General features: G+C 41.5%; 2 protein-coding genes across 2 annotated transcripts; one reads left to right on the top strand and one right to left on the bottom strand.

Annotated features, from left to right (window-relative positions):
• Positions 1-40,426: 40,426 nt before the first annotated feature.
• LOC121923578 (putative nuclease HARBI1) lies at positions 40,427-43,031 on the top strand. Its single transcript, XM_042454122.1, has 2 exons — positions 40,427-41,225; positions 41,837-43,031. The coding sequence occupies exons 1-2, from the start codon at positions 40,635-40,637 to the stop codon at positions 42,533-42,535; spliced, it is 1,290 nt and encodes a 429-aa protein (XP_042310056.1). The 5' UTR covers positions 40,427-40,634; the 3' UTR covers positions 42,536-43,031.
• A 93-nt stretch (positions 43,032-43,124) lies between these two features.
• On the bottom strand, positions 43,125-45,258 carry LOC121923577. Its single transcript, XM_042454121.1, has 4 exons — positions 44,772-45,258; positions 44,580-44,660; positions 44,399-44,464; positions 43,125-44,277 (listed from the first exon to the last, which is right to left on the bottom strand). Exons 1-4 carry the CDS (start codon positions 45,256-45,258, stop codon positions 43,466-43,468), a joined length of 1,446 nt encoding a protein of 481 aa, XP_042310055.1. The 3' UTR covers positions 43,125-43,465.
• Positions 45,259-72,089: the final 26,831 nt, after the last annotated feature.

Genomic DNA, 72,089 nt, shown 5'->3' with positions numbered 1-72,089 from the left:
GCCATTTCTGGGGACGCTTTGAAACAGTTCCCAGAAATGGCGCCCTCTGGAACCGAATTGGGACGCGATGGGAATGCGCGGCGGTGGCGGCGGCATCCCTCCGTGCGATAAAGTCGCGTTCTGGGCTCCATCCGGTGCCCATCGCGTTCCATGCACGCCCCTGCGCGCCCCCATTAGAACGCGCTGGGGGACGGTTTAAGCCCCATGCGATAAACTTACCTGTCAGATAATAGACATGTTCAGATAGAGGATTGTCCTCTGACAGCCAGTTAGACAGAGTGCTGTCTGTGGCACACACAGCCATTAAGAACTGCACATGTGAATCACTATTTTCATTATTTTTAAATAAATAATTTAAAAAAAATCATTATTATTTTTTAAATGAAAGGGTTTTTTTAATATTAAAAGATTCAAGTGTGTTAACCACTGGAGTTTTAATACTGATTGGAAAAACCTTTGACTTCAAAGGCAATAAATCACACAATTTATCTACATGAAGATTTTATTATAAAGGTGTCAATATAAAGCAACTGACAAATATTCCATAAACTTTAACAATCACTGCTTGCTCCACCACTGTTTTTTTAAAGAAACAGTTATATGAAAAAATGTTATGGTATAAAAAATCCCTCCTATATTATGTTCCTTTATTCATTAAGTCCTTGGGTGACTTTTAGTGGAATTCATGAATTTATGTCAATTTGAAATGTTGGAATGTCTTTATTGAATGATTACTTAGTGCTGATTTGCTTTTTCAAAGAGTCTTTGCCCTTGGAATGAACTGTGGGTAGATGTAGTCTGCATCTTGTGCCATAGAAATGAGGGGGGGAACATTTTACATACATTATGATCTATGAAAAGCAGCATGGTTCAGCCACATTTCCCCCTAGAGTTTTATACAAGTGGAAGAGTTCATGAAGGTAAAGTTCTGTTCTGTGGGCACAGTTGTCCCTCATCATCTCAAGACTGAAACAATACCCTGTACATTCTCCAACTTACCTCTCAACCAGAAACACTAAATATAGTGAAACATGAAAAGAAAAACAGAGCGAAAAAAGCAACTGCACATTGAGCTTGCAATCTTACACTATTAATATCACCTCTGGTCCTAATGTCAATCTGTGGTGCTGTTCTCTACACATTTGGGTTCTCTACAACACGTTAGGGCTTATTGAGAGTGCTATTTCAGTCCATTCTTGTTATGAATTTACCAAAATCTACACATTTTTTTTCATATTCCAGAGGAAAAGAAGGTGCGATTAAAGGAATATGGGGAGGAAGTGAAAAAAATTATCCACCTAGGCCCAGGCCTGTGAGTACTTAACAATTAAAAGTCTAGGTTTGGGACTCAACTGTTTTTATATAACCATGGCTGGCACTGGTGCTCAGTTAGGGTTGCTTGCCACCACTTTTTTCAAAGAGGTTCTTCTTCTTTAAAATCTATATCGTAAACAGGTACAACAAGGTCTTTTTATGCTACTGAGAGTAGTTGTACCTATTAAATTAGGCTGGTACAAATGGAAAACTTCATTTGTTTGTCTTTGAAGAATTTACCAAAATTTGTAAATTTCTTCATATTCAGGACAGAGAGAACTTGAGATTTAAACATTTCAGAAGCAGGTGGAAATGAAACATGCACATCTAGCATTATTACTGGTATTGCAATAATATACATAAGCATGGGATGAATTGTACTATGTGCTACAAAGGAGAGAGAGGAAACTCCTATACCCTGATTACCTCTTTCTCCACATTCCTATCAGTATCACCACTTTAATGTGGGATCAGGCATATATTAAGCTTGTAGGATCTCGTTAAAAGGAAATCAGAGCCTGGGACAAAACTATGTCTCAGCAGAATGGGTGTATACGCTAAGGAACAGTATGCTTTGCATACACCTTCTGTCCAAGAAACTATTTGAATACAAACCCCCCAGATGCCCACTGTGAAAGGTCATCTGGAATCTTGGGGTTCAGTATGCTGATGACACCTAACTCTATTTCTCCTGTCCATCCGATTCCAAAGAAGTTGTTTCTCTACTAAACCAGTGTCTGCTGTCAGCAATGGAAGATGAAGGGGAAGACATTGAAACTTAGTGCAGACAAGATAGAGGTGCTCCTGCTAAGGCAGGTCAGGGAACAGGGACCCAAACTGTGCTGGATGGGGTTACACTCCCCCTGAAATCTCAGGTTCGCAGCCTGGGTGTACCCCTGGATTCAACTCTGAGCTTGGATGCCAGGTTTCAGCTGTGACCAGGAGTGCATTTGCACAGTTAAAACTAGTGCGACAACTGTGTCTGTTTCTTGGGAAGCCACATCTGGCTATAGTGATACGTGCTTTGATTATGTCCTGTTAGAACTACTGCAATGTGCTCTATGTGGGGCTGCCTTTGGAAACTGTTCAAAAACTTCAGCAGGTCCAAAACACTGTGACCAGGTTGTTGACTGGGACTTGTCAATGGGTTTATGTGACTCCTCTATTGTAATAGCTTCACTGGCTACTGGCCTGTTTCTTGGCAGAATTCAAATTGCTGGTTTTGCCATTTAGAGACATCAGAGGTGGGCTCAGTCTCACCAGTTTTGCATGCGTATTTGACTAGGACATGGGTGAGAGCCTTCACTGTGGCTGTTTGAAGACTGTGGAACTCCCTTCCCTGAGAGGTCTGCTTGGCGTTTTCCTTGCTCTCTTTTTTCCCAGCAGGTGAAAACCTATTTATGTAGGCAGGCCTTTGACATTTAATTATGCAGCAGTAGTGTGTATGTGAAGTGGCATGCTATATTTTTATGGTTTTTTAACGTTAGGTTTTAAATGTGTTTTAACTGCTTTTAATCGTGTTTTTTTAAAAAAATATTATTATTTAATTCCTTTTTTAATTTGTGTGAAGTAAGATTTTAGATTAATCTTGTTGTAAATTACAGTAAACTGCCTTAAATCCCATCTAAGGAGAAAGGTGGGGTATAAATTCAATCAATAAAATAATAAATAAATACCATGGAAAATCTAATCCTGATTCCTCCCTCCATCTTTCTTTGTTTCAGCAGCCTAAATGTGGAGTGTGTGTGTGTGAGTTTGTTGTTGTTGTTGTTGCAACTCATTAAAAATAGTAATCAGGAACTCTTGCATATCAACTGAAAATCACTTAGATACCTACGAGCAGAATTTGGATCTACTTTCTGGCTGCTCTCACTGTAATCTATAGTGTGCTATCTAAATAAAGAAAGTAACTTGAAATAAAAACAGACTAAATAAATTATGTTACAGAACTGTGCAAGAAAGTACATCAATTTTTTTCTGCCAAGAAAATGTAGAATTTTGTGTGTTGTAAAAATTATACTCACATGGACACAGATCCCCAAAGAGGCATTCTAATTTGTATAATGTTTCTTGTTTTAGAAATCTTGGGGAGGGCCCAGGGACTAATGCAACTAGTCACAATAGCATGTTGTGTTACCCTTATATCTTTGTATCTGGCCACAATAAACTTTTAAACACATGGTTCATTTTGGGTCTTATTTGTCCAGCTGTCTTGAAAGTTAATATAACATTTTTTTCTAGGTGCATCCTAGCCGAGAATTAAAATAGAGTTATGATGTTTTGTTAGCTTTCACAGGTTGGATTATTCATCAAGTGAATTCACTAAAACTGTCCAATAAAAAGTTTAAAGGCATCAACCCCAGAAACGATAGCAAGGAGGAAAACAGGCAGCCCTTTCCTTCCAACCGTTTCCTTAATTAATTTCTGGTCCCACCCCAGAATTTTCCACGTTTTAGTTCTTTGGCCTTTTCCCTTCATTGCCATGGTAACTTGACATATCAGGTCTGTTAAAACTCTACTGTTAAGGGTTTCCTTTGAGTCTGGCACCTTCTTTCATTTAATTAGGTTATGACTCTGCAGAGGAGGTTATAAAACATTCCACTGTTATTTTCTCCCCAAATTGCATCTGTGGGTGTCAGAAAATAAAACACAGCTCTCAGCACCCTTTATCTTCCCTAGACATGGGCCAGAATGGAGGAAATAGGAACTCAGGATTCACCACTTACTGAAATTCAGATTCAAATCCAGCTTTATCAACCAGGCTTGCTCAACTCGTGAACATATGATGGGGAAAAAAAGTCCAGCAACCAATGTGAAGTTGAAAGATTTCATGGCCAGAATCCATAGGTTTTTGTGGGGGTTTTGGGCTACATGGCCGTGTTCTGGAAGAGTTTATTTCTGACGTTTCGCCAGCATCTGTGGCTGGCATCTTCAGAGAATTTTCTGATGATGCCAGCCACAGATGCTGGTGAAATGTCAGGAATAAACTCTTTCAGAGCACAGCTGCATAGCCCCAAAACTCTAGCAATCATGTTTGCTAGTCCTTTGAGTGTAATGTATAATTTAGTGTTATTCCTTTAATGTTAAGTAGTGTGTCATTACAGAGCCAAAGCTTGGGCCCCAGAGCATCATCCTACCAATACTGAGATCTGGATCACTTCAGCATGCCATTGTATCTTTTATTGTTAAAAACAACTTTCCAAGCTCCGGTTCTGATTAAAAGTGGGCCAGGGGGGAGAGAAAAAAGTAAACGTCATTTAATATTTAATAACATTCAAAGATCTAATATGGTTCAGGTTATGTTTATAATGTTTGCTTTATAGAAGTACCCCCTAAATGGTGAAAGGTCTGCTTGTCAAATCATTTGGTTTTCCTCAGCAGTGTCTCTTGCACTGGCCATGTTTTCTTTTGTGATTGGTCATGAACAGGTAAACTTGGACTTAAATTGCAAATACGATTGCTGAGGCAGATACATCTCAGGACATCTTGCTGTGGGAAGTAAGGTCCAAAACACACTGCAGAAATAATCCAGTTTGAGACTGCTTTAATTGCCATGGCTCAATGCTAGGGAATTCTGGGAATTGTGGTTTGGTGAGACATTTAGCCTTCTCTGTCAGAGGGCTCTGGTGCTGCAATAAACTAGAATTGCCATGGTACTTTAGCATTGAGCCAGTTAAAGCGGTTTCAAACTGAATTATTTCTGCAGTGTGTTTTGGATCTAAGTTTTCAATAGCAGTTAACCATAGGGAATATACAGATTTTATTTTTGTTGTTAACTGTCCTTTAGTCAACCCCAACTCATGGCAACCCTATGTATGAGACATATTTCCCTATCCTCCACTGCTCTGCTTAGAATCTATAGATTTAGGCCTGTGACCTCCTTGATTGAGTCCATCTATCTGGTGTGTGGTCTGCCTCACATTCTACTACCATCTACCTTTCATAGCATTATCGTTTTTTATAACGAGTCATGTCTTCTTATGATGTGGCTAAAGTATGACAGCCTCAGTTTTGTCATCTTTGTTTCCAGAGAGAGTTCAAGCTTGATCTATTCTAGGACACATTTGTTTGTCTTTTTGCCATCCACTGTATCTTCAGCACTCTTCTCCAGCACCACATCTCAAATGAGTTTTCTTCTTGGCTGCTTTCTTACATGGTGATGGAGGCTTGAACAATTCTAACTTTAGTGCTCAGTTGTATATCTTTAGACTTTAGGATCTTATCCAGTTCTTTCATAGCTGCCATTCCCATTCTGTCTTCTCATTTCTTGCCTGCATTCTCTGTTCTGGTTTGATTCAAGGTAATGGGAAATCTATTTAAATTTCCTCATTATCTAGGTTGAATTTATGTAGATGTTCCATGGTAATTATTTTTGTGTTCAGCAGTAAACCTGCCTTTGCACTTTCTCCTTTAACTTTTCTTAGTAATTGCTCCAAGTCTCTGGCATTTTCTGCTAGTTGTACGGTGTCATCTGCATATCTTGGATTGTTGATGTTCCTTTCTCCTGTTTTCACTCCTCCTCCTTCTGAGTCTAAATCTGCTCTTCGTATTTTATTTTCTGCAATCAAGTTGAACAAAAAGGGTGACAGAATGTAGCCTTGACTTACCTCTTTGCCAATTGGGAACCATTTCCCCCATATTCTGTTCTAACAGTAGCATCTTGTCCTAAGCACAGATTTCTCATCAGGACTATCAAATGTAGTGGCACTCCCATGTCTTTAAGAGTGTTCCATAGCTTTCCATGATCTATGCAGTCAAAATCTTTCCTTTTGTGTGTCTATAAAGCAGATGGGTCTACATGCTGATTTTCTTCTGATTTTTTTTGGTGCATTCCATTAACCATCACATGTTAATAGTGTGGTCCCTACAGCTGCTTGCTTTCCTGAACCCTGCTTGCTCCTCTGGGATTTTGCTCTCCATATATGATTTGAGTCAAAAATGCAGAATTTTGAGCACAGTTTTGCTTGTGAGGAAAATTAATGCTATGGTTCTATCCTTCTGCAGTCTTCTCTCTCTCTCTCTCTCTCTCTCTTTTGGGGGATGGGGATGTATACTGATAGTTTCCAATCTGATAGGTATTGTTTTGTTTTCCATATTTGTTGGCACATTTTACTTAACATTAGAGTTGATTCTATCTGTATGGAATGTATCAGTTCAGTTGGGTTGTTGGAATATGCAGATCCATTCTCCTTAATATCTAGTTTGACCAGAACGCCCAAGTTGGGTGTAGGTAAGCTCTGTAGATACAGAGTCTGAACAGACCGGCATAAAGAGCTGGCCTTGGGGTAGTGCAGGGGGCATGGCATCTGCACACCGGCCAGCCAGATGCTTCCCCAACACCACCCACCTGACCAAATGGCAGGCGGCATCATGCCACGTCTTTGGCGCAGCACATTTAAGCGCTACGCCGAAGAAGCAGTGAAAAGCTACCACTGCCACAGTTAGGATGCCCTTTCCACAGCGCAAAAAGGAGCCACTTGGTATGTAGTTGCAGCAGCCCCAATCCAGCAAAGAAAGAGGCAGTCTGTTCAGCCCCCTACACACCTTTTTGGATTCCATGACCCACTGCAGGCTGTACAAGCCCGTCACTCCTGGAACCTTCTTCCCCCACAAGTGTGGCTCATCACTTCTCTAACCAGTTTTAAAACTGAGTTAAAGACTATATTGTTCAGGGAATAGTTTCCAAGTAGTGTGTGACTATTTTTGTTTGACATCTGATATTTGACCTGATTCTGTTATTTAATGTTTGTAACCTGTTGTTTGCTTATTTTATTTCAGCTTGTATTACTATCTACTGTTATATGCATTTGTTATTTTTTACATTGTACGCCACTGGCAGGTTTTATTCGTATCAATTTTATCCATTCTATGTACAGCGCTGTGCAAATTTACAGTGCTTTATAAATAAAATATAATAATGATATTACAAAAAGTGAATCAGGCAAACAAAACAAAAGTAAAAGTCACAGAGTGTCTTGCAAAAATTGTTTTGGGTGTGTTTCTTTTAGGGGTGGTAATGGTTGGAGGGGTTCCCCTTGTTTTTTATTATTTTATACAAATCTGAAAATTTCCATTATCTTTTTTTTTTGGGGGGGGGGTGATTCTTTTCCTAAGTGATCACATGAAAAATTTGATAGAGTGCAAATAACATTTATGTTTGTAAGGATTTTCATATGCTTTTCTTGGAGCTGTATGAGAAAGAAACTTCCCTTTTTGGAAACACGGGAAGCCTATATCTCCCCATAGCTAAATACTAGCTGTGAGGTGGTCTGATTTCTCAGCTCATCATCACAAAATTGTCCTGTATTACATTTGTACTGTGTGAAACTCACCCCTTCACTTACACATCAGGCTAAGAGGAAGCCTTCCTGTTATGTGCTTGTGAACTGACACACCACATTGCCTCTTACAACAACAGTCGCATTATGCTTCCTTGCACAAAACCAGCTGTCAGTTTAGATTTCCTTAATCCTGTCAGGTTCCAACTTGGTCAACTAACAATCATTATCTATGGGGAAACCATCTGTGAAACAAAGCAATGTCCCTGGTGAAATGACATGCCATTAAAAGAAAACACACCTCAGTTGGGGCATGATAATCAAGGGATGTTTAGCTTAAAATCTGTACATTACAAATTCCGAGTATTTCCCTAAGCAAAATTAAATGCAGATATCTCATTTCTGATCACTAGGTCCATGCCTGACAGTGGACTCCCTTTTAGACCTAGCATGTGTATTTATTATTTAGTGGCATATATTATTTAAGTGCCTATCCCACTGTACAATGCATCGGTGCCAAAGCCTGCTAACAGCAAAAGAGATAAAACACAAAACAATCTTATAAAAATATACAATAGTATATAAAACAAGCAGGCAAAAAACAAAACAACAACAACAACAGATCAATAAATTATCCATTTAAATCACCTTCAGCAAAGAGGTCAGCTTGTATGTGCATTGTGCATGCATAGATAAAACCACTCATCCACAATTTGTATTTTGCATGTCCTTATTAGTTATAACGTAAGTGTACTTTTAAAGGGAATTAGTTGATAGGACAGTCTACAACAGAATAATGAAGATGCTCAACACAAAGTGCAACTCAGCAGGCGAGGGAGGAAAGGTGTGAGAAGAATCTTGCCCCTCCTAATAGGCTCAGGCAAAACTGCCGCAACCTCTCCTGGTTTTGTCTTTTCTTCATCATTAATAAAGTTTGCCATCTTAACTACATCCAGATGTTGTTTGGCCTCAAGTGTCCTGGTTTCATCTGTGAAATGTTGGTGGTTATGACTGAAGTAAAGCTGAGGGCAATAGGAAGAGAGGAAGACCATATGCCAGATGGATAGATTCAATCAGAGACGCCACAGCCATGAACAGGGCAATTGAGGATAAGGTGATTTAGAGGTTTCTCATTCATAGGGTTGCCACAGGTCAAAGTTGACTTGAAGACCATTCTGGCAGTTCTGCTTCTGGCTGTCACAACAGAGATTGCTGGCAGGAGCAGAGCAGAAATGTCAGTCTGCTGCATCCTGATTTTTATCTGTGAACTGCCTTTGGTCCCGCTCTTAAAGAAGGGCAGCATATTAAATAAATAAATAAATAAATGACAGAGAGGAGAATAGACCCCCATTGCTCACAGTTGTTGTTGCCTGATAAGTCAGGATGCAAGTGGTGGTGGTTTGGGGCTGGAAGACATTACTTAGCTACGTAACTAAGGTAGTTACGTAGCTAAGCAGCTAAGCAGCTGATCTAGAATACCAGCCATTATTTTTTTGCAAAATAATATGCAAGGTGTTTCATGCTTATTTTGTAAATGTTATGTCATTACGTCATTTTGTTAATACCTCAATAACATTTTTTAAAGAAAGAAAAAATGCTTAGTACAACAGTCCCTGCCCTTAACTTTGCATAAAAAGGAGAACGGATGGAGAAGGAGGAAGGGGGAAAATAGTTCAGTGCTTATAATGAACCAGTTAGAAGGAAAGGGTTCAAGCAATTTATTGGAATAGCTGGTGATAGTCAACAGTTGGTGGAGAAAAGCACCATCACCTTCTCCTTGTGGCTCGTTTATCACAGCTGCACAGTCAAATGGTAAATGCACACAAACAACTGGACTTTGTATGTCCTCCCTTGTTATTGAGTGCTTCTGATCTCAGATCTTTATTCTGTTCAACTCAGCTGTGAACTGCAGGAAGAGCTCTTATACAGTTGCAGTTGATGGCTCTTAGCAGCATCTGAGCCTAGGATACATGAAGGCTTCCCTAGCTGCTTTTCTTCTTTTATTATGGTAACAGCTCCAATTGGCATTATGAAGAAACATGAATTGATACAATCAGAGATAGGAAGTAATTAGTTACAAGTCATGATCTACTGTATATACTCATGTATAAGTCTAGAAATTTTAGTCAAAAATTGACACCCCCCCCAAAACTTGAGTCTACTTATCCACAGGTCAATATAAGTACGATACTTTAACTCTTATTTAAAAATGAGCCATCCCCTGGTAAAGGGCAACAGCATAATCTGTCCTGGGAGCACTGACCTCTCTCTATTATCTCATCCATCCAGCCTTTAGGGTGAGCACAAACAGTTATACCTACTGGAATTTATTAAGTTCTTTGGCATTGTTTACCTATGCTTGATCCTTTAGATCCTTTCTTAAATGCCCTTAAGTTTTACCCGTGACTTATCCACGGGTCATATCAAAATCCATAATTTTTGCTCCAAAACCTGATCTCGATTTATACATGAGGTCGACTTATAGTTGAGTATATATGGTATTTGTAGTTAGTTCCTTTTCCCAGCAATGAAGGAATAACTATATTAAATTATGATCTCTTTCAAACCAATCATTTGGACTTTGATATCACTATAACTGCCACAGTTCCACCCTGTTTGAATCTAGGGATTTGCAGTTTAGGGAGAGATGTTTAGAATTCTCATCTAGAGAGTTCTTATGCCTCAACTACAAATCCAGGATACCATAGGATGTAGCCATGGCAGTTAAAGTGGTATCAAAGTGCTATTATTGTCTAGTGTGAAAGAGGCCAAAATTACTGTAACTGTAATTTTAAAAACTTGCTTTTATGGTTGAAGCACCCTCCCAAATTAGCAGACTTTTGGGATCTGTAGTGAAAGGTATGTTGGATAGGCACAAACCAACTAATTTAAAATCTGGAAAGGAGCACATAAAATTTACCTGCTATGGTTCATGTTGTGTCTCATTTCTTACTATATATTTGCCACAAACACACACTTTAGGAAATGACATCATGGGTTCCTCTGAGCATACAAGTTTCAGGGCAGTCCTCAAATAGGGATGCCATAACCCTGCTGTGCCCGTGCTTGTAACGGTTTTTGCAGTTTGGCACGGTCACGGTCCGGTTCACTCTAAATCCTGGGTTTGGGCCCGGCTGGCCTAAAGGGAACACTCATCCCCTTGAGGCTGGCTGGCCAATGGCACATTAGCTGGAGCGGAGCTGTTTCCAGCCCCACTCTGCCATTGGCCAGCCTCAAGGAGGAGGTAGACCCTTGGAGGAGGAGGAGGAGTGAGACTCTGGGCCAGCCAGGGGGAGGGAAAAGTGCCCTTTCTTAGTGCATGGCGAGGAGAAGGAGGAGGGGGAAACAGGAGGAGGAGGAGGTGGGTGCCCATTTTCAAAGGTTTTTCCCCCAGAGAGCACTTTCTGTGTACAGTAGAGTCTTGGTGAAGAAGCATGGGATGTCGGATTGGGGACAAAAGTCCCTCGCCTTGCCTCCCCTTCCCTCCTTCCCTCCCTAGTTCCCTACTTACCTTCCCAGCTTCGGTCAGGCTTCTCCCTTTGTCCTGAGGAAAATGAAGCCTCTGAGGAGAGGCCTGGGGCTGTCCTCCGCAGCCACCAAGTCCTCGCTCCTTTCCCTTCTCTTCAAAGGGCTCCAAAAAGAGCCCTTTGCAGGAAAGGGGAGGTTCGGGAAGAGCAGGACCGGGCTAGTGCCCAGGTCTCTCCTCTCCTTTCCTGCCTTCCTTCTCTTCCCTCCAAAGAGCCCTTTGGGGGAAAGGGGAGGTCTGGGAAGAGGAGTGTGGCCTCGGAGGACAGGCCTGGGCCGAGCACACAAGTCCCTCAGGAGCCTGCGTCCTCGGTCTAGGCTTGTCCTCCGCTGCCCAGGCTTCTCCTTTCTGGGGATTTCCTCTCCCCCGAAGGGGTCGGGGGGGGGGAGGAAAGTGAAACTGGGAGGGAGAGGCTTGGATCTGCTTTTAAAAAAGTGTCCTACGTTTGAAAATGTTGACCTACATTTGTCCCGGTTCGGAGGTCCTGATTTATGGCAACCCTATCCTCAAAGGGCTCTGCATAAACCAGCTGCTGCAGGAGTTTAGAAATTTGCAATCAGAGAAGTTGAATAATATTTCAGGCAATGGTTTCCTGTGCAGGTTTCTGATCTCTTCCCTCAGTGGGAACCAGATGACAAACACGCGGTATGTATTTCTTTGAAAGTCTTATATTCTATGATGATTGTTTTGCAATCCTAAAGCATTTGGGGAAGTGGTAAGAGTAAGTCACACACTGGAGAAAACCTCTTGGGCATTGTTGCTTAACAAACACCAAGTCAGACAGTTCTGTTGTGAAATCTGGAAAAATAAAATTCATGCCAGAGTTGTCCTTTTCTTTATGCTGCAGTCTTAAGCACAGTGACAAGAGAGTTAGGGTGTATCTACACTGCAGAAATAAAGCAGTTTGACACCAGCTTAACTGCTATGACTCTGGCCCGGAACAGATGGGCCATTCATGACGCCCTCATCGTATGCTAGGGTTGCCTTGGGCGTTCCGCCCACACGCCTCACAACCCTAGCACGTGACAAGAGCGTAATCATGGCAGCCACCCATCTACATGGGAGCTGCCATGATTATGTCACGCACACACCACATCCAAACGGCATGGTGCAAGCATGACGTCTATGTGCCGCCCCAGGCCGCTTATGGTGTCCTGGGCATGGCATGGGAAGGAGCTCCGAAACGAAGCTCCTTTTGGGAGACACCTTGTTCCTGCAGCAACCAAACGGCTGCAGGAACAATGCCAGGGAGAAAAGGGGCCAGGCGGCCCCTTTCTCCCATGGCTGCGGTTCCCAGGGTGTCCAGGGGCATGAAGCCTCAAGGACACCCCTTTTCCATGCCATGGAAAAAGTGAGGCTGCCCTGCCCCCAACCCGGAGATAAAAGGGGCGCCACAGATCTGCCCCTTTGGGGCAGTCTGTACCCCGCCTCTGTCCTATAGAATCCTGGGACTTATAGTTTGATGAAGTACCAGCCCTCTCTGACAGACCAGGCTAAATACCTAACCAAATGACAAATCCCTAGATGTCATAAAATGGAGCCATGGCAGTTAAACTGGTGTCAAACTGCTTTATTTTTCGCAGTGTAGAAGAGCTGTTAGCCTCTACTTGAACACAGCCAGACTTATTTCTGAATAAACATGCATAGGACTGCCTTATATATTAACTTTCTTGACACACATTTATCTCTCCCAGCACTCCCAGAATCAGTTGTGTTGTGTGAATGGAATTTAGCCTTTTCAAGATGGCCAATGGGGGAAAAAGAACCAAATACAGACATAAACTGCAATGGTGAGTCAATATGTAGTCAAATCCAATTATTTCAGTAAGTCTACGCTAGTTGGGACTAATAATAGGATTTAGGTCTCTCTTGTATAAAGAATAGAGGAAGGAAGAGGCAGGTTGTCCAGTACACTGTTCACCTGGCAAAACTGTAGCCAGCAATACCCAACAAATGAGTAAAGTTTCTGAATGAGTCCAATTATGGCTGAAACAATGAACATACAATCCAGTAGATGAGACCCATTGGCAAACAAATTTGCTGTTTTTTGCATTGATGTTTTTCATGTGCTTTTTTTCTTTAAGTTTTGTGTTATCTATTGTTCAAATAGTATTTTAAAACTTATTTTGTGAGCCACCATGGATCCCATATTGGGTAAAAGGTAGGCTATAAAATACATATATGAATGCTAAACAGTGGCTGCATTTCACATGGCCTTTGGGCCTCTGGTAGAAACATAGGAGACATTTTGCCAAGGCTGGCCAAAAGATCATAATCACCTTTGTCTCAAAAATCTGTATGGACTGATTCACAAGACTTGACCAAAAATAGTTTTAGCCTCCACTTTGGCAGATGGGTGTAGCTGTTGCTGGGGTGGAGCCCAATCATTTTGCTAGCACTAGTGCAATGATAATGCAAAGCAGGGTTTTTTGGGTGTGGAACTGGACATAGGATGTGGAGAAAGAGGAGCTGTCAGTAGCAATTCTTATTTATCATAAGGGTAGTCATCCAATGTGGTGAAGTGATATGAGCATTGGACTACAGCTCTGGAAACCAGGGTTTGAATCCTCTCTTGACCATAGAAACCCACTGGGAGGCCTTGAGAAAGTTACAGTCTCTCAGCCTCAGAGGAAGGCAAAGGCAAACCTCCTCTGAACAAATCTTGCCAAGGAAATGCCATGATGGATTGCCATAAGTTGAAAATGACTCAAAGACACACAACAACAATGACAAAGAGTTCCATCTTCCAGGAAACACTTGTACTAGAATCAGCTCTTTTATGCAATCTGATGCCGACAAAGAGTACCCACTCTTTGGCCTGTTACACACAGCCAAAATAAAGCTGCTTCGAGTCACAGTGGACTTATGGTGTTTCAATGATGCATGTGTCCTAAGAGTCCAGAAGCCATACCAAAACCACGTTCCAGTCCTTAGGGCTGGAGCGTGGCTTTGGTGCGACTTCTGGACTCTTAGGACGCATGCATCATTGAAACACCATACCTCCACTGTGACTCGAAGCAGCTTTATTTTGGCTGTCTGTAACAGGCCTTAGTTGGCATCAGATTGCATAAGAGAGCTGATTCTAGTACAAGTGTTTCCTGGAAGATGACATTTAGGGAGGGGTACTCAGAATTTGAAGGGTCTAAATGCGCTAAAGGTACCATCTAATTTTGGAAGCTACCAGATCCCATCTGATTTTGGAAACTAAGTAGAGCCACCCTGGTTAGTACTTGGATGGGAGACTGCCAATGAATACCAGGTGCTGTAGTCTATATTTCAGAGGAAGAAATTGGCAAAATTACCTCTGAGTATTCCTTGCCTAAGAAGACCCTATGAAATTCATAGAGGATGCGATAAGTCGACAGGCAATTTGAACACACACACACACACAGATTCACAATGCTCCACAGAACTCTTGTGCCTCAACAAACTATAAACCCAGGGATTTTTCATAACCTGCTGACCAATTCATCTAAATTGGAATTTAGAATCAACTGCCTATAAAACAGGTTCCCCCCCCCCCCCCCCCCCCCCCCCCCCCCGCTCAAGTTCATTTCTCTGTGTCCTCAACAAAGTCTTTGTTAGTCAGGTGAACCACTAGTCTTTCATAGAACAGCAACCAGGCATGGTTTCATTGGAAAGAACACAGAGTTTAGGGGGAAAAAAGCTAAAAAAACTGTGATTTTATTGGAACCATGTATTAAAAACTGAACAAGGGCTAAAGCCAGCTGTGAGGCTTATTCTAGCCTATAAGCCACACTCTGAAAGTTGATAAACAGAACTGGGCTTGGAAACTGCAATTCCCAGAATAATGCAGAACTATAACAATTCCTCTGCGTCTCACACCATGTATGGAAACAAATAAACACAATATTGATATAGTTTACAGAGTGCACAAACAGAGGCTTGTACAGTACAGTGGTACCTCGGGATACGAAATACCCAGGTTACGAAATTTTCGGGATACGAAAAAATCCCATAGGGAATTATTGTTCCGGGTTACGAATGTTTTTTCGGGTTACGAAAAAACTTTTGGTGCTTTTCGGCGCTATTTTACACGGAATCGCGGCTTTTCCCCATTAGCGCCTATGGCAATTCGGCTTACGAAGGCTTTTCGGGTTACGAAAGCGGCCGCGGAACGAATTACTTTCGTAACCCGAGGCACCACTGTACAAAGGGATGTGCAGTATGCCCAAAACAGATAAAAGTGTTAAAAGTTTCAAAAAAAGACCAAACGCGTTTCGACAATTGTCTTCATCAGTGGTCCAAAGAATTAAGCCACCTTGTCAGGTAGAGCATGTGGAAACCAGCTGTCCTTTTGGTAAGTGGAAGGTCAACTAAGACCTTGAGTCGTGCCTAAGGCTGGGGTGTGCCACAAATACTTGTCAGCTGGTTTCATTGGGCCTGACTGATTCTGCTGAGGGCCCCCCTCTCTCCAACTTCCAATTCCTTGGCAGTAGAGTTAGAAGATAAACAGCCAGGGGAACCTCCATGGATCCTAGGTTCAACTGCATTAAGAACCATCCTTCCTCTAGCCACTTGCTTGTATTCTGCTGCTACAGGGAGTAGGACATGGAGCAATAGATTCAAAACACTGGAAAAGAGATTCCACCTAAATATTAGGAAGAGCTTCCTGGTGGTAAATGTTGTTTGATAGTGGAATACGCTGCCTTGGAGTGTGGTGTTTTAAACAAGTTGGATGACCAACTGTTGGGAGTGCTTTGTGTATTCCTGCATGGCAGGACTGGATGGCCTTTATGGTCTCTTTGTGGTCCATGAGCCTGTGATTCCATAGAATGCAGTCATGGCAGTTAAAGTGTAATCACAATGGTATGAGTTTATAAATTAGCTAAAGAAACAATAAACATTAGGCCAGTATGCCTTCTTACACATGTACGATCACTTAAAAGATGTGTGTACAGATGTTAGCGCACTTGATATATTTGTTTCAGCAAATGCTAGTAGTGTACATGCTGGATTTGCTATACATGGTGTGGAATTATTCTAGAGGGAGAAAAAAAGATTGACAGGAAATCCTGCATTTGTCAGAAATCCTTGCTGCTTGTGCAAGAAAACATTCAGGAAGAAAGCGTCTCTCCTTCCCCATTGCCTCTGAGAAATGTTATTCTATTTATAAATTCTCTTTTATTGCTGACAGGGATGAAACATGGCCCCTCCCAGGAAAGAGTCACAATGGAATTGTGTTAATTGAATGACAGTAATACCGACATTTTTTGAATTCTGCTCAACTCTGCAGAAAAGGATGAGATGATCACCTGTGATAATTGAAGTACCTAGATCTGAACATGACATCTTCCCCCAGGCCTGAGGCAGGCCTTACAACGACAGCGGGAGCAGAAAAAACGGTATAGATAGATCAACAGAGAAGCCAGAAGAAACTTGTAATTCAGTCTGTCCCATTTCTTCAAGAGCTAGCCCCATCCCAAAGAGGAAGAGATGCACAATGCTAAAGCTATTAGCTGTAAGGGATGGAAAGAATATTTGTAATTATTCATTCCCAATTAAAAAAAAAAAAAGGGGGGGAGGGATTCCCAGCAGTCAGGAGATCCTACTGGGATGAGTAATAGACCAGCAAAAATTTTGCACAATTTTCTCCTGGCATTTCAATGCCCTGAAGGAATTATTCTGCAGAAAAAGCACATATTTTGTGCAAATAGAGAGGTTTTTCTGTGCAGAAAACAGGAGGGGGGTAGGCACAAACGCAGGATTTTTTTCAAAACCAAAAGTGGACCTCTGGCCACTTCTATGTTGTTGTTGTTTTTAAGAAAATTCATTTTGAGGCAGTGTATCAGCAAGAAGAAACTGTTCCCTGGACCTACTGAGGTTGTCCACCCCAATGTGAATATAGCCACTGACTTCTACCCACTTCCTATCCTGGACTTTACCACACAATGATAAAATTTTAACAGGATAAAAGCATTTTTTTGTTTGAGTGTTGGAGGGTGACTCTGGAGACCAGGGTTCAAAAACCTACTGAGGCATGAAGCCCACTGGGTGATCTTGAGCAAGTCACATGCTCTTAGCCTCAGCAGAAGACAAGTGCAAACCCCTCTGAAGAAATTTGCAGAGAAAATCCCAAGATAGGTTGGCCTTAGGGTCCCCATAAGTCAGAAACTGCTTGAAGGCACACAACAACAGAAGCATCTTTAGCCAACACTTGTCACATCACGTCATGTCTCTCCTGCTGCCATCCTGCATTCTATTTGTTATTGTAGTGCATCTTGTCATTGGCGTGAAAAATCCATCAATAGCTCTAAATGCCACTATTATAGTACTGCTGCATAGATGGTATATAGTCATGTTTTTTAGTGAAAACCTTTGGCATTAAATCACAAAACCTATTTTTTCCCTTTAATGCAATAATTCTCAGGAGCTCAATAAAAATTGATCTGACTTGGTTCTTTTGCTCAGTTCCTTCCTTAGACAGCTGTCCTTGCTTATTTCTTTATCAGAGTAAGTTTCTGAACTTGGCACAGAGGTTGCCCCAAGTAAAGCGCATTACAGAAGTCCAAGCGAGAGGTTACCAGTGCATGTACTACTGTTTCAAGGTTCCCTGGCTCCAGGAAGGGGCACAGCTGGCATATCAGCTGAAGCTGGTAGCAAGTGCTCCTGACTGTCGCATCCATTACCGCCCAGGATAGGCATTCAGAGGAGAGATGCCATCCTTAGTCACTGGATCAGTCAGAGACATAGAGAAATATATTTTGGTGTCATCGGCGTACTGATAACACCCCGCCCCATGACACCGGATGATCTCGCCCAGCGGCTTCATGTAAATGTTAAACAGCATGGGAGACAGGAAGCGGGGTGTTATCAGTACACCATCTGTTTTGTCCCAAAGACTCCAAATTAAGGTAGGGCCCGAACAGACAGGCCAAAATAAAGCTGCTTCGTATCACTTTGGATATATGCTGTTAAAATGCTGCACGAGTCCTAAGAGGCCGGAAGCCATGCAAAAGCCTCGCTCCATTCCTAAGGACTAGAGCGCAGCTTTGATGCAGCTTCTGGCCTCTTAAGATGCATGTGCCATTTAAACAACATACCTCCAAAGTGACCCGAAGCAGCTTTATTTTGGCCTGTCTGTTTGGGCCTGTAGTCTGTGGAACTACTTGATGAGAAGAGTTGCTTCAATTGAGGAGATGATTCTGATAGGACCATTTTGATGTGGCTTGGTGTGTCCCATTTGGTCTGGCTGTTGAAACTGAGGGCCGGTACATACCGGTGGGAAGCGGCGTGGCAGCAGCAATACTAGGGCTCGGCAGCATGCAGCAACCACACTCTCCCGAGTGCTAGTACGGGCAGACGGCAGCATCATGACACCCTCCTGTCCATATGGGTGTGCCATGTGGGGGAGGCCTATATGGCTTGGGCCCAAGCTACTTAAGGGAATGCCTCTCCCTACACAATCCGCCCCGCACTCTCAGAACATCAGGGAAGAGTTTACTAGAATACTCAAAAACAAGGTTAATAACAACTTCCCATAAGGCATTCACAGCCACGGCCTCCAATTTATGGAACAATCTGCTGGAAGACATCCGTCTTATTACCACCTTAGATGCTTTCAAGAAACCCACCCGATCTCCTATGAATAATTTTAGAACGTTCCCTACTCTTGATGAAAACAGGATGGTAAACAGGTGGCAAATTAGTTTTTTGTTAATAATGTAATAATTGTTGTAATTTTATTGAATAATTGTAATTGTACTATTGTTTTAACTGCTGTAATCCCACCTCGATCTGAGGCGGGAAATATAAATAATTTTTTAATAATTATTATTTATGATGATGCTGACCCTGTGCAGCGTTCGGATGTCACTTTACGGCTCTGCAAAAAAGAAGCCACTTAAAGCAGCTTCTTTTTGGCAGCATGTTGGTGGTGTGCAGTGTGGCTCCTGCGGCACCGACAAGCAGGAAAGCCCGTCTGTACTGCGCCTGAGTTAGAGGCGGCTTAAGTTCTCAATTACTAAAGAGCTTTTACCTACCAATCCCTCTACGGTGATTGTTGCACCTGCAAATTCCGCTGGGATAGACGTGGGATTGAAAAGTCAAAACCAGGTGTTATCGCACAAAGCCAAGGCCGGGCGAGGGCAACCCGTCTGAAGCCCGGATCCCAGCTGCACTTATCTAGAGGTTTTTCGAAAACAGGAGTTTGCCATTTTTGAAAACCTGATGGATAAGCATGGCTGGGGTCCAGGCTGCAGATAGGTTTTACTCGCCCGGCTTCGGCTGCATGTGATAATTCCTGGTTTTGACTTTTCAATCACGCATCTATTCTGGCAGGATTTGCAGGTGCAATAAACTCCTACATTACACAAATTGCAATAATACCATCTCTATTTACATTGCTGGTGCCTGCCGTAGGGTAGGCAGCCAGCCAGCAACCACCATTCCCTGCATCATGCCTTCTCATGATGTGGCCAAGTACGAAAACCTCAATTTGATCATCTTGGCTTCCAGGGAGAGTTCAGGGCTGATCTGTTCAAGGACACATTTGTTTGTCTTTTTGACTGTCCATGGTATCCCCAGCACTCTTCTCCAGCACCACATCTCAAATGAGTTGATTTTCTTTTTATCGTCTTTCGTTAATGTCCAGCTCTCACATCTGTACATGGTGATGGGAAATACAATGGCTTGGATGAGTCTCACTTTAGTGTTCTGTTGTATAGCTTTATACTTTAGGATCTTAGCTAAAAGGTAGGTGCACTCAATTTCAGAGCTCACCTTTATTTCTTCCCCACTCCACTGAACTGAAATCAGCTGCTGACCCATGGTCTGAATTGCCTCTCCTTTCCTTCCTTCTCCATAGGTTGACAGCTGTTGGTTCATGAGAAGACTCTGAAATGTGGAGTTATATACAAATGTGGGCTCCTGGGCATTGCCAGTTGTCAAAAAAGAACTTAGTTGGCTAAATGAAGAATGGTGAGTGATACAGAGAGGTGTTGCATGCACATTTCAGCACTCTAGAAGCCTGCTGTATTGTGATTCTTATTAGAGACTTACTACACTACAAATGTATAAAAGGGCAGCTTGACCCAATCCACCAGACATAACTTTCATATCAGCAAATTGCCTGTCTGTAACAGGGAACACCTGGCTGTAGCCATTAACTGAACAATCTTTCTTTTGACGGGGGCCTCAAAGGCTACTTTGTAAGAACTTGGGTTCTTTCTGATTATCATTATTACATGAAAAGGTCATTTTGAGTTTCTTAATAAAATAAATGACAATTATAAATGCTTTCCTTTAAACAGCGTCTCCAGCAAACATGGAAGACCTTGTTGGCACTGGGCTGGTTGCCCTTCCCAGTTAGCCAAATCCCACATTAGATACACTGTTGCTACAACTCTAATTTCCACATGTATCTTCATTTATCTTTCTTTAAAGCTTTGCCAAGTATTTCTATTGAAAGGGCACCTGCCATCTTGGGATTGCTCCTGAGAGATACACCAAGACAGGGCAATCATTTTCATTAATCTTTGTCTCCTTTAGTTTCCAAAGTAAATTACCAAAAGAGGTACAGTGTTCTCCAACTGAATCAAAGCAATTCTTCATTCCATATTACTTCTATAAATTGCTTGCTTGCTCTGCTTTCTTTTATTAGCACATATACAATATAAGGATTTGGACAATATATATACATGTAGGATATGAATGCAGTTACATGTTTGCAATCTAGAATCTAATTATGGAAAGTGTCAGTTGTAAATAAGCTCTTAAGCCAAATGTTTATGAGATTCAAAACACCAAAAAAACACCTCTTTATTGTTATTTATTATTATTATTAACCTTTATTTATGAAGCGCTGTAAATTTACACAGTGCTGTACATGCAATCTTTTTAGTTAGACGGTTCCCTGCCCTCAGGCTTACAATCTAAAAAGACAAGACACAGAAGGAGAAGGGAATGGTGACGGGAAAGGGTAAGAGGTCCAGCAGTTCCTCTCAACCTCCGAGGCCTGGACCAAGGCAGATGGACTGGAGGGAGGGCTTGGCTTCAAAATGGAAGGTTAATCATTATCCAGGGAAAATACATACTCACAAGTAGGATAATACATATACAGAACATAGCAATACAGGAAATGGATCGATAAACAGCCAACAACAGAACATCAGATAGTAAGCGACAATTATGCGATGCCTGGGAAGGCTTCTCTGAATAGGATGGTTTTCAACTCCGTTTTGAAGCTGGTTAAAGAAGTGATGGCTCTTTCTTGTGGAGGAAGAAGGTTCCAGGAGTGAGGGGCAGCAAGTGAAAAGGGGCGAATCCGGGATGGGGCAGAGGAAATCCTGGGCTGAGACAGGAACCCTTGACTACCAGAACGGAGGGCCCTGGTGGGAAGGTGAGGAGAAAGAAGGTCTGATAAGTAAGGAGGGGCCAGTCCATGGAGGGCTTTGAATGTCGACAGCAGGAGCTTATACTGAATGCGGAAAGGGAGAGGGAGCCAGTGAAGGGATGCCAACACAGGAGAGATGTGGTCAGAGCGGTGGGTGGAAGTGATAATGCGTGCAGCTGAATGCTGGACAGAGATTAAAGGACGGAGGTGAGAAAAAGGAAGCCCAGCCAGGAGGACATTACAGTAATCAAGTCGTGAGATCACTAGGGCATGGACCAGGATCTTGGCAGTAGAGGCGGAGAGATATGGTCGGATTTTGGCAATATTGTACAAAAATAATAATAATAATAATATTTATTTATATACCGCCCTATGGCAAACCAATCCGGGCGGTTGACAACAGTAAAATATAAAATATAACAATTAAAAACACTTTATCCCTCCCCCCCTTAAGACAATATTAAACAGTATAACATATTAAAAACACAACATCAAGCATAAAAACAGCAATTAAAACCCTGATATCCCTCTGTTGAGAAGAATCTACAAGCCTTGGCTGTGGTCTGGATCTGAGGGATACACGACAGAGAAGAGTCAAAGATAAAGCCAAGACTGCGGGCTTGCTGGACTGGTTGACAGAAAAGGAGTGTTGAAGGTTGGGCTTAGGAGGAAAGACAAGAAGCTCCGTCTTGGACATGTTGAGCTTCAAACGCCGATGGCGCATCCACTGTGAGACAGCTGTAAGGCAAGACGAGACTTGCTGTTCAAGCCTTGGAGAAAAGTCAGGGGCAGAAAGATACAGCTGGGTGTCATCGGCATACAGATGGTAGGAAAAACAAAAGAGCTGATGAGTTTTCCTAAGGACAGTGTGTAGAGAGAAAACAGAAGGGGACCCAGAACAGAGCCCTGGGGAACTCCAACAGATAAGGGAACAGGAGAAGAAGTCAGACCCCCTGCAACTACTGCAAAAGATCTGCCAGACAAGTAAGATCTAAACCAGTCGAGAACAGAGTCTGAGAACCCAAGGTCAGAGAGTATGTCAATTAGGAGACAGTGATCAACAGTGTCAAAGGCTGCAGACAAATCGAGAAGAATGAGAACAGAGTAAAGGCCATTAGCCTTGGCCTGTAAAAGGTCATTCGAGATCTTAGTGAGAGCTGTCTCTGTAGAATGCCTTGGGTGGAAACCAGACTGAAAGGGATCAAGAATGGAGTTGGCTTCAAGAAACTCAAGACAGCGCGAATAAACAACCCGTTCCAAAACCTTAGAAAGAAAGGGGAGAAGAGAAATCGGACGATAGCTAGACAAAGAGGAGGGGTCAAGAGAAGGTTTTTTCAGAATTGGGGAAATGAGAGCATGTTTGAAGTCCAACGGGAAGGAGCCTGTAGAGAGAGAGAGATTGAAGATATGGAGAAGCGAGGGCAGAAAGGAGGGAGCTATAGAGATTAGAAGACGAGTAGGAATAGGATCAAGAGGACAGGTAGCAGGTTTGGAAGAGTTCAGAAGTGTAGAGAGTTCATCCAAAGAGGCAGGAGGAAAGACAGAAAATTTGTTAGGCGAAGGCGATAGAAGATTAAGAGCAGAAGAAGAATCAGGAGGGACTATCTCAGAGCGAATAGTGGTAATCTTAGAGATGAAATAGTTAGCAAAGTCATTAATAATAATTTGTTTTATTTATATACCGCTATTCCAAAGATCATAGCGGTGAACAGCAAGTAAGCTAATTAGGAAGTAAGCTAATTTGCCCCCAACAGTCTGGGTACTCATTTTAGCGACCTCGGAAGGATGCAAGCCTGAGTCAAGCTTGGGCCCTTTTGCTGGTCTTGAACGCGCAACCTTGTGGTTTCGAGTGAATGGCTGCAGTACAGGCATTTAACCACTGCGCCACCAGGGCTCCATTAGGAGAGAAAGATGAAGAGACAGGAGGAGAGGGAGGTTTAAGCAAAGTGTTGAAGGTGGAGAACAAACGCTGCGGGCACCTCTCATTGGCAGAGATCAATGATTTGTAATAATTCTGTTTTGCCATAGAGAGGGCGCGTGAGAAGGAAGAAAGAACAAATTTGAAATGGATAAAATCAGCCCACTCTTTGGACTTTCTCCAAAGATGTCCGGCCACTCTAGAGCAGGACCGGAGAAACTTAATGTTGGGGGTAAGCCAGGGCTGAGGTCTAGTCTTGGAGGAAGAAGTGCGTACAGAGACAGGGGCAAAATGGTCAAGAGTTGAGGAAAGAGTGGAGTTAAATAAAGACATTGCTGAATCAGCAGAATCCCCGAGATTTAGGGAAGAGAGAGATGAATCCAGGGTCAGACCAAGATGGTTAGAGTCGACAGATTGAAGATCACGAAAAAGACGTTGAATAGTATGGCGAGGAGGAGGAGTATAAGTGAGAGCAAAGGAGATTAAATGATGGTCAGATAGTGGAAAGTCAAGTGCCAGGTAGTCAGAAATGGCGCAGTTTGCAGCAAGAACTAGGTCAAGACAGTGACCAAGAGAATGAGTTGAAGAGTTGGAGTGTGGTTGGAGGCCAAAAGAAGCTAGCAGAGAGTTAAAGCGAGATGTTGTAGGGTTATTGGAATCGTCAACGTGGATATTAAAGTCACCTAGGATCAAAGGATCATTCTTTTTTAAAAAATAAAGTTATATGAGAGATTAGTTGAGATACATACTCTTTGTCATATCAGCATATCCTCCAGCTGCGTCACTTTGGTAACCTCCAGTTAATCCTCCGCTATCCTACTTTATGAGCTGCTCTTAAAATGTCCCAGTTTCTGCATCAATAATCAGAATACTCTGAGCTCAGTTGTTATTCATCAGTCCATTATGTGGAACACATGCACATTAAAATACAAATCTCTACATCAACCATTTGGAGTTGTACTACAAATCATTCAGTATACTGGTAGGTTCCTTATTCTTTCTGGAGAACTGATTCTAATTTCCTAGTGATTCTGAATTCTTCCAGTATGGTCTTGAATGGCACTTGACTGCAGGTTACTTTTGGCCACAGTTCACCACATTCATGTTTATGTTTTAAAATTTATCAATAGTTGAGGGCTTTCTACAGAAGCCTGCTTCAGATTTCAAGAAGAGGTTGACTCCTCCTTACTGTTGTTTCTAGTATCTAGGAGAAAGAAAATAAGAATGACAATTGCTGCAAGATGAGTGTTAGACACACTCTTAAAGTGCCAACTTGTTAACCAATTTTTAAAGTGGAAAGCTAAGAGACTGTAGCTAAAATCCTACATCTGGGTTGTGTAACACATCTCTGTATACTACTTTATGCACTGATTATGTTATATAACCATTGTTTTGAAGGGCAATGTTGCACAGCTGAACCAAAATATGTGGCACAAAATTGAAACAAGAACACAAATTTGCATGTGTCTCTACACATGGTGCACCTCTTCATGTGCAGTGGCACCACATGCGCAACTCTGCTTCCACAAGCTTGAACTGCATGTAGATGGTCAACCTCGGCCCAAAAGTATTCAGCTGCTTTTGTAGAGGAACTTACACATATGTAAGATACCACTGATCACATAACAAGCCTACTAGTTACATGAGGCAAAATGCCACCAACAATGCCATATTTCCCTTGCAGATGCCATACAGACAACGATGTTTATCACACTATGCTCTTAAAGAGGTACTATTCCAGTGTGACTCCTCTAGCAGCCTCCTGTTGCATGCTGGGATTGGCAGTTTTAAGGAGCTGAACTTCTCTGCCTGAGAATTCTAAATACCCCTCCTTAAAACTGCCAATCCCAGCATGCAACAGGAGGCAGCTAGAGGAGTCACACTGGAATAGTACCTCTTTAAGAGCTCGTCTGATAAACACCAACGTATTGTTGGAGAGAAGGAAATGCATCCGTACAGCTATGAATAATTCTGATTTCAGTGTTCATGTAATATTAAATAAGAATTCAGGAGTGCTACTATTTTTTTAAGATGCTACATGTTGATTTATTGAAAGAAAAGAGTACTGTATATGGATAAATGTGGAATAAAACTCTCCACTTTACAGAAGCCAGGTACCATTACTTAAGAGTTCAATTATGATTTTTTAAAAAATCATAAATGTAGAAATAATAATATTTCCCTTTGTTTTTCCTTAATGTTCAATTTTTGGTTTCCATAAAGAATAGAAACCTACTTAAAATGTAGAAATGCTTGACCCAACATTTGACATGAATCCAAGAGGAATGCCTTTCAAGAGAATGCCTAATGTTCACGGAAATTAGATAAAATATTGGCAGTTACCAACCAAACACTAAGCTTGCCACATCATTGCTGGTCATGGCCATGGAAATGGCTGTGGAATCTTTTAACACTGTAGAGATGTTTGGCCATTTAAAGAAAATCTAGAAAACTAGGACATTTAGGTTTTAAAAGAAGATTGTGTGAATTTAAGGCTGTTCAAGGGCAGTTTTAATTTATGTGCCAATAAGTTGCACAAATATTTTCTCTCCTGTTCAATTAAAGCAAGGAGTTGTCTAGGAAACTGCCATATTGTTTGTAACTTACCCTTGTTCTTGTTTCCAGCACAGTACTTATCCTAAGAAAGAAGCATTCTTACCTCTCATGTAAATGTCTAATTTGTACAAGCTATTAAGAGAGACAGGTAAGTGATGAAGGAAGGGAGGGAGAAATAAGAATCCTTAATTATTGAACAAGAAACCTTTTTCAGGAAGAAAAAAAATCAAAACAATTTGTAAACCCTTGTTCACACAGTTTCTTTTCATAGATGATTTATTTTTTATTAAAAAGAAAATTAACTAATGCGGGGTTGAGGAGAGTTGCAGTCCAACACAATTGGAAGGGGACCCATTTGCACATTCATTAACAGCATGGAGAATAATACTCATAAGAAGCCTCATGATACTGAAGTGTGTGGTGGATGTGAGGGCGATCTGGCTGCGACATCTGTCACCCCATTGATCGCCAGGGTTGATACTGAAGTGTGTGGTTACCAGATATGTGAACAACATATAAATACTTTCTAACATCCATTGACTGGAATCCTGTTGGTGACATTGGCAGGCATATACCACTCTTACACCTGTTTATACTTTTTTAAGGTCACTGTGCAAGGAGGTATCCAATACCTCCCTGTGGAATGACCTCACTATGCACAGTTGACTTGTTTGATGCAGGAGTGTGGCCCATGGCCAACTAATGGCCAAGAGAGAGTGGAGGACTCCCAGTCAGCATTCAGTTGTTTTTCCTCAGCAGAGAGCACAGAGAAGATATCTTGAGACTTATGAATGAATGAATGAATCTTTATTTGTATACCGCTATTCCCATGATCACAGCGGTTTACAACAGTAATAAAAACATACCGAAACTACAAAATCCAATAGAAAGAAATCCCCCCCACATTAAACAATACAGTACAGCAATAAAAATATCCATCATTCAATCAGTTAAAAACAGTTAAAAACCAAAGCTCCAATTACATCCAATACAATACAGCAACACAAGGGGAGAAGAATGGAATTAAGGAACATGGGGGAAAGCTTGACGAAAGAGGTGAGTCTTTAGATTTTTCCTGAAAAACTCCAGGGAGGGGGCTGAGCAGAGCTCGTCAGGCAGAGAGTTCCAGGTCTGCAGGGCCGAAGCAGAAAAAGCCCTATGTGCAGACACCACATATCTTGTATCAGGGACTCTCAAAAGTTGTTTCCCGCCCGACCTGAGAGTGCGGGGCGGATTATATGGAGAGAGGCGGTCCTCCAAGTACCCTGGGCCCAAGCCATTTAGGGCTTTATAGGTAAAAACCAACACTTTGTAGTGCGCCCGGAAGCGGATTGGCAGCCAATGAAGATCTTTCAATACCGGTGTTATATGGCTGGCTCTGGAGTTGCCAGTGACCAGCCTAGCTGCCATATTCTGGACCAATTGTAGCTTCCGAGTTTGGTACAAGGGTTGCCCCATGTAGAGTGCATTACAGAAGTCGAGTCGAGAGGTTACCAGTGCATGTACCACTGTTTCAAGGTCCCCCCGGCCCAGGAAGGGTCGCAGCTGGCGTATCAGCCGAAGCTGATAACAGGCACTTCTAACTGTCGCATCCACCTGAGAAGTCAGGTGAAGTGACGAGTCCAGAAGCACCCCGAGACTGCGAACTGTGTCCTTCACGGGGAGCGTGACCCCATTTAGGACAGGTGGAAAAATTTCCATCCCCAGACCAGGGGAACCTATCACAAGTACTTCCGTTTTCTCTGGATTCAGGCTGAGTCTATTTTCCCTCATCCAGCCCATTACCGACTCCAGACAGGCATTGAGTGGAGAGATGCCATCCCTAGTCACTGCATCAGTCGGAGACACAGAGAAGACTATTTGGGTGTCATCAGCATACTGATAACACCGTGCCCCGTGTCTCCGGATGATCTCTCCCAGCGGCTTAATGTAAATGTTAAATAGCATAGGGGACAAGATCGCTCCCTGAGGGACCCCAGATGTAAGGGCCCTCTTATCGGAGTGACAGTCCCCCAGCTCCACCATCTGGAATCTACCCGAGAGGTAGGAACGGAACCACTGCAGAGCAGTGCCCCCGATACCCAACTCCCCCAGGCGATCCAGAAGGATACCATGGTCGATGGTATCGAAGGCCGCTGAGATGTCCAAAAGCACTAACAGGGACACGCTACCCCTGTCCATGCCCAGACGGAGATCATCGACTAAGGCAACCATGGCAGTCTCAACCCCATAGCCCGCCGGAAGCGGTGTCTGGGTGCATCTCTCACAACCTTCTCTAGACACTCATTGGCCATGGAGGCATGCTAAGTAGCCAAACAGGTCAGCAGTATCGATAGAGGGAAGAGGGAAGAGGCAATGCATTCTGACAGGCCCATTGTTGGACCATGGTCTTTATATTAAACTGTCTCCCTAAAGGCGGATGAAATTAAGAACAGATTTATTTATTTTTTACAGTTTTCTGGGTTCCAGCTCTGAATAACTTCTCTACATGTTCAGAATTATTTTTAGGGTTACATGGCATGGAAGGAAGGATGGGCAAGAATTTTGTTCAGTTTGTAAACAAGAAAACGCACTAAATTTTCAAATTTCTCCATAAATGGGGGTGAAAGAAGTTTAGACAAGATAAGGTTTTTTTTTTAAATCCACGTGAAACAAGAAATCCAGTAGATTTGTCCACATCTAGAGAGAAGAATGATGGTGTATTATGTCACCAGCAAAACATTGCCAAAAAGGTAAGCATCATGATACTCAGGCAAACAGAACTCCAAATGATACTGGGTTCAGTGACAGTGTTCATCCTTCCCATGCATCTGTGGCACATCTTACATTTATAGATGACAAGTCCCAGAATCCCCCAATCTGCCTGGCTAATGGTGTTCTGTGCAAGGGGAAGGGCTTCTTGAGTTAGGTAATTTCCCCAAACTGTGACCTTTGGTAATTTAAGAAATTCAAGATCACTTTGTTCATTGGGACATGACTCCTTCTCATCCTAGTATTGCTCTAGTTTCAGGGAGAATTAGCATTGCCATGAGAAGGAACTATACTGTATTACATGATCTTCCACACCACATGAAGAACACACTCTGCCACTGAAGTGACCTTAAAATGGGAGTTCTAGCACAACTGGAAACACCATTGGTTGGGTAAGCTTGTTCTGGGATATGTTATGGTTCATTATGCTCAGAGTTTGGAAAAATTGCTGGGGGACTACAGCTCCCAGAATCTCCTAGGCTGGTTGGGAGATTCTAGAAATTTCAGTCCAAAAAGGTGATGTTTCAAAGCTCTGACTGTGTTCAACTGAGAACTCCCAGTCAGTTTGGACACCAGCACTGAGATCCTAGTGCTTGCAAATTACCGGAAGCTCAAGAACACAGAGGCTGGTCTGTTCAATAGTTGTTTCATATCTAGAAGCAGGTTTTGTGCTGGCAGAGAGAAAGAAGTATCACACAGAAATAAAGAGTGTGCAGCTCAGAGTGTGATGAAGGAGAAATTAAATGATTGGAACTTTGTCCGTGGATAGTGTTGTGGTGATAAGCTGCAAAGGAGGATCTAGTTTCAGTCTCCAGACAGCTCTGCTTTTGGCTGTTCGGACCTTTGATCATTTTTTAAAAAACAACAACACCAAAACCTTTCAACATTTGCACTTTCCCAGAGTTCATTTGTTATAAGAAGAAAGCAGTTCCTGCTGCAAATCATTGCCTACTGAAACATGCACTTAATTTCCTGTTCCCCCCTTTCCACTGTTTTGAGCTAAATACGTGACTTAACGTTCTTGTTCTTCAGGCATTAATTATTCAGCTGTACAATACAGAACATCTTTATTTCCGAGACGGCTTTCTGTGCCAATTGTTTTTTTGATGCAGTTTTTGCAAGCACAGAAATCCCATACACAACCCACAACTTGATATACGAGTTGTAAATGGAAACTTTTTGAACAGAATCCATCAGCTTTACAATGCTCTCATTTATTACATGATTGTCCAGGGAAAACTTTTTTTTTAGATCTACGGGAGTAAGGGAGAAAAAAAGAGGGAAAGAAGATATGCAAAGATTAAAAGGCAAGCTGGATTGTTCTCTGTTGTAGGAGGCTAAATTTTACCCTCTTTTGCCCTGGTTAGTGCCAGTGCATTGAAATTTGTCCTGGACAAAACTGAGAGTGGCTTTTGGCATAGGATTGCATGCTTTGACATCTGCCATATCTAATAAAGTGAGAGACAATCCTTTAAGATGGATTTATGCTGCATTATATGATTACATTAATGAGGTCTTTGCATTATGTATTATCTATACTCTTTTAGAGAGTCTGAGTTGGCTCCATTTAGGGCACTGCACTTGTAAACACTGAAAAAAAATCCCGAAATATAATATAATATACAAAATATTATTATTTATTGAATTTGTTTCTGAACAGCCTTCCTCCAGTAAAGAGAGGTTCAAGTGAAATTACAATAAAAGTACAGTGGTTAGAAGTGATTAAATGTACTGTATAGTGAAGCAGGAATTTGGAGGTCCTGGTTTAAAACACTTAGCTATGAAATGGTCACTAAATGACCTTATTTTTGTCATTCTCTCTCACCCTCACCTACTTCGTAGGGTTGTTTTGAGAATAAAATGGGGCACAGGAAATCTTTAAGTTTATTGGGGGAAAGTGAGACACAAATACAACTAAAAATAATGCACCTATTGTGACATCTTAGTGCTGTCATCTCAGGTATTTCCCAGCAGGTGGGCTGGGCATTTGGTTTACATCTGTCAGCATTAGGCCATCTGGTTTTTGGATATGAACAAGTTAGGGCCAAGCCTCTACAACTGTAACTAATAAGAGTTGTGATGTTTTCATGCCAATGGCTGGTTATGTGTGTTAACTGGAAGGAATCAATGCTCACTGCAGACTTTGGAGTTTATCACACAGGGAAAATTAGAAATTTAAAAGGGGTAGATCCCGTGTTTATTGCACAAATTAAGCTTAACTGTGTGATTGGTTTTCACACAACGTCGCATGCAGTCCACTATTAATCCAATAAGAAAGGGACATGATCCAGCATTTAGGCATTCACAGGAAAATATTGTGAATTTATTTTCGCTTCATTCACAAATTCGCTTTATTTCCACAATTGCTACAATGTGAAAGCTAATTGCGGTTTATTCACGGGATAATCATTGATTTTAAGCTTGTTTCTGGATTTCCATGGTTTATTAGGGCGAGTTTACCACAGGTTCTTTTTTGAGGGCAGACATTGCCAGCTGGTGAGAGGGTCTCAGCATTTCATGCTCTCATGCTCTGGATTATTTCTTTTTGGTATTATTATGTTCCTTCATGCATGTGGCAGGAAATCCAGGGATGGGTTGGAGGTCATTGAAATAAATAGATAATGTGAGGATGACAAAGATGAGTACAGTGAGCCCTTGGTATCCACTGGGATTTGGTTCCAGGACCACACCGTGGATCCCAGTGATGCAATTACTACTCATGCACGCATGCGCGAAAGTAGCTATTTCCAAACCATTAGCAGGATATTCCCATATCTGTGTGAAAACCAAATGCATGTTCTACTTTCTTTACCACCTTGATAATGTGCCCGGATCACGTTATTGTTGGCTATGTGTGAAAACCATTTGTGCATTTGTTCCAAGTTGGCAGGGAGAGTCTCAATCTCCTGTCATCTCATCTTTTCAGATGTTTTAAAAATGGGCTAGGTTCTCTCTCATCCTCCTACGTTCCCCCCATTGACTTTGGCTTACGTCAATTGCTGCAAACTGAGTTTGAAGTATAAATGCAGTTTACACTCAGTGACTTAGTGGAGAGGAGAGGAGGAAAGCAGAATCTTGCCCTTCCCACTAGGCTTCGGCAAAACCAAACTCTGCAGCCACTCCTAGCTTGTCCTTTCTTTTTCATTAGTAACTTTTGTTGTCTTGACTGCACTGTGAGGTTGCTTAGTCACACATGTGCTGGTTTTCATCTGTGAAATGTTGGAAGGTATGGCCAAGAAAGACACATGCTTAGGGCCAGGCCAATCTAGAAGTCTAACACACTGAGCATTTCCTAAACCCATGCGTGAGAAGATGATTACTGCTAGCTTTCGTGTGGCTCATTCAGGTGAGGCACAAGTCTGAAAGATCTGCAATCATGTTCTAATCAAATAATCATTAAAACATTGGGGAAAAAATCCTACCCTACTTATGTGAGGATAGAAAGCAGGTATCACAAATGGTAAGGTTTATGAATTCTCCATGACATTTCAGAATAAAAAAGAACTAATTCTGTTATGGTATAGCATGGCATATACACAGTATTTCAGTACTGGTGCCTTAACAAAATATGTGTGAATGGGGAAGAACATTTGCTGTTAAGGGGCTAGAGCTCTCATAATGCAACCCTGACCAAAGTGTGCAGAAGTGGATCTTTTCTACTGTAGCAGATATGCACACCTCAGTAACAGAAGTGCATTTAATTTTATTTTTTAAAAAATCTAGCACAATGCAGATTATTAGAAATATGTTTTAAAAGACTAAAACTAAAACTTTAAGCAATTAAAGACAAAAAGGTGGCTATATATGTGATACACACACCACCAGAATTACTTCCCAAACTATAAAGTAAGCAATCACCTTGAGGAGAAATAATAATATCACTCTTTGTACATTTTGATTTTAATACACAGTCAAATATTTATGTCCTTAGAATTCCAATGTATTCCAATTCCAAGTCTGGAAAATCAATATGCAAAGGAATCTTGTAGCACTGAAAGAAAGAAGTTGGTAGCATGAGCTTTTGTAAATTTGAGCCTATTTCCTTAGATGCATATTTTGGAATTGAGAATCAAGAGACAGGCCTGTATGTTATTAGTGTGTGAGAATGTCAATTTATATCATTGTTTCCAATACTGGATATGTATAGGTAAATAAATAAATAATCTGTCTGAATAGTGATTTTCTATAGCAAGAGCTGACTGTCCCATTAGAGAGAGGGAAGCTGTTACCTTAGGCAGCAAATGCTGGGAGATGGCAAGAAAGATTTAGAGGCAAGGGCTGTATATTACTTTCATCTGCTCTGCATCACCCCATGTGCTGCTCATAAATACAACCTATCTCATGGAGAGTCTGAAAACATTAACAGCTGTATTGATCCATGCTGACACAATGTCAATTCCTGTTGATGTTTTGGCCAACCAATGCCTGAAAAAGAAGCATTTTCAGAGGGTGGGTGGTTTAGCCACATGTTCTGCGCACTTTTCGTTTTGGTGTCTTTTGGTGTAGCTGCCAGGTAGAAATTATCCACCAGATCATAAACCTTTTAAAACATTGAGCTTCATGAGGACTGGCAGAAGGCTTTGGCGACCTGCGATGACAGGAGATTGACAAGGCCTAGGGATGATGGGATATGATGTCTTGTTTCCTGCTAATCTGGCTGTGGAGGTTAACCTGTAGTCAAGGATGTCAGCTTGCAGCCATCAGCTCTGAATGGTGGCCCATGAGACCATAAAATAATCCTTCTGATTTTTCTGCCTGCCTGAGAGATTTGGAAGCAATGGAATTGTCAAGTACAAGGTACCTTAAGATGCATGGCTTACAGGCCAGGACATTAAATGGGATGAAGGCCTGAATCAAGTAGATGAAGAGTTTGTTCAACTGTAGTTACTGTTCATGTGACTATAGCTCATGACTGGTGATCGGCGATAGCATCAGTCCATTACTGATCAGAAAGCAGGCAGGTGTAAAAATAGCTGTTGATAAGGAATGTGGCCACATTTTGAGGTCATATGATTTTACTTTTATGTTCACACCAATCTCTGTGGATAGTTCCTGAAGTCTGCAAAGAAGATCCTTGCCACACAAAGGCAGGCAGAGAGTAGGAGTTGATGACAAACCCCCTTTGAACTTTCAGAGAAAGCCAAGTATTGCTTTCATGTTTATGTTTGTCCCCAGAGAAATTGTGTGGGCTGGAAAACTGTGTTTGAATCTTGCTATCTTTCTTCCCAAAGTTATACTCCTAAGCATCTGCAAAATGCAAATAAACTGGAGGTGGTGTGTGGTAGGAAAATGTTCACATGATCAAGTCATACTTTGTTCTATTGTCAACAATAGGCAACAGCCATTTTGTAGCAGCCTGGGGTCCTGAAACAATTCCAGGTAAAGAAACCCCCTGATACTGATGCTCGATAAACACCCCAAACCTGGGAAGGCATTCTTCATTGGTCAGAATCAGGAATGAAACAAGCAAACAAACAAGCAAGGAAAAAAAAAATCATCCTCCTCTGTGTTATATTCAACACAGGCTCATTTTAGTAGATGAAAGATTTACATATGGAAAATTCCAAGCCATTTCATTTGCAAAGAAATGACCCTTTGAAAAGACAGTTTGCATGTTTACAAACCATTCCCCAGTGGCATGCTGACAAAAATCCTTTCTATGGAAACACTCAGGGTCAAATTCTCTACTGCTGCAAATGGGCAACATTCATGTGTAGCTTTAGTGAGAATACAGGCACATATAAATAAATTGAGTACCATGTTGTTGTTGTTTTAACTCTTTGTGTTCATTTTTATCTGCAGATGTTGACACACTGCCTTGCTGCCAATTTTTAAAAACCTGCCACTTATCTGTTCTTTTAATTCGCAGAAAGAGAAATTTTAACTCTGGGTTTTATGGTTCCTGCTTGCATTTTTGTTGGCTCCATAAAAGTATCACTGTTTTGTGGAGTTTAAATTAAACAGTAGTGCTTCTCTAGATGTTTTGGAATTTTAAATAGTTTTTGTTTATTTTTGTGTTTTAATTTTTTATTGTTTACTGTTTAGGAATGTCTACACCACACATTCCAGTTATAGCAGATTGATACCACTTCACATGTCATGACTCCATCCTAAAGAGTCATGGGATTTGGAGTTTGTTTCAAGATACACAGAATTCTCTTCCAGTGAGTTCTGTTGCACACTCCTCAGAATTCAAAGCCTCTCCCCAAACCACAGATCCCAGGATTCCACAAGATGAAGCCATGGCTGTTAAAACAATATCAGCCTGTTGCAACTGTGGTGTTTGTGACACGGAGGTTTTTGCAGCTTTTTGCAGTTCAGTTCTGATGTGAGTGCAGGTCCAACAATGCGAATTCACATGATAACGTGAATGTGTTATCACACGTGATTCCTTTCTATGGGGGCTCCTTCCGTGGTGCTTCTGCAGTGATTCCAAAGTGACTTCTCATTTTGGCGAAATCAGTAACAAGCGAATTCACAGAAATCACTTCCAAGCTCACTTCGATTTCACTCCGAATTGGTCTGGTGTGGAATGCAACTTTGCTTCTGCTGTGGTACACCGCTGCAAACCCCCTGGTTGCAAATTTCCCATGATGTGGCACTGCAATTTCCCCCCATTTCTTTTTGGCGGTCCTTTCACTTTCAGGGCAACTTTCAGGGCAACTCATTTTTTTTGGAATATATATATGTGTGTATGTGAGTGAATGTGAATATACAGATATGTCTGTCTGTCTGTCTGTCTGTCTGTCTATCTATCTATCTCTGTGTTGAAATTGCTGAAATGGAAGAAAAAATAAAAAAGGGGGATGAAGAAGACACAGAAATATTCACGAGGCAAATATTCACGCAATTATGCGAAACAGGGGACAAGAACTTGCACCCCTTATCACCCCAGAAATGTACCAGGTCACGATATGTTTAGACCCCCACTGAGCATGCGCAAGGTTGCCAATTCAAATTGTTGAATCCACATGGTACTGTGTGGTGTGGTAATACAATTTGCACTCAGTCCGCTTTGGGTGAATCCGCATCACGTGACTTGCCTTGGATTCGATTCCCCCTCACTTCGGAAGGGCAATGGAAGGGCAACCAGGTGTGATAAAACATTCATGTTATAACGTGAATTCACATAGCTGAACCAGGAGTCACCCCAGATCTGAGCTGCAAAAACCTCAGTGTGATAAACACCTGTGTAGTGCAGATATATTATTAGTTCTAGTCTATACATAAGTGTGTTATGCAAATTTCTGTGGCTTTTCATACATTTGCATTGCATTGATGGTTGTCTTCATCTTTCCTGTGCAAATTCAGATTTTTTTCACATCTGTTCAAACTCCTTCTGCCGAAAATTCACAGCAATCCATATCCATGACAAGCAGATGGACAGCCACACATATGATAATGCAGATTTCTGCAGATAATCCTGTAAAAACTGCAAAGCCTTTTTCTGCAGAGTTTAAGGATTTTTTCTTCACCTTTTTGCAAAAAGTCCAAACTGCTGCAAATTGCATGTGGCTTGATCACATTCTGTTTGACTGAAATGAGGAGTATTTTAATCACTTATTATTATTGTTGTTGTTGTTATTATTATTATTATTATTATTATTATTATTATTTTATAGAGCATCATTCATGTACACATCTACGCCATGTGTAGACTGGCCTCTAAATGTAGAGTGCTTTGTAAATGCAATACATGCATACAGCTCAACTAAATTGCTATTCTCATTTTTGCAGATTCAGAGACGGAACAAGAACAGTCATTTAAAATGATACTATTTTCTCTGTCTGAAGGAAATGCAAGGAAGCAGGTTTTTACTGGGGTCACAGATAGCACTGACTAATCTATTTAATAGTGCACTTCAGGTCTGAATTGGCAAGGGATGCTCTTCTTAGGTTGTACCAGCAATAAATAATGTGCATGATTTTCTGCCTGAATACTAAGGGACTCAGTGCTGACTCAAAGGATGAGTCAGATGGTTAAAATGAAAATACCAGATTTGGCTCAAGCCCAGACTGTCTTTGTGGAGAATTATAAATGTCAAGGGGATTATTAGCCTCTAAATGTATGAGAAAAGTACAGCGGCATGCTTTCTGTTTTGTGACATAAATATCAACATGGTCACCAGTCAATTGCAATTGATGATATCTGTTATATCTTGGGAAGGAGTGAAATATATGACAAATTATTCTAGATGCTATTTTTGCCAGTTTTGACAAAGATAAAAGAGCACTCTTTGTGGCAACGTCCATTTATACCAAGATGCATCAGCATTCTCAATTTGTCACAGCATTCCTCCATTGCTAGTCTGAATCCAGCTCTTATAGGACTTTTAAGTTTACAAGTAGCATAAAGATATTGATTCTCAAGGTCCTACTATGAGAATCCAAGGGTTCTGAGCTAGAGACTGGCAGAGTTACTTGTTTGGACTACAACTTTCAGAACCACTTTGGGCCACTTTTCTAAGCTCTGCTTCTTTGCATGTATCCCTAGTAATGTAATAAAGTTTATTCGGTCATTGACCAGCAAAAAGTTTATTCGGTCATTGACCCTAGTAGATTACTCTTGTGCCTTGGTGTTAAAGTGTTGAAATGTTTCTGTAGTAAGTCTTCCTTGTTAGATGGAGTAGCCACATTTTTAGGTGGGACATTTGGTGGAAAACCAAATGGTGACAGCCATTCAGACCTTCCACTCACTGGGAAAAGAATTTGAGGGTCAGTCCAGGTGAATTCTTCCTCATTCTTCCTCATGCAGAGGGTGTGTTTATTTGCCATGTGGTGAAATTAAAATAAATTTTATGTGAACTTTGGGAATTTAATGACTGGAATATTACTGGCCACTTTTTGTGTGAGTAAAGTGGCATCGGGCAGGGAGGAAGAAGGTCCAGCCACTGTGGGTACTCCTTGTCTAAGAAAACTGTATGAAATTCATTGGTTCACCATAAATTGACCAGTGACTTGAAGGCACATAAGAGGCACAAAGCATAGAAGAGTAATGTTTTTTTCAGATTACTTTATGTTTTCACTTTTTTCTTTGTTTAATAATAAGCACCAAGACCTGTTCTACTAATCAAACAATCAGATAAAGAAACACTTCTTAGTTTATATCACTGATACTTCCTGTCCTGTCTCCAGAGCTAGGTGGAGGAAGAAATCTTTTAAATGCTGATTTTATTGCATGTCGTCATGCTCTGGCAGGAGGCACCTTGTATCTGATCATGGCATCCCATACCTGATCCAGACTTCTCCTGCACCTTGCAAAGAAAGGGAAAATTCTGTTCTTTCAAAAAGTGCAGGAGAAGTCCGGTTTGGGTATGGGATGCCATGATCGGGTACAGGATGCCTCCTGTCTGGGCATAGAGGCATGTGATAAAATCCGTGTTTAAAAGTTTTTATTCTGCGTCTAGTTTGGAAGGAAAGGATGGGAAAGGACAGTGCAATAAACTCCTTACTTGTTACTGCAAGCAAACAAATATGCTTCTTTATTACTAGCTGTGTAAAAAATACAATTCAAAAGCCTATAATCTGAAATTCTAATATTTATCTCTGCAAGGGTCGGTTTACTAAACAGACATGTTTCCTTAGGATCATTTAAGTAATTAGGGCAATTGTGATAAAGATGAATCTCCTCTTGAGCCAAAATCAAGGCCACAGCCAGAACAATAAAACTGTTGTTTGTTGTTGTCTGCCTCCAACTCATTTTCAACTTATGGCAACCCTAAGGTGAACCGAACACAGGTTTTCTTGGCAAGATTTGTTCATATAAAGTTTACTTTTGCTTTCCACTTAGGCCAAAAATGTACAGTTTGCCCAAAGCCATCCAGCGGGTTTCCATGTCCAAGCAGAGATTCAGACCCTAGTCTCCAGAGCCACAGTCCATTGCTCAAATTGCTTCACCCTACTGGCTCTATAACTGTTATATAAAATAGTATTAATATAATTGTAACCAGAACCAGCATGGTGTAATGGTGTAATGGTTTGAGCGTAAGACTAGGATTTTGGAGGCTGGAGTTTGATTCCCTGCTCGGCCATGGAACCCCCCTGGGTGATGGGCCAGTAACACCCTCTCAGCCACAGAAAAGCCTGTGATAGGTCCATCTTAGGGTCTCCATAAGTCAGAAACAACTTGAAGGTACATAACAACAACAAATAACTGTAATTATATAATTCAGAGACATAGCCATGTTAGTCTGGAATGTCAGTATGCAAAGGGATCTTGCAGAACCTTTAAGAGGTAGACCAAGTCTATGAAAGCTCATGCCACAGCATCTTTTGTTCATTTAGAACCTTATCACACATTATTTTCCCTGTTATGGGAACGGGTAGGGGACTCTCGAGGCTGCATGCGACTGAGAAAAAATGGATTTTACCGCACAACAAATCGTCCACAAAATGGCCCCATTCCATTCCCCGGAACCAAGCCGTCTCCATTCAGTGCTGAGGAGTGTTAAATGTTTGGGTTGGAAGTTTTCCGACCAAGCAAAATGGTGCCCCTCAGCACTGAATGGAGATGGCTTGGCGCTGGGGAATGGAATGGGGCCATTTTGTGGACTATTTGCTGTGTGGTATAATCCATTTTTTCCTGGTCGTGCACAGCCCCAGGAGTCCCCTTCCCGTTCCCATAATGGGGCAAATAATGTGTGCAATAAGGTCCTTAGTCTCAAAGGTGCTACAAGATTCCTTTGCATACTGATATAACTATATAACTATAAAGTATACCTGTTTTATAATATCCATAGTTGGTCCTCAGTATCTTAATACCACCCCCAAGTTTCATGCAGGCTGCCAAGCCCACCAGTGCATTCTCCTGTGACCTCTGAGTACTGCCATTTCTGCAAAGAATAACAATTAAAATAATATATTTTAAAAAATCAGCCTAAAGGGAGCAATCATCCTTTCCAGAAATCTCAAGGACTGTATCTACACCTTTCCCTCCACTCCCTTCACCTTTTGGGGAGCTGAAATATTTCCCCTTTCCTTCCCAAAACTGGAAGTGCCTGTTCAGGAAAAGAAGTAGTCCATGGAGGTCTAGATGTATGTGGAAAACAGGGTGCATGTAGATCCTGGGCAGGCCATATTTACCCATTGCTGGTTTAGTACTCTCAGGCACCATGCATCAAAATGAATGTGAATTTATTTGGCAAATACAATGATTTCCGATTCTACCATTCTCACTTCAAGTTGAGTCTTCCCTCTCATATTGTCCATATTGAAAGTCATTCATCCCAATGTCATCGCTTGTCAGGGTGTGTAAGATACTTCAGCAGGAATGGAGAAAGGAACAAAATCTGTTGTACCAATGCACCTCCTTTTCTGGCTCTCTGTAACCTTGCTATATAGTCAATGGAGAGGAGAGGAGATACCAAATAATTCAGATAATGTAGGGTGTTTTTATATAATTATATTCACACAGTTGTTAGTTGTAATGTATATATTGTATTGTAGGTAATGAATTGATTGATTGGGTTAAAGTTTAAAAATAGGAGTTGCACAGTAATACAAATTACTCAAATGCTAAATGTTTAATGCAAATGTTTTCTGGAGCATCTTGTTGTTTGTTGTTGTATGCTTTCATTTCTGGCTAAGGTGTTTCTGGTTATCCTGGGATTTTCTGGGGCTGAGAGGTGTGACTTGCCCAAGGTCACCCAGGGGACTTCCATGCCCAACTGGGGAATCAAGCTCCAGAAGATTATCGCACTGCGTTCTGAGAACGTTCCATATCATCACGTGATGAGAACGTTCCTGGAACGGATATTACCGCATTAGAAATCAAAACGTGATCAGAACGGGATCAGAACGGGAGTTTACCGCACTGCGATTCCTTTTTCTTGAAACCGTTCTGAGAACGGTTTGCTATAGCGCATGCGTATTAGATCTTGTGGGCGGTGTACCAATGACGTCGCCACTCTGTGGTTGTTTTGACCCGGAAGTCGTCCGATGACTTCCTTGTGGGTTGTAAAGATGGCGTCGGAGAAAGCATTTTTTGATCTTGTGAGCATGGTAGAGAAAGAAGACGAGCGAAGAAGGAGAAGAATGAGTCGCATTGCCAAATCGCTTGTCCTCATTTCGCGCCGGAGGGCTGCTCTGAGTAAGATTGCAGTTATGGCTGCCAGCGGCAATCTAGATATATCCAGCTGTCTGGCATGGATGGCGACCTGGCCTCGCATCCCACGTTGGTGGCAGCAACCCCGGGAGCGGACCAACTGGTGGAGTGACGAAGTCCTCCAGCGATGGGATAACGACATGTGGGTTTCTAACTTCCGCATGTCTAAAGAAACCCTTTTTGATCTGGCTAGCATCTTAAGACCAGAGCTGGAGCGTGGGGAGTCTAGATTCCGGAGTCCCATCCCGGTGGAGAAGAGAGTGGCCCTAACTATTTGGTGGCTCTCAAGCCCTTTGATGTATAGGAAGGCGGCTTCCCGTTTTGAGGTTGGAATATCCACAGCTGCAGAAATTGCCATCGAGGTGTGCCTTGCTATGGAGAAGCTGCTGCTGAGGAAAACTATCCAGCTTGGAAACTACCACACGGTGTGTATCAATATTACTTTTAAACCTAAGACTTCTGGGTGCAAATGCATTAATTCATATCTACAGATATATAGATTTTGTTTATGTAATACCATAAAGATATGTTTACATCCTGCCTTTTTCTTGTGTGGGAAAAAAAAGAAAGGCTTTCAATCACCTTTGCAATTATTGGGGTGGGTTAATGGTCCTGGGCTTGGGGCATGGATTTCAAAGGTGTATCTCTGCTGCTGGCCTCTCTCTTATCCAGATGTGCTGGGGGGGTGGTCCTAGGCTTGCAGCATGCACTTTGGAGGTGCATCTCTGCTGCTGGCCTCTCTCTTATCCAGCTGTGCTGTTGTGGTTTGCAAATCTGGAAAAATGTATCTTGATATGTTTGTAAGAGTTGATATGTGAATAAGTAACATCTGGATTCCCCTTCAGTGTGTTCTAGGTATATAAAACATAATAATTTCTATTGTCCTTGTTATGCTTTTGTCTCTGTGATCCCAGTTTCATATACCAATAACAATAATAATAATAATAATGATAATAATAATGCATTATCTGATATGAAATATATTTTCCCCCTTTTTCTGATATCCCAAATTTATTATACCTTTGCCTTTTTTCAGATTATGGATGGATTTCAGAGACTTGGATTCCCACACTGCATAGGAGCTATTGATGGCACTCATATCTCTGTTTGCCCACCGCTGGGACGCAGAGAGGAATACATCAACCGCAAGCAGGGATTTTCAATTGTTCTGCAAGCAATTACAGACCACAGTGGAAGGCTAATCGACATAGAAGTCGGGAATTGTGGGAGATCGCACGATTCTCACATATTTAACAATTCTGCTATCTGTGAAGTGATGGATGAAGGCTGTTTTGTGCCCGGAAATCCCACCCTGCATGTCCACGATGTAGCCATTCCACCACTGATTTTAGGGGATGGTGCCTACCCAATCAGGAAATGGCTAATGACACCATATCGTGGAGAATTAACACCTGACAAACTTGCTTATAACACTGCCCATTGTAAGGCAAGGTGCGTGGTGGAGAGATGTTTTGCGCGATTGAAATCTAGGTGGGGTTGTCTTTCTGGTAGACTAACTGTGAAAGAGGAAAATTTTATATCAGTGGTTACAGCATGTGCCATCCTGCACAATATTTGTGAGACGAGGGGAGAAGTCCTTGATCCCGATGTTGAACCACCTGCGAAAATTGTCCTCCCGGCTTTCTCGAATAACATCGGAGGACACTCTAGAAATCACAAAAAAGAGGGTCAAGCTGTTAGATCTGCAGTAACTAGCATTATTTTGGGTCGGTAACACCAGAAACTGACATTATTTCATCTTTCATAACATCACATCAGTTATGCCAACAGCATTGATCTGTTCAAAACATTTTTTCTTGGTTTACCTTTGTATCAATCTATTTATGTTGAAATACATGTGTTTGACAACGTGTCATGTACAACATGTGAATAACTTTACCAGATGGCAATGTTGAATCTCGGTTGTTTAGATTCATTTTGCTTGTAACTTTTTTTTTTCCCAATCAGGTTCTGCTAGTGGTGTATATATTACTGTGGGGTATTAATACCCGACTGTTATAGATTAATTTCATTTTTACCCAAATTTTGGAAATCTATTTTGTAGAGTTATACAATTGCTATATTGATGTTTGAAATATCATTTTTGGGAATATAGGAAAACAATGGTGTAAAAATGGATTGTATATATTACATTTCTATTAATACATCATGGTTCCTACCATTGCAATGTTATACAGTACTGTGAAGACCTTAAGGATAATACCAAACTTTAAAACCAAAAGGAAGGCTGTTCTAGAAACCATTGCTGAATAATATTGCTATTGCTGTGGAAATGTTTAGGTATATTAAGGAGGGCAGACCAATTTCAGAGAACACAGCTGTATTTTGTCAACAATATAACTTAACATTTTTAAACACGATTAAATATCTTTTTTCTTTACAAAAAAAACTGTCTGTTGACTTGTTTTCCATTATGTAAACAAAGCAGGCTTTTATATAAACTGTATATACATTATGTCAGAACATATCCATATGCACATGGTGACATACAAACGTTTTCCTTAACATGAAAACTAAACTTTAATTTGGTTCAAGGAGAAATGGTTACAGTCCCTCCTTATCGGGCACATAACAGGGTAAACATTGAATGCTGAAACATATCTGCGGTTTCAAAACATAACCTTTTCCCTATAAATGTTTTTCCTTATGGGGAAAATATTTTTTTTTTCTTGATTATCCTCCCAGTACGAGAACTGCATGGTTTATTTTGTTTTTGTTGAGGTGCAACAGCGCATTGCAAGGAAGATGTTCCAGCATTGCTCTCACATTGCACGGTTCCAATGCAGCCTTCATTCTGAAGGGGATCAGTGACTTCCACAGCATTCTGAACATCCCTGTTGATGTTCTCTAATGTGTTGTCATCATCAATAATGTTACTAGTGGGAGTGACAGGACAACCATCAGGAGCATAAGCAGGAGGAAGTTCATCAAAGAGTTCAGGGGAATTGTTCCCTTGACATTGCCCACCAACATACGATGGGGATGGTTGCTCCTGGAAATCTGTACAGACAGCTGGGCCTGGTGTTGAGGGAGGAATATCACCCGGAGATGCCCTGAATGATGTGTGCATGGTTCCTTGGGCGATAGTAACATGTTGCCCCGTTGGAAGTGAACATTCATGATCAACTTTCCTCCGGTACAGTTCAGTCATGGTCTCCATGTACTGCAACATTCTCTGTCTGTCCTGTGCACTTCTCCTTACATCTTCCTTCATAATATTTACAAGTTCCATTTCTGTCCTCCTACAGTCTTTCATGCTGTCGTGTACAATCTCCATGAACCGTTCCTGTGTTCTCCGGGTAAGTTGGGCCTCTCGACTAGCACTCTGCATTATAGTGCGCGCAATATGTTCTCCTCTTCTGGCGCGACGATTCCTATTCCTGTTTGATCGGAGTCTTGTTCCAGGAGACAGCAATACATTGGGTTGTTCCTGTTCCTCATCGGGATCGTTACGTGCTGAAATTTAAAAATTAGAGAAAATAGATTAAGCCCACAGTAAGGAAATGTATTTCTTATGGTAGCATCATGTAAAGGGTTTTAGACAAGGAATTTTCCTAGAGAAGCAGATACTACCTACCATCAGTTCCACCGCTTGTATCATCTGCACGTCTTTGCAAGTCTCCCAATTGTTCTCCAGTCGCACCTTCAAAGTGTAGCATGAAACACCAACGTTATTTATTTTGAACACATATACAGGTTCACTATATTTATTAACAGAACAGAGATCCAGAAAAAGACATAAATTTATATATTACTACCTGCTATTTGCGTAGGTCCACTTTCCAAAATGGTGAAAGGTATACTTATGATTGTGTCATCGAGACAAGTGTCATCAGAATCTGAAAAATTTCAAGGGGAAAGAAAGAGTAAAGCATTTGTTATTTTATCAAAATAGTAATGTTGTCACGCACATAGCAGAAATCTTCAGGCATTACAGATGGGCTACTTGCCTTCATCACTGTCTTCTCTGGTAGTTGTTTCCTGGGTGCCTCCATCGCCTGTGTTAGCCATGGAGGTGGATGCGGTTTCCTCAGTCACATTTGTGGTTTCACCCTCCCTTTCAAAATGAAGACTTCGGGATAACCTATGAGGGGTGATGCTAACATCCCCATGAAAGATTTCCTCTAGTTCCCTATAAAAGGGACATGTAATAGGGTTGCTTCCACTTCTCTGATTATGTTTCACAACCTTTCTATACTCAAATCTCATTTTTTTGGATTTGCTTCTGCATTCCTCGGCAGATCTGACATGGTTTCTCTTTGCCATTTCATCAGATACAACCTTAAAAATATCCAAATTTCTATAATTCTTTTTTAATTTGTTTTGCAATTTTTGTTCTTTCCATATTTCCAATAAGGCCAAAACTTCATTGGCACTCCACACCCTCCCCCTTGCTTGCGTGGAGGCACCACTTTCGGTCACTGGATGGCTATCCATGGCTTTCCCAATGACAGCAAATATAAAATAAGTCTGCAATCTAATTATAGAGGTTGTGAATCAAACGTTTGCAGTATCACCTAGCTGCTGCTGCTGGCTCTCTCCACTCCCAAACTCCCGGCTCTGCAGTAAAAGCACTAGAGGGCGCAAGTCTATGTTTTGGCGCCAAGAATCCCTGCACAGTGATGACGTCGCAAATCCATCTCCCCGCTGGACCTTTGCAGAGTGGCCGAAGTTCCTGGGAAGCAGTGATGGCGCGTAGGAAGGGTTCCACGTGGGCAAATAAGGAGATAGATTTGCTCCTGAGAAGTGTTAGGGGGAGCGGAAAGTTAAAGATGCTCATGAGGTCCCGTTCTATGCCCATTCTTCAAGTGCATAGAGAGGTAGCAGCGCATTTAAAAATGCATGGCTACAACCGCACCGTCGAAGAGGTATTCATGAAGTTCAAAAAAACGCGTGATACCTTTTTGGACTGTGTGAATAGTTTTGGGGCATCACCCCCCAAAGAAAAACAACCACCCTTTTTCCACCTGATGAAAGAGCTGTGGCTTATGGCCGGGAACAATGGCTCCCAGGAAAAAAATCCATCGGGTAAGTTTGTAGCTTTACAACTAAAGGCTCATTGTTGCATGGTATGCCATGGAATTTTCCCAGTGTTGTAGCCATAAGGAACAGTTGCTAAAGACAGTAACTATATCAATATCATGTTATGCTATTTCCCTTATAAGTTTGCAAAAGAAAACAACTCTAAAATGGAATACCATCCCAGAGGTCGCCATACCTTTCCAACACAGGAAGGGATAGATGGGTGTAGATATGGAGGATAAATATATTAGACAACAGCATTTCCACTCTGTATTCTTATTTATGCTATCTGCAAAAAGATGGAGAAATTTTAATGTCCTACATTTTTAGTTGTATTCTCGACCTACAGTTTTCCTAGAGTATTCTTACTATGATCAATGCACAATTTCTGATTTAGTTATCTCTTTACTTTTTTTATATGCATAAAAATGCAGATGTTACTGATGAACTTTCTGGAACTGGAATCCAATCGGGACCACCAGGAATCCTTGCAGCAAGTGACATCTTGCCAGAAACCCAAACTCTGGCAGAACTTCAACAATCAGGTGAATTTAAATAAATATGCATTGTCTATTTCAAATAAGAGTGGTGATCATATAAGGATTAAGGTTTCCATTAATAACATATTTCTATATACCAAATACCTGAATATCACGAAAACTTAACTTACAAGACAGTAAATAACAAGAAATAAACGAACATATTGTGTTAAACAGAGAATACATTGCAATAAACTGTCTTATTAAAAGCTATTCGTATATTTCTTTTTTCTGTACAGTGCAATCTTCCTTGAAGACTCAGCTGAACCTAAATAGGAAAATAGTGAGAGTCCTCCAGAAAATGGATAGAAGAATAAAAACCTTGGAGAACATTGTTAAAGTGAAGCAGGAAAACACATCCACCACTTAATTTTGTATTGAAATGTTATTGTTTCTATATTGTTATTATTTTTTTTATTAAACCTTTTGTTGGCTTGCATCCAAATTTGGATATGGTAAAACAATATTGTTCCAAGGGAACCAGAGTTATTTTTACCAATTTTTATTCCCCAATTTCTGGGTAATCTTTTGTTTGTTATGACGTTTTGAGAAGATTGTTTTGTTTTATTTCGTTGCAGTGTAATAAATGCTATTTATATTTCATAACTCGCATCTGTTGGCATGCTTTACAGTAGTGTCCTTTACTTCTATATAAAAATACCTGTTCAGACTGGCAGATTGATAATTTCTTGAATATCATGCCACAAAGTACAGGACATACACACTGCCAAGAGCATGAAAGGTATATAGTTTCATAAAGATAGAGTTAACAGAACAACCTTTATCCATATTGCTAATTCGCTTAGCTCTGAAAAGCTATCATTCCAAACATTCAAGGTAGATGGTGGTATGACATATTACCAGTAGGCCCCTGTAAAGTTAGCCCACATCATACTGCTTCTGTTTGACAGCCTTTACATGTACTTAGTGACCAAGAAGTGTCTTCATGCAAACAATAAAAAATGCATGGAAGAGTGGCCATACATGTTATTCTATATATGCAAGTAGATATGTTCTACTAAATAAAAAATATCCTAATTAAAAGCAATGGAAATACATAGCTGTGTAAACTGTAAGCACTTGGCAAAGAAAGCTTCACAGTTATAATAATAATAAACATAATATCCAGGCAGAGAGTGTTGATATACATGGTTGCTTGATGATCCATCAGCAATGGTAAGTTTTGAGTGGCAAATTGTGCAGTACTATAAACCAATTGTAATATTACTTAAATTCTGATTATGAAATAATTTCTGTAATACATAACAGATTACAGATGAAAAAGAACATAATTCCTGAAATCCAGAAATGATCCCTTTTTTAACATGCTGGAGGGAGAACAGTTCTTTGAAAATAATTGTACCAGCCAGCAATGAAAACCATGGTCAACATTACACATAAACCCACTTCCTCAGATGTAATTTTGGCTTAGGTAACACTCTTCTTTAGGCTGCTCATGCTTTTCAAAGAACAAGATCTTTTTGCATATTAGCCAGCATGCTGCCAATCCCCAGCACACCCTCCATGGATGTCTATACTGTAGTGTGGGAAACTCCGCCTTGCATGCATTTCTACATGGCCCCCTCCCTTTCTCCCAAAATGGCAGAGACCTTCAGGGGACACTGGGGAGGGAAGGGGTTTTTTTTCTATTTCTTTTCTTTCACCAGAATGTGAGGCGGGGAAGTTCCCCGCCCCTTTTTGTGCAGGCCGAAATATACTGTCATCCTTGTAGGTCACACAGTATGAGAACAGAGTCATGACCAGCGGTCTTCTGACAGCCAGTAGAGCATCTCATGAGAGGCTTTACTGGTGCTCCAGAATACTGTCCGCTGAAAGGAACTCCTTTCCTGTCTGTGTGTCACCTACAAGGATAACAACATACAGCGGCATGTCGAGCTCCCATCACAGGAGCCACGACTGAGCAATTTGGCATCAAGAGCACCCTAGACCCCACACATTTCCACTGTCTTTCGTGTCATGGCGAGAATCGCTGTTCCTTGCTCTATGACATCTCTTTCTATGGTCGATCCTATACCGTTTGTCCTGGTGCCAGCAACCCGCTCCTTTTGCTGTTATGAGCTCGTTTTGTCCAAAATTTAAAGCTAATTTGCATATATTTCCCAGCATTCCAGCACCCCTCATCCATTATGGCCTCCATGGCTTCAGTACCCAAAACCCGGCCATCCAATAGTCTCCTTGTCCCCGTACATGTGACCCCGAACAACCAATCCCCAGTCTAAATTCGCCCCTAAATGCCTCCCTATCCTCTGTCAATCATCTGCAGGGGGAGGAGAAGCCCCAAAGCCGAGCTGGAAAAAGCCCCATCTGTCATAAGCACGCAGGGAGCCCAGCCCCAAATCCCCAGAGCCCAAAAGAGGTTTTAAAAAGACAAAAAACACATAAACCTTCAGTTCCCCCCCCTCAGAAAATTCCCCCCCTTTTCCTTGTGCAGCCCTCGGGGTCGCTGCATCCGCGGACCCCAGATGTCCTTTAAACACCAGCCCCCTGATATCATGGTGTATTGTGCCAACACACAACAGAAGATGGGTCACTTACACAACTCCAGAGATAAATATGTCTAGACACATTGCAATATGCTGGCGACAGAAGTCACTCTGTGACAATTCCGGAGACACTTGTATCCTCTGCTTTTGCGACATGCAACCTGTGATACTTAGTGCTATGCATGTCTATGTCATGACTCCATTTCTGCTTTTTTTTGCCCGTGCACAGAAAAAAAAACCCTCACACGTGTGTGTGTATGCAGAGAATAGGATAAAATCCTTTTCTCTAAGACGGGGGCACGTCATACATGGGAGAGCAAAGAAAAAATTAGTACGCTCTAGGACTTTGGAGGACTAAAAGAGAAGGGCATTCTTTCAGCCAATCAGGAGACGGAGAATGAGGGAACGGATTTGGGAACGGATAAGAATACCGCACACACTTCTCTTGGAACGTTTTCATCACGTTTCAGCTCTCTGGGAACACATTCAGAACACATTCAAATCCGTTCCCTCCTGGAACACATTTGGAACACATTTAAGCGTTCTGAGAACCCGATTGGAACACATACGTGCGGTATACTCAAATGCGTTCCGTTCTCATCACGTGATCAGAACGTTCTCAGAACCCAGTGCGATAATCTCCCCAGTCTCTAGAGTCCTAGTCCACTCAAACCATTACACCACGCTAGTTCTCAATGTCTTACAAGTTTTGGAGGGGATTTTGGTCATTATTTGATCAGAACAGAATGCTGAACAACCACAGAAGTGACTTGTGATGGCATAAGTCTGACATACACTATTATAATTTATGAACAGAATGCCAGCTATTGTATATTACAGTATTTCTTTTTTTAAAACTCTTAATGAAAAATCTCAAATGTGGCTAGTAAAAAAATGAATGTATGTTGTAATATTATCTTAATGACTGAGAGTAAAGTAATCCTAAAGAAACTAGGGATGGATCTTGGATTCCCAAATCCACATGTGAATTGGGCTGATCTGGACAGATTTGGGGGATGCCCAAGTTGAAGCAAGGTTTCCTGGAATCTTTACACTGCTGAACATTCATTAGAAGTTTAGATTCATTCTCTGTTAATCACCCCATTAATGCCACACCTACTCATTAAAAAATGGATTCAAATTATGTTGATCACCACACATTTCTCCTGCCCTAATTCATACTGGTACAAAGCAGTTGCCTTTGTCCCCTTTCCCAGCCTACATAAACTTAACAACCCATAACCTATCTTGTTTTCCTGTCAGTATTACAACCCACATTGTACTCCTGTTAGATGGCTCCCCCATCCAATCTTCTTCCTACCTTCATGCCCCCTCAATAAGTGAGGGAACATTAAATTTCTACACATACACAGATTTATGGGAGCAAGACACCTAGTGCTGTTAATATGGAGAACTAGATTAAATATACAGTGGACCCTTACCTTATGTAAGGGATCTGTTCCAGACCATCCCCCCCCCCGCGTAAGGTGAAAAACACGTATGCTCAAGCACCATTGAATATAATAGGGCTTGGGCGTGACTGCAAGGTGGCGCATGCACGACACAGGCACTCACGTGGTGCGTGTGCCGTTAACTGTATTGCCGCGCAGCTTCAGCGTAAGCTCTCTCTCTCTCTCTCTCTCTCTCTCTCTCTCTCTCTGTGTGTGTGTGTGTGTGTGTGTGGAAAGCTAAACAAATATTTTATGTTGGCTAGTTTAGAAGTGGGCAGTTCTGATTTATCCATCCTCAGCTGTCTCTGGCAATAAACACATAACCTGCTGAAGCATTTGGCTTTGGAGAAACTTTAAGAGTGGTGCTGAGCCGGGGAGAGGGCCACAGCCCCAAGAGGAGAAAGCAGGGTGTTATTAGGGAGTGCAGATCACATTAGGTGACACCCCAGCACCCATTGGGAACTATGTCTGTTGGGACCGGTGTGGCTGTTGGGTGAGCAAGAAAGAGTGTTGCCTCCTTTCTTACTCACCCAGCAGCAATGCCATACCTGAAATGGGCTGCCAAGATGCCACAGCACTGCCCCTCATGAGTGACCATTGGTGGAGGGTGCAATGCTCTTCATCCTGGGTCCAGTGTGGATGCTGGATGAGCAGCTACATCAGATCCAGAATGAACTGTTGCAGCTGCTGGTTTGGGGTGGGTGGGGGTGGGCAGGCAAGCAAGGCAGCAGGAGGGGAGGGAGAGAAGGGGGATGGGGTTGTCTGCTGCCACCATCACTGGTAGCCATTTTTAGGCACTCCTATTGAGTGACACCAACTGTGGTGATGCCACTCGGAGAAAGAAAAAATAAAACATTTCTTTCTCCTTCTCATGGCTGCCACCATTGCTTTGCTGATTGAGCAACACTTTTTTTCTTTCTTCGTCTTCTTGGGGCTTTTGCCCCCTCCCCAGCCGAACACAGTGAGGGTGTAAATGGGGCTACCTCCTTACCATTGATCTCATAGCTGGCCACCTTATTCTGGCTGAAGCCTTTGGCTTTGGAACAACTTTATGGGTCAGGCTTAGCCAAGGAGAGGGTGTCAGCCCTGAGAAGAAGAAATGTAACACACACACACACACACGCAGAAAATCTCACACACTGAACATAAAAAAGATGGTGACAGCATGCTTACTGAACAAAGGATACCACCAATCAATCTGTCCTGCTCCCACCTACCCCATCTCCTCCCTCCAATGCCAATCTGGATTTGCAGGACACACCTGTAAAACAGCTACTTTTCCAAAAAACTGTGGAGTAAAAAGTGAACGATTTTTAATTGCATTAAAACCCAAAAAGAAGTGATTTCACTGTGGAAATGATTGTACGTGTGTGTTCTAACAGCAGAAGCGTCACAGTGGGTACAGATTTTCTTTTACTAGTGTAGATCTGACCTGAGATAAAGAATCGTTAGATAATACTCTCTCCCTTGGCAAAGGTGTGATGCCTGCCATTTCCTTATCACCAAGTTGAATTTGTCACAGAGAGCTGGGAGGAAATGGGCATTTGCTGACGAAAAGAAAATCTCATGAAAGCCGGATCTTGAAGGACAAATAACTGAAAAACACAGTGACTTTTCCTTTCCCCCACCTGCTCCCTTCCACTTCCACAGTTTTGCCAACCAAGACTAAAAACAAAATCTCTCTACTGAACCTGCCAAGATTGCTTTAAGTGACTCTATGAACAATGATCACAGAACTCAGTTTCAGCACAACAGGGGAAGTGTAGCCCTGTTGGTGCTCTTGGACCTCTCAGCGGCTTTCGATACCATAGACCATGGTATCTGGAATGCCTGAGGGAACTAGGAATTGGAGGTGGTTCCGGTCCTATCTCTCAGGCAGGTTCCAGATGGTGTCGCTTGGCGACAGTTGTTCGGCCAAGAGGGAGCTCAATTCTGGCGTCCCTCAAGGCGTGATACTGTCGCCAATGCTATTCAACATTTACATGAAGCCGCTGGGCAAGATCATCTGGAGACATGGGATGGGGTGTTATCAGTACGCTGATGACACCCAAATCTATTTTTCTATGTCTCAAACTGTTTCAGTGATCAAGGAAGGCATCTCTCATCTGAATGACTGCCTGAAGTCAGTAATGGATTGGATGAGGGAAAATAGTTGAATCCAAACAAAATGGAGGTACTCGTGATAGGTAACCCCAACCCGGGTATGGAGATATGTTCACCAGTCCTAGATGGGGTCACACTTCCCCTGAAGGACTGTGTCCACAGCTTAGGGGTGCTCCTGGATTCGTTGCTTCATCTGTCCCCTCAGACTGACAGGACAGCCAGGAGTGCCTGTTATCAGCTTTGGCTGATATGCCAGTTGCGCCTCTATCTGGAGCAGTGGGACCTAGAAATGGTTGTACATGCCCTGGTAGCCTCTTGTCTTGATTTCTGTAATGCGCTCTACATGGGGCAACCCTTGTGCCATGTCCAGAAGCTTCAACTGATGCAAAACATGGCAGCCAGACTGGTCACCGGAAAATCTAGGTTTGACCGAATTACACCTATTTTTAAAGTCATTACACTGGCTGCCTATTAGCTTCCAGGCACAGTACAAGGTGTTGGTTATTACCTATAAAGCCCTACATGGCCTGGGTCCAGTCTACTTGAAGAAATGCCTCCTCCCATATAATCCTTCCCATACACTCCGTTCATCCGGGAAAAATCTTTTACATCCAAAAAAGACCAGATTGGCGGTGACCTCACAGAGGTCTTTTTCTGCTACGGCTCCTAAAGCTTGGAATGACCTGTCAGAAGAGGTTCACCAATTATCCTCATTGGAGGCTTTTAAAAAAGTGACAAAAACTTTTCTCTTCCGGCAGGTCTTCCCTGAGTGATAACCTCCAAGAACCGATTCTATACGTCCTTCTTACTATAGCTCCTCATCATTCGTGGATTGTAGAATAATCTTGTAGTGTAGTATTGTTATATATTTTAATCATGTTTTATATTAATTTTATAGTTTGGGAGGGAGGGTTGGGTCAGGGATTTGTGAGTTTTATTGTTTTTATATTGTGTATCATATAAACTCTGTTGTTACCCATCTTGATCCCCAAACAGAAGAGGCGGGATATAAATTTATTATTATTATTATTGTTGTTGTTGTTGTTATTATTATTGTTGTTTCTCTTTCTTTCTTACACACACACACACACACACACACACACAGACACACACACACACAGAGTGAAGCTGAAATGTCAGGCTGCAGTCATGGAGAGAGGGGCTCCCTTTATTGTTCAGTCCATCTGATATGAAATATCAGTTCCAAGAAAGAAAGAAAGAAAGAAAGCGGAGAGAGCCCACAATGGTCTTTTTATTTGTTTGCTTAATGCTGGACTGTTTAGTCCTGTGTGCAGCTGAACCAAGAGCAGCTTCAGAGGCTTTGGGTTGGGAATTACGGGGGTGGCATTTCACAGGATCAAAAAAAGGCGAGGAGAAGAAGAAGAGAAGAAGCCTTCCTCCCAACTTTTTTTGTTCCACAGGAAAGTCAGCTGATAAACTGATCTTGAGACAACATCTCTTCCTTCTTGTACAATCCAATAATAGGCTGATCTTGTGATGCTGCACCATGGCCTTTTCTGTGAGCTGTGAAGAGGGAAGAGCTGCTTGGATTTGACTGGGCTTTCTCTTGGCAAAGATATCAGACGGCTCTATGAATCATGTGGCTGCCCTTTAAAAGAGGGAGCCCACGTCCAGTTCTGAACTAGCCAGGGCCACGTATCTATCAGAGCAAACATGTTCACAGAGCAGCCCCTTTCCACCTCCCTCCCCACCTCTGAAAGCCTTGCAAATGAAAGATAAGCTCTGGTGGCCTTTTCATCAAACATCCGCTGTGTATTTCCTGTTAGAAAGCACTGAGACTGGCCTTTGGAAGAACTGAGGGTGGAGGAGGAGGAAGACTCACTGAGCACTTGCATTCACTCTCCTGGGAGCTCCTTTCTTCTCTGTTTTGCTATTTAGGAAACCTTCCTCCCAGCTCTCAGCAGAGGGCAAAGAGAACTACAACTGTTTGTGTCACTCCTGTTAAGTACACACAACTTTTGCATCCCTGTAACATGCGGAGGCTTTCTTAGCCTTCTCTTGGCTTCTCCACAACAAAGTAAACACCATAAAGAACATTAAAAGGATGTTTCCTGAATTTTCCCTCCACTCCCCTGGCAACAGAAAGCTTTGATAGTTTAGGGTAGGGTTTTTTTCCCGCTCGAGGGAGAAAAAAACCCCTCTTTTTTCCACTGCTGGCAAAAAGTCAAGTCCTGTACTTCTGCAATGCTTAAAAGAACCTTAGACAAACAAACAAAAAGGTTCAGCTTAATGATGGTCCTTCTTTTTTGACTCTCTCTCTCTCTTTCTCTCTCTGTGTGTGTATGTGTGTGTGTGTGTGTGTGTGTGTGTGTATATATATATATATATATGTGTGTGTGTGTGTGTGTGTGTGTGTGTGTGTGTGTGTGCGCCTACATGCTACACCCAGACCAAGGCTATACAACCGATTCATCCAAATCCTGGAAAGCATCAGCCTAATCCAGATTGACCCAGGTCAGGATCAGATAGTTCCAAAGTGATTTGGACTAGTTTGGTGTTCTGGACGTTGAACTGCAGTACAGTGGTACCCCGGGATACGAATGCGCCGGGTTACGAATTTTTCGGGATACGAAAAAATCCCATAGGGATTTATTGCTTCGGCTTACGAAGGTTTCTTCGGGTTACGAAAAAACCGCGGCGCTATTTTCCGCCACCGGAGGGCAGCAGAGAGCTATTTTTCCATTAGCGCCTATGGGAATTCGGCTTACGAAGGTATTTCGGGTTACGAAATTAACCGCGGAACGAATTAATTTCGTAACCCGGGGTACCACTGTAGAAGAAAGATTGTCAGTGTGTTTCCAAAATGCTGCAAAACAGCACCATATAAGGAACACATGAGAGAAGGAAGAGAAGGAAGAGGAGAAGGGACTAGCCTTTGCTCTTTGATTATTAGGTTTCCAATCTCGGGCAAGAATGTCACAAGTCATGTTAGGGTTACCACATTTTGAAAAGCAATAAAAGAGGAAGCATTTACTGACACTACATTCAAACCACTGATCACTATGATGATTCTCACTTTAACTACTCCTATTATATAAGAGAGTCAGCATGGTCTAGTGGTTTGAGTGTTGGACTATGATTCTGGAGACCAGGGTTTGAATCCCACTCACCCACTGGGTGACCTTGGACAAATTATATTTTTTTCAGAGTAAGGCAAAGGCAAACCTCCTCTAAACTGTGCTTTGTTACTACACATCTGAAAGCAACCTTGCCTGGATTTTTAAAACTAATTTTTTTCATCATCTGAAATGAAACCTGCCAATAATTCTACTAAATTTATATAAATCTTGGTTTATTCTATAGTTTGACATGTGCTGATCTTAATTTGGAAACAACTTGAAGACACACAACAAAAACAACAACTACTACTATGTAAGCTGTGATAATTGCTACTAGAAATATTCCTAGTAGCAATATTTAATAATACCAACAACACATTTTGGTTACCACAGCACGATCCTAACAAAATCTGAGATTAGAGGCCATCCCTTGTGCCTGCTCACCCACTGCTCCATGACTGCAGGTTCCAACAACAACCTCAAAGGTGGAAGCAGGGGACCAGAAAGGGGACAACGTGTTCAGTGGGAGCAAAAAGAGCTATGGTCAGTGAAAGTGACAACCGACCAAGAGTCTTGAGAAGGGGGAAAGGTGGGGAGATGAACATTTGAGTATTCCTGGGGAGAGGGAAGAAGCACCCAACCACTCCAGTAGCTCCTTTCTTGCCAGAGCTTTGTTGCCACAATTCTCCTGCCTCTCTCCACAAGTCCCATGAGCTCAGAATGATGATGTTAAATTCATAAACTATCATTTTGCCATCCCTAGTGATAGAATACTCTCTACATGATGCTTTGATTATACTGGAGCATTGCAATAATTAGATTTATGAAGCTGCTTGCTTCTAAATTTCAGAGGTGGTGTTGGTGGTGAACTTGGTCGAAAACCAAGGAATTCGAAAAACCTTGGACAGATATTTTAACTTTGAGCAAAAAACAAAAACAAAAACCTGTAGCACTTTTGAAAGCGCTTTACTTGAGTTTGGTGGCAGCTTATGTTTACTGTAGCTTGTATTTCCCTATTAATAGATAGGAGTTTATCACATAGGAGGGAAGCATCAAATCCCATGGATAAAAGGTGTTTAAATTCGTGAATATCCCACAAGAGCGGGATTGTTTTCAGACAATGTCGCATGACTTTGGCATTAACCCATGCAGAAAACTGCAAAATCTCAAAGCTAAAAAACAGCGGGATTTTGTGGCTTTCTGCATGGGTTAATGTCAGGTTAATGCCAAAGAGCCCCAAGGTGTCTGAAAATGATCCCATTCCTGCAGGATATTCACAGGATTTAAACCCTATTTATCCGTGGGATTTGGGCACTTTGCCTCCCATGTGATAAACTTCGATAGATTAGACAGACAGGCAGGCAGGCAGGCAGGCTGGCTGGCTGGCTGGCTGGCTGGCTGGCTGGCTGGCTGGCTGTCTTTCTTCCTTGGCTATTTGAACTAAAACTCCCACCATCAATATCTATTAGTGTTTTCTATTCAGAATCTGTAGTTCAGCAAGAACTACAAAAATTGCCATGAAAACTGTAGTTTAGGGATGGGCAATTTCAGTGAATTTGGGTGCCAAGAATGAGCATTTGCAAGTGAACATTGTTATCTAGGGAAGGGTCTTGTCATCTCCTGAACCACCCAATCATTCTCCTCCAGGAAAATTTGAGTAAAAAGAATAGACAAAGAATAAGACCAAGGAGAAAGAGCAGCTGAGCCTCTCAAACACCTTTTCTACATAAGGCCCCATCTATTAAACCTGATCCCATACAATGGCATCAGGGTCAAATGAGTTATTGCTGACTTTAGCCACAACTGCTTCGGAAACTTGTCACACTGGCTTCAGGATTTCTAACAGCCTTTCTGGAGCTTAGATGAGTTTTACTGTGATAAACATTTTTACCATCTAAAAAAGCCTCTTCTAGACTTGAGGCTACAATAATGGTGGAGAGCTAACCCAACTTCAGTGCTATCCTTGCAGCAAAGCAAGCTCAATAATGTGCTTTCACATTATCTCTCACTTGAGTAGCAGTGCTTTAAGATTCACTAATGTACTGACACCAGCAGCAGCTGCAAAATGCAAGCTTGGGAAAGTCACCCTTTAGGACTACAGCCCCTCAGAATCTCCTGATGAATGGAGAAGGTTTAGGGAGTTTTAGTTCAAAGAAGTAACTTCTTAAAGTTCTGACTGTTCAGGCTGCTGAGAATTATACTTACCAAAAAGTAACTATCTCCATTTCCCCCCACTTTGCACTAACATTTGGTAGTGGTCACAGTTTGCAGGCTGGCCTGTGGATTTCTGCTGCAAAACAAACAGCTGGTTGACATGACAAAAGAAGCGACAATGGTTATTCCTAAAAATTATCAGCTGGAAACGCCCAAAGGGTCTGAAGCAGAATTAGGACTTGCCTTGTATCTCTTCTAAAATGAGACTTAACAAAATGCCTAGCCAAACTTTTTAAAAGAAACATTTCCCCAGACAGTTATGCAGTGATGAAATCAGATTACATGCTTTTCTGGAATTCCCATCATGTTATGCCAGAACTCTACTATGTAATGGATTCAGATAAAAAGTTCCGAGTGAAACCCCATAGTGTTTTGCTGGCTCTCCATACCTGTCTGTGTCCACTTTTATCACCACTGCCAAAATTCATCCAAAGGAGGCTGCAAAAGAACAATTTATTACTGTTGATGAAATAAAAGGATTTCCATGGGATACAGAAATCATCATGCAAACAACTATTTTCTCTGAAGTGACAGCTTTAGCTTTCCAATGCAGAGGGTGAAATCTTTTGGGGACTTACGTCTTTCTGATATATCTACAGGAATTAGAACTGAGGAGTTCCATAATGTCTGTAACCAGTAAGAGGCTGCTGTTATGTTACTATACAGGGGAGCAGTCAAAATGACTGATGTGCATTGGGACTGATGCACAATGGGACAAGTGTTCATTGATTCCATTGTGCATTGCAACATCAGCAAAGGAGTACTGATGTGCATCAGTAGAACCTGATACACTTCAAAACACTCTTGCTAATGTTCTATTACACATCTTCATAATTCACTAACAGGGTTTTTGATGTCCCTGCTATATAGCTAAGTATATGTAAAGTTATGTAATGTAGACCCTAATAGTGGATCCTGGCCACAGTGTTCCTATTAAAACTTACACAAAACAACAGCATATAATGAATTAACACTATCTCAAAATCAGCCTCTGAAGCAGTGGCAGCACGAGGGTGCTGGGCTTGTGTGTTTAACCTTTCCAATCTGGTGGTATTTCTGCTCAAAGTAACACACTCCCTACCTTTCTTATTCTGGTGTCTGAAGTACATATACTATATATCATAAAGAGAACCAGCCAAAGATATTTTGCTATGTGTAGTGAAACAGCAAATGACATACCCTACCACAGAACCAAACATATAGTTTAGTACAGTACAGAATAATAAACAATAATACTCTAAAACCAGTCAGGTTATTTGGACACAAGAGGCAGAAAGTACCACAAGCACCCCTCCCCATATCTGGCAGTAAGAATATAATAGAGTACTTGCAAATGAAATCACCAACCATTTGCTGCCTTTTCATGACACCTGAACTCTGATGTTTGAGGCCATTGCCTCACGCTGTTTAGTGGTAGCACCATCCCTAATCAAGTATTTAAAATCAAGTGTGGATGTGTGGGAGGTATTAGGAGCAATCTGATGTGAGTAGGAAAAGGTTAAGCCCTGCTCACTACCACTACCCCCACAAACATGGACCCCAGAACTGTTTTAAAGGTGTGGTGGGCTGAAGACTAGCAGGCAGGTCATTCTGAATTTTGTGTACTTTAATGTATGTTTTTGCAAAACAGCTAAAACACCTAATACATTGAATAGTAAAAATACCACCAGTTCAAGCAGTTAAATAATGCAACTACCATGAAGAGAATGACAAAATAATAAATGTAATATTATAAAATGGTTTAGAGCATAAAATTAATATATCAAGGAATAGGAAAAATGTATAAGGGGATTATCACATGGAGGCTTACTGTGGATTAAACACTGGCAAAACACTCCTGAAGTGTGAAGGTGTGATAGCCGGTCGTGCTTCTGATTCATCGTTGAGGCGTCCCCTCACCTCTCTCATCCTTAAAGCATTCGCAGAGCAGCCATTTCTTCATAACAATGTTCCCATTATTGAAGAAATGGCTTCTTCATGAATGCTTTGAGGGCGAGAGAGGCAAGGGGATGCCTCAATGATGAATCGGAAGCATGACTGGCTATCACACCTTCGCGCTTCAGGAGTGTTTTTCTGGCGTTTAACCCATGGTAAGCCTCCCATGTGATAATCCCCTATGAGTGAAGCAAAAGCAAAGATGGCTGTCAGCTAAGGCACTTCTGAGTGGTCATTCTTAGTGTGTGGGAGGATGATTGTGCAGAGACTCACATCTCCCCAGCTTCCCTCCTGCCCTGTTCTAAGGTCCATATTCAGAGATAAGGCAATGGTCATTGTTCTTGTGTGCAAGTTGTTTCTGACTTACGATAATCCTAAGGGGTTTTCTTGGTACGATTTGTTTTGAGGGGATTTGTCTTTCCTTCCTCTAAGGCTGGGAGAAAGAGAATTGCTCAAGGTCAATCAATGGATTTCCATGGCCAAGTGGAGATTTAGACCCTGTCTCCATAGTCCAACACTCAAATTACTATACCACATTGGCTCAAGGCAATTGTGCTTTTCAAGTTTTAATATCCCCAGAATTCTTCAGAGCAAGAGTTAGGGGCATTATGAGAAAACTGAAATGGTACAAAGAAAGTTCCAGAGCAGCCTTGGTGGTGGTCTTTGTTGCAACACTGAGAAGTGGAGCTGGCCTGTTGACATACAATGAATAGTTCACCCCAAGGACTGTGTTTAATAAAAACAATCATACCATGCATTTTGAGGTCACAAGATTAGTTTATTCCAATAATTAACACCATGCCTCCAAGAAGATAATCTCCCAGAAGATGAAAAGCCAGGTATCACTGGCTGTAGCAGAAAAACAGGGCATATCTTGAGTTGGCCCTGTTATTTGTTCAACCTTTTGACATGAATAAAGGTGAATAAATTGTTCATAATCATCCATCCACAACGTTTTTTGTTCCAATGTGATTAGAACCACTGAAAAATATATAGTGCAGTCACTGTTGGGACATGATATGTACAATCTGATTTGATTATATTGTTCAGAGGTTTGTCTTTTGTTTGTTTTGGATCCCTTTCCAGTTTCTGCAAAGAGACTGCACTGCAGATGCGGATTTAAATGGAACACGGATTAATCTGTCTGACAAAAACATTTTTAATGAATCAGAGTTCCAAAGTCTGGAGAAAAATCTCAGTGATTAAACCAAGGTTGAGTGCAGGGCTGTGTGTATTTGTGTGGATCTGTACAAGTACACACACAAAAAACCCTTAGATTATTTCATTTCTTTAGAAAAGCAAATTTGTGACTCAGATCAGATGGCTCCAAAGGATAATTAGGGACTTAGAAGCAATGTTTCATAAACTCTCTAAAGCAGAGCACAGTTCTTTTTTGGACAACTGGCTGGGGGATTCCAAGAGCTGCAAAGCCTCCAATTGTCTTGGTTGGATAGGGACAGCCCCAGATAATCCTCTGTCCTGCCACTTTCTCGTCTGCTTTTAAAATATCCCAGTTTCTCTCGTCTCCAATTTCCCCCCAAGTATGAGAGCCTGAATTTGATAATCTTGGCTTCCATGGAAATTTCAGGCTTGATCTGTTCAAAGACCCATTTGTTTATCTTTTTGGCTGTCCATGGTATCCTCAGCATTCTTCTCCAGCACCACTTCTCAAATGAGTTGATTTTCTTCTTATTGGTTTTCTTCAGTTTCCAGCTCTCACATCCATACGTGGTGATGGGGAATACAATGGCTTGAATGATTCTAATTTAAGTGTTCAGTTGTATATGTTTACTTTTTAGGATCTTGTCTAATTCTTTCATAGCTGCCCATTTCATTCCTAGTCATGATCATTACTGTTTTCTTTATGTTCAGCATTAAGTCTGACTTTGCACTTTATTTTTTGACCTTCCTTAGTACTTGCTCCAAGTCTGTTTTCTGTTAGTAGTATGATCCCATCCACATATCTTAGGTTGTTGATGTTCCTTCTTCCTATCTGCATTCCTCCTTATTTGAGTCTAAATCTGCTGTTCTGATGATATTTTCTGCATACAAGTTGAACAAATAGGGTGATAGTATGCTGCCTTGCGTGACCCCTTTGCCAAGTGGGAACCATTCTGTTTCTCCATATTCTGTCCTAACAGTTTCTCATCAGGACTATCAGATGTGGTGGTACCGCATTCAAATGTATTGTTGGTATGCCTGTTTGTGCTGATAAACCTATAATGATGCCTGCGTGTAGGAAATAGACTACAGTGTACTCTCGACATTATCTGGGGTTACCAGCACAAAACTGCTCTCTCTCTCTGAGAGAGAAATCCTCTCTAGGACTCTCCAGGTCTGCCATCACAACTCTGTGGTTAACATCCGCTGGAGAAATGTGCTCCAGTGTGATTCCTGACATAAGCTGACCACAGACTTGTGCTGGAGAACCTAGAGATTTTTAGAGATAACATATTAATCAAATCTGTGAATAATCAAATCCGCAAAAGTCAAAGCTACAGATGTGGAGGGGCAACAGTTTTTGTGTTTGTGAAATAAAGCATATATTTCTCTTTCTTTTTGCCTACCCCCAGTGTTGTGCATTGCTAAAGGTACAGTAGTCCCTCGGGTTACGAAATTAATTCGTTCCGCGGCTCTGTTCGTAACCCGAGTAATTTCACAACCCGAAAAGGCTAGCGGCTAGCGCTGGAAAGCCGCTAGCCGCGCTTTGCGGTTTGAATTTCGCGCCGAAAAAAAACATTCGTAACCCGAAAAAAACATCGTAACCCGGAACAGTTTTTTCCTATCTATTTTTTTCGTATCCCGGAAATTTCGTAACGCGATCAATTCGTATCCCGGGGTACCACTTTCCAGAATTAATCTTAGCAAAAAGTATGTCAATAAAAATGAGCAAGTATCAGATGAGTTTTAGTTGGTTTGTTGCTTGGTTCTTGGTGGGGAAAGAGATTGCTGTTCCCTGAAAGAGAAATAAACAAGAAATGAACAACAGCTTCCTAAGACTTTGGGCATGAGTCACCAAACAAGGATCCAGGTGAAGAGCCAGTCAGGTTTGGTATTAGTCAGTCAACATCATTACTATAAAAGGGCAGAATTGGCATTGAGGGAAAGTTAAGCCAACAGGGCTTTCAGCGCTTTGACATTGTGCAAATGCTCTTGGCAACAACTACATTTAGTTCAAAGGACACAATATGCCATTTTATATGGTAATTTTACAGTGGTGCTCATTTTGTTAATTCTTTTAAATATTTATGCCAACTAGTTTCAAGTTGTGCTACATGTGGTAATCTCTTCTTTCAGCAATAGGCATTCATGAGACAGATTAAAAGAAAAACATTAACTACACAAAGAACCCGCTGAACATACAACTGCTAAACTGCCCTTTGAAGAATTACTGATTCACTAAGGGCCTTTCCTTACTGAAACTTGAACTGAGATTCAGGCACAATGGTATAATAAATGGAGGCTGTGATCCTAAGCACTCTTGCATGGAAATACATTCTACTGACATCAGCAAGACTTACTCTCCAGCCAGTGTGTTTGGGAATGACATTTCTGCCAGACTCACTGACAGAACCCCATGTTCATTTCCAAAGACACAGCCATGTTAGTCTGGAAAATCAGTATGCAAAGAGATCTTGGAGCACCTTTGAAATTAACTGTAAGAAAGAAGCTGGTAGCATGAGCTTTTGTGGACTTGAGCCTACTCCATAAGATCAGAGGTGTCACTGGGGGGATGCAAGGGATATGGGCCACAACAGGTGACACCTTAAGTTGGGGTGACACCACTGTTCCCCAAACATCTGTCTTTTGGCAGATAAGGGCTGTGGTGTTTACCTGCATCCGTTTAAAATGCAGAAGAGATGGTGTGAGTGGTGCAAGTCTCAGCAGGACAAGAAAGGTGAAGCCCTGGTTGTTTGTTTGTTTTTTTTAAAAGATTACAAATTTTAATGTTTAATTAAACATGTAAATTTAAAAAATATATTTAAAAAAATCTTTAAAAATAGTGCCCAAGGTACCCCAATGGGTTTCATGGCTGAGCTGGTAATTGAACCCTAGTTTCCAGAGTTGTAATCCAACACTCAAACCATTATGCCACAATATAGTATCCTTCCCATTGTGTCCTTGCAACAGCTACTACAGAAAGTAGGACTGACTGTCCATTCCAGAAAGCCTTTGCATGACTGATGATGCCTTCAGATAGTAAATCCTCTAAAATCTCAACTAAAGAAAATTTTATCATTGTATTTATGTCCAAAGTGATGATGCCTATAATATAATTTATATTGTGCAGCCAGGTTTTAAAAAATATATCACTGCTACTAAATCTGGATTGAAGAACATATACAAGTTTAAATTTGTCTGCTGTGCCATAATTTGGATAAAGATGTCATCTACACAGTTCTACCAGCACCTAAACTGAGCTTATGCCTAATAAAGCCCATTCTTCCCCTTGAATTATGCAGCTCTTGCCTGTTTCTGTATTATCTGGTGTATATAATATTTTTGTGGTGATTTTTGGTTTCAAACAATTAACTGTGGCTGGCACAATATAGAACTCTTGAGAATGCTGAGAGTTCTCTGTAGTAACAAAATGTGCCAGTGAACACACATGCAGAAGTAATAAATTCCGTAATTTCACTCCCACCCATCCCATAACAGGAAATCCTTGAATGCCCACCATACACACACGCACACACACCATGATTATTCATGACTAAATATGACTCTCAGAAGAATTTTTTTCCAGCCATGATTCATTCTTCATTTTATGCTTCCTTCATCATTATTATCTGGTCTTCCCTACTTATTACCTTCCAGAGCAGTAGAGAAGATCAGAGAATGATGCAAATGAATGAGGATGCTCTGAAATGTGCAGAATAGGTCAAGGGGTCAGGAAAAAAAGCCAGAAGGTTTCAAAGCTCATGGACTGGCAATCTCATGTCAGAATGGAACAGCAGGAGGAGGGGACAATATTTCTTAAAGGCAATGGAAGGGGTTAAAAATATGACAATGGGATACGACTGTGGGTTGTTTCCCAGCTCTAGTCTTTGGAGGGCTCTAGTCTTTGTCAACTCAGTAAAGTCAAATAACTACAGGTCCATGCCAACTTTTCTTGCAAATCTTCTAATATTGGCTAAAGGAAGGATGCAGAGCAGGAGGTTGCACAAATAGCAGCATATAACAGGCACCAGCATGATGTAGCAGCTCAAGCACTGGACTATGACTCTGGAGATCTGAATTCAAATCCCTGCTTGGTCATGGAAACCCACTGAGTGATCTTGGGCAAATCACACTCTCTTTGCCTCAGTGGAAAGCAATGGTAAACCCCCTCTGAACAAATCATGCCAAGAAAAACCTCTGATAGGTTCACCTTAGAGTCACCCTAAGTTGGAAATAACTTGAAGGCACATAACAGCAGCAATATAGGAACATGAACTTATCCAGTGGCCTCTCACATCCATTCTTACAGTTCATAAATTCTGGCTATCCATTTTCCAGCCAAATCCACCACAGAAGAGAAACAGGATGTGAAATAACTCCATGGTGGGTTCACATTCCTCTGCAATTCACCTTTCACTGAACACAAATTTTACAAATTAGCCACACTTTATTACCGTCTGTTACTGAGCAAATGGCCTGTAGTTAAAACAAAAGGATCAGGTGATGTCTCTGTGGGTGAAATTTGCTTGCAGGCATGTGGTGGGTGGATAGCATTTGGAGGAGGTGGAAAACCCGTTCTTCATTTCTACAGAAACCTGTTCTTTGTTCCCAGATAAAGTTCAGTCAAATGGATAATCTTGTACTGTTAAATCTAAGACCTGGGCTCTGTACAACCCAGAGATCTTCAAAGACTCCCAGTTAGTATTTGTATTACCTGCTAGAACTGAATTTTGCCCATTAGGACTAACTGTAGATATAGAGACACTATAAAATTATAGCACTTTGATACCACTTCAACTGCCATGGCTCCATCCTGTGGGATCCTGGAATTTGTAGTTTGGAGAGGGACTTGGAATCCTGCTACAGGGTTCTAATGCTAGAGTGTAACAGAAAATCATTAGTACATTACCAAACTAAGGCCCAATTTAAATGGGCCTTTGCGCCGCCCCTGTCACGTGCTAGGGGTTGGCCGAGGACGTAGTGTCCATACCGTCCTCACCCCTAGCATGTGACGGGGGCGTCAAAATGGCGGTGCCCTGTACACATGGGCACCACCATTTTGACGCAATGGAGGCATAGTGTCCGCATGTCCAGGCACCTTTATGATGCCGCAAGTGTGCCATTGGTGCCTTGTGGCATCCCAAAGGCGCCACAAGAAGAACCCGCTTTTTGTGGGTCCTTTTTGTTCTGCAACGGAGTCGCACAGTTTGTCCACTGCGGCTCCCTCACGGAGCAAACCAGGGCGGCAGGAGACCACCCTTTTTGGGCGGTCTGTATCCCGCCTAAGTTTCAGGATTCCATAGGACAGAACCATAGCAATTTATGTGATATTAAACTGCTATAATTGATGGTTTAAATTGGTATTTTGATAGCATAGTTACTTTAATTTGTACTTAACATAGAGAATTTATTGTGTTTTTACTGGAACCTGATTGAACTATATTGGAAGCTACTTCACATCCCAACCCTGGAAGGAAGTTGGGATATGAATTAAATAATTAGACACACATTTCTTCTTAAATCACTGCATAAGCTTCTTAGTGGATAGCCCACTGTATAGGATTCTTTAGTATAATGAGAAAAATAAAATGAAATTGACCTTGAACATAAGGCAATGGTAACCGGGTGAGATGTATATATATTACATGGAGCCCTGGTGGCGCAGTGGTTAAATGCCTGTACTGCAGCCATTCACTCGAAACCACAAGGTTGCGAGTTCAAGACCAGCAAAGGGCCCAAGCTTGACTCAGGCTTGCATCCTTCTGAGGTCGCTAAAATGAGTACCCAGACTGCTGGGGGCAAATTAGCTTGCTTGCTAATTAGCTTACTTGCTGTTCACCGCTATGATCTTTGGAATAGTGGTATATAAATAAAACAAATTATTATTATTATTATTATTATTATTATTATCTACAATGCATCTACACTGCAGAAATAATGCAGATTGGCATAGCTTTAACTGCTATGGTTCAGTGCTATGGAGCTCTCTGACAGCAAAGGCTAAATATCTCACAAAACTACAAATCACAACATTTTATAGCATGAGCTATGGTAGTTAAAGTGGTGTCAAACTGCATTATTTCTGTAGTGCAGATGCAGCCACTGTTTCTATGCCTCAGAACAGCAATTGCTGGGAGATGGCAGCAGTAGGGTGCTATTGCTCCCCTGTCCTGCTTGTGGAGTTCACAAGGGCATATAGTTGCTCACTGCTGGAACAACGTGCTCTTCTTACATTCTTATCTGCTTAAATGTTATGCTTTTTACTGGAACACAACATTCTGCTTACTGCACCTCCAAAAGATGATTGCAGAGCTTTGAAAATTTGAGAAAATGGTAACCAAAACAATGAGGGAGCGCAGTGTGGTGGTGCAAGAACTTTCTTATAAACAAAAGTAGTTTTTGGTGTAGGAAAAAACAACAAGAACAAAATGTTATATAACTGTTAAAAATGTGTGCTTTAGAGAAAATGGATGGAGATAGATTTTGTTCCTCTAACATTGGAACTTGGGTCACATATCCTCCAACATGTGTTGCCAGCTAGCACCAGATTGTGGTCAAGAAGGCAAAAGTTAATAATAGTGAAGAACAGACAAGTTAGGAAAGGCTGCAGCACTTTGTTTTTGTGGGAGGCTTCTGTCCCCTCCTGTTCTTCTCCCCTACTGAATTAACTGACTGCAAACTACTCTTGCACACTGAACTCAGGTTGCAGCAACAGAAGTACGTGGCAGACATATGGGAGAAGTGAGAGGAGAAAAGAGTAATTGGGCATTTTTTAGCAAACCTAGGAAACCTAGACAATGAGGAAATCAAAATAGTAAAAGAATTCCTGTACCTTGGATCAAACATCGATCAGGAAGGAGACTACAGTCAAGAAATCAGAAGATCAGAAATGGGAAGGGCAGCTATGAAAGAAGTAGAAAAGATCCTAAAGACTAAAGATACACAACTGAGCCCTAAAGTTAGAATTGTACAAACCATGATATTCCCCATTGCCATGTATGGATGTGAAGGCTGGACAGTGAAGAAAGTGGACAAGAAGAAAATCAGTTAGTATATTAATGATATGTGTTGCTGGAGAAGAGTGCTGAGGATATTGCAGACAGCCAAAAAACAAACAAACTAATGCGTCCTTGAACAGATCAAGCCTGAAATCCCCCTGGAAGCCGATTTGGGGCTGTTGAACTTCAGCCACATCATGAGAAGGCACGACTCACTGGAAAAGACAATAATGCTAGGAAAGGTGGAAGGATGTAGAAAGAAAGGAAGACTGCACACCAGATGGATAGACTCAGAGAGGTCACAAGCCTGAATTTACAGGACCTAAGCAGAATTGTGGAGGATGGGAAGGGGGTCTTGCAGATGTCTCATCCACAGGGTCACCAGGAGTCAAGATTGACTCAAAAGTGGTTAACAACAGGAAATTTGGGACAGATATCAATGGATAATAGCCATGATTTATGTTTTATTGCCAGTATCACAGGCAGTCTGAATTCCAGGTTCTGGGACTACAAGCAGGAGACGCCGATTATCTGTCCACAACTCCTTGGTTGTCCAGAAGGAATAAAGATGCTAAATTAGATAAACCTTTGGTCTGATCCAGTACTGATTCATACAGATTTGTTCTGGAGGCTGTTAAAAATGAAGTGACTAATGTAACCCTTTCTTGGATGCATTAGACTCCTGTCTTTCCTCTGAGGAGATTTTGCTTCATGATAACCCTGAGAGGCCCTAACTTTATTCAAGGTCAGGAGAATGCCCTGTGATATTCATAGCAGTGTTGATACATTTACAATTGTTTGCTATTATAATAACATTGAGGTGTGTTTCTCCAAACACTTGAAGACATGCTGTGGCCAACACAATTGGCTGTGCTTCCCTGGAGGGTATCCATACTGCATATTTGAAGAGGCAGCTCATTTTCATAGTAGTAAATACAGGTGTGACTCTTGTGTAGCCTAGAAAATACAAATTCCATGTAACGTAGGCACTTGAATCCCCATTTCTGTCATTCAAACCCAATATTCTATTCATTAAGTCATAGTGACTCTTACTTTTAGTTCTCATAGTAAAACTAAAAATAAAAGATGATGAAATTCTGTCAATTTTCAAAACAAACATTTCCCTACCAGCTCCCATCTAAGTAGCTTTTCTTCTTTTTCTTCTTCAAGAAGGAAAAGCAAATAATCTTGAGAGGTTGCTTGCTTGCTCACCTGCACTTTCCCAGACTCCATAGTGCTTGCAGTCTGATAAAGGATTCCTAAATTTTAGGCATAGGGCTTGTTCAAAGTTTTAATTCTTCAGTGGCTTTTGAGATGGATTGAAGAAGTCTGATGCAACATTTCACAAAATACACCGGCATATTTTCCAATTTCAAGACTCACAAAGATTTTAAAATAATAATAATTGCAATGTTCAATTAATTAATATGTAAGATTTTTTAAAAGAGCTTCAGATGGAGTAGAAAGATGCCTTGATTAATTGTGTATGTGTATCTATCTGTCTACTATCTATCTATCTATCTATCTATCTATCTTTCTGTCTGTCATCAGAGTGTTAGCATTGTATAGTGATTTGAGTGATGGATTACAACTCCAGGAGACCAGAATCCAAAACCCATTCAGTATGGAAAACCACTAGGCAATCTTGGGAAAAATCACTCTTTTCAACAGAAAGTCTGTTCTGGGGAGATGTTGCCAAGGAACTCTATGATAGAGTCACTATAAGTGGAAGTAACAGCAACAAATGTATTGCCAATATTAAGGTTAAAATTAGCCAATATTCAACCATAAGCCAGAAGCAACTTGAAAGCATACAACCTTTATTATTTTCCAAAGCAGTTGAATGAAGGATACAGCAGAACTATTATCATACTTAACTGGTAACAGTTTTTCTTCATAGTAAACAGGGAGGGAAGAAGAGCACTGCTCATGGCAAAAGGCATGTCATGCTTGCTTTTCATTTTGAGTATGAATTCACCGGGAATGGCATATTTTCATTGTGTCTTTTTCCTTGTTCATTGTTAAAAGACCTCATTGTGTTCCTCTTACTTTTCTCTTCAACTTCACTGTCTCCTGTAATGTCAACTATGTATTCATTGTAATCAGTGACTGTGAAGGATCTTGTATAATATGTACTGGAGAGACAGCTTACTCCATATCACATTCCACTGAGAGAAATATTTCTATGACTGCTTTGCAGACTTTGCCATTGTAAAAAAAAAGAGCTTTGCTGCTAATATAAAATAATAATAAAACTTCATTTGTTACACACAATAATACATGTACAGTAACATTTCCTTATTTGTTTGTTGTTATTATTTTGGTACAATGTGAATCACATTGTTAACAGTTAACACACTTTTCAACTCAGGCCCTGTACAGACTGGCACTTTGTGCCGGCCTGGGGCTAAAATTAGGGCTCATAGGGCTGGGTGTCCACACGCGCCCATCCCTACTTTCAGCACCTGGGCACCATCATTGCATGTGCCTCTCCGCACGGGGTGTGCACTGATGACATCCATGCACCGCAGTGCCCAAACAGTGCCATGCCGTGCAGATGTCATGATCATGCACGAGTGCAGCAATGCAGCCCTGCACATACCATAAAAAGAACACGCCAGGAGTGAGGTTTTTTTAGAGCTCCCAGAGGCTGTGGCATTTGTCTGCTGCAGCCTCCATCCGGGACAGAAAGGGGCGGCATCTGACCACCCTTTTCTGCCCGTCTGTATCCCCCCTTACTCTCCACACCAGCCTTTATGGGGATCTATGACTGATGCCTTCGTTGGAAGGCCAGTTCTCCCTGTGGATTAGCCTATCATAGCCCTTGAAATATTGAGTAGTCGGTCTGGAAGGAAAAAGAATTAGCCATTTAACTGAGAATTAATTAATGAAAGTTAGATGTTGGAGTTGGAGAACTGGGTTGTTGGGGAAAGGAAAGAAACAGAGCTCAAGAAGAGTGGGGAACTGAAACAAAGTTTTAACAGTGATGCTAAACTGACAGCCAGTCTGGTTCTTTCATGATGGAAAGAAAAGTCTTTTAATAAAGAAACCATTTCATGTTATTGTTTAACCTCTGCCTGAGGTGATTTTGTCAAGGGACTCTTTAGGTCTCAGCCATGCACCATCAGAAATGCGAAAAGGCTATACACCTGTCCTGTTTAGGAGCCACCTTCGGTTCCCTATAGTGAACTCTGTAAAGTGGAGAAGGGGCGTGACAGGAGCCCAGGCTGAAAAGTAAATAGGCACAGAATTGTTCCCTTGCAATTTCCCTGCAAGAAAGGGAATTTTGGTAACATATGGGAGTAGCTGGTGAATTTTAAAAATTGTTTTTGAACCCAAGATGAGCAATGTTTTAGGTTTCCACTGAAACAAATGGGACTTTCAAGATTTTACCTTTGGCTGACTCATGCCCTTGAGATTTTTAGAGGTGGCTGAGGCAAGGAATGGAAAAACAGGCAAGTAACATAAAATACCCCTTGTGTATAAGCCGTTCTGTGGATGCAAATTATGCATTGCCGGAATTGGTACATTCTAATTAAAAAGAACAGTAGTGATTGTGCAAAAGTATTTCCTCTTAGAGGAATGCCAAAGAAAGGTTAACTACTATGCACATACCAGCAGTAGCAGTTAGCATTTTTAATACATTCCTGTACATTCCTGATCATTGTGAACCGTGCAGCATTGCTCTGAGCACTGAGTTCACTACCCAAGTGAAGGAAAAGGAAAATTTACCCAGTCTTACAAAAAGAAAATTGAACTGTGGAATTAAACAATAGGAGAAAATATTTTTAAAAATCTGAGCTCACCAAAGGACTAGGGTTGTCAGAGTGAAAACTGGAGAATGCCCCTGGTCCTTTAATGTTTTTGTAGAAGAGAGAATTTCAGCAGGGGTTGCTTGTTACTTGTTTGCATGACAAAAAGCACTTGCTAAATTCCCTCTTTTACACAGCCATTAAAGATACTGAAACCAACTCCCAATTTCAATCTGGCAACCCTATTAATAACAAGATAAAATTCCTAGTACAACTGTATTATGAAATATAAATCTACAGTATTACTGTTGCCAACTTCTGATCTAAGCATATCTGTCTAAAAAAATAGTATGCAAAGGGAACTTGTAGTACATTTGAGATTAACTGTGTGAAAGAAGCTTCTAAGGAAGCATCTGAGGAAGTAGACCCACTCTATGAAAGCTTATGCTAAACGTCTTTCATACATTTAGTCCCAAAGGTGCTACAACTTCCCTTTGTTTACTGATATT

The sequence above is a fragment of the Sceloporus undulatus genome, chromosome 2, assembly GCF_019175285.1.
Source record: "Sceloporus undulatus isolate JIND9_A2432 ecotype Alabama chromosome 2, SceUnd_v1.1, whole genome shotgun sequence".
NCBI classification, from domain to species: Eukaryota; Metazoa; Chordata; class Lepidosauria; order Squamata; family Phrynosomatidae; genus Sceloporus; species Sceloporus undulatus.
The sequence above is the reverse complement of the archived record's forward strand: the minus strand, read 5'-3'. Positions and strand labels throughout refer to the sequence as shown.

Bases quoted from the DNA above. Each gene is read 5' to 3' on its own strand.
- LOC121923578 (XM_042454122.1), top strand. From the start codon at position 40,635: ATGACTTCCTTGTGGGTTGTAAAGATGGCGTCGGAGAAAGCATTTTTT. The intron at 41,226-41,836 runs GTGTGTATCAAT...GCCTTTTTTCAG, and splicing joins AGCTTGGAAACTACCACACG to ATTATGGATGGATTTCAGAG.
- LOC121923577 (XM_042454121.1), bottom strand. From the start codon at position 45,258: ATGGATAGCCATCCAGTGACCGAAAGTGGTGCCTCCACGCAAGCAAGG. The intron at 44,465-44,579 runs GTAGTAATATAT...TACACTTTGAAG, and splicing joins TGGACCTACGCAAATAGCAG to GTGCGACTGGAGAACAATTG. The intron at 44,278-44,398 runs GTAGGTAGTATC...TTTAAATTTCAG, and splicing joins TACAAGCGGTGGAACTGATG to CACGTAACGATCCCGATGAG.